The following is a 72089-nucleotide window of genomic DNA, read 5'->3' as shown; positions in this document are numbered from 1 at the left end:
CAGATGGAAAAAATGCGACATCAACAGTTTAATTAAAGCTTAATCAAAGCTGGTTTTGCTACAAAGCAAGATAAATACCACAGATCCACGTCTCTTCCCTTATTTATTTCCTTTTCTTCATCTTACCTCAGTTTTCCTACACTTCCCCTGTGTGGACAGCAGTTACCTGGGGATGTCACCACGGTGGGGATGTCACCACGGTGGCAGAGCCCCAGCACCACAGTCCTGGCTGTCTGCAGGTCACAGGAAACAATTCATTCCACCCTTAATGATTTATGTAATTTCTTTGGACTCACTCCTGGCTTAGGGGGCTTTCTGCTTTTTCTATTACAGCTTAGAGAAGCAAACCAAATTCTTTCAGGGGCAGCTCCTCAGCCAAGGTAGCTCTTTGTGACAGAATTAGTCTGTGTTAATGCCAACCCAGAATCAGCCCCAGATTTTTATTATTATTGCCTTTAAAGGAGGGTCTCCTCCTCCTCCTCCTGGACTAATTTAGAGCAATGAAAATTAAACTGCATCTCATCTAACAGTCAAAAAGATCTGCAGAAATTGTCCTCGTTTAAATACTAATTCAACACTTTTCTGTCACAGCAGGGTAGTGCATCTATGTTTTTTTGTTCTAAAAGGCAAATACTATTCAAACAAAAGAGTCACTTCCACATTAATTACATAAAAGAAAAAAAAAAGGAAAAAAAAAAAGAAAAAAGCCACACAAGAAAAACCTAAAAAGAAAATTAAAGCATCTTTTGAGAATGTATATTGTGCAACTAAAGCACGATGTGGTCTTAGACCTTTACTTTGTGTACAGAGTCAGACTTTATTCTTTGATTTGGTGCATAGGATCACAGCTTATTATGACTATAATAGTTATAATTTTGTTGACATTTGAACAAAATAAGGAAGGAGTGAGGAATAGAGGTAAATGAGGGTGCTGCAGAAAAAGCTTTTGTGATTCAGCTGATGGGAAGAGAATGTCAGCATGAGAAAGTTCTTAAAAAAAACCTAAATGGCTTATCCCATCCCAAAATCTCTCTGTGTTGGCATTGGACTGTTTGTATGAGCTAAATTCATAGTAAATTAAGAAGAAAGAATTTTGGGCTCTTGGGGTCTTGAGGACAATCAATCATCATTGCAGCAGTTTAAGACTGATGGGGTCAGGTTCTGTTCTGGTTTAACCCTTGGATGCAGCAGATCCCATTCCTCGCCTCTGCCTGGTCCTGAATCCCTGTGCAAGGTGGGACATCCCAAAATAGTCACCCATTTAGGTGCCCCTTCCAATCTGGGCTGAGACCATTTATCATCAAAAACCAACCCAGTGAATTAAGAAAGGCTTTGGAAAGCTGATTCAGTTCCATCTTCTTAAACCTTTTGCACAGTGTGACCTATATTTAAATCTCTCTCTTTTTTTCCCATCACCAGACCACCACCTCATGCACAAAATCCCACATAGGATCTGTCACTGGCACCTCAGAGGAGTAAAATATTTGCAGGGAGTTCAGTATTTTCCTATTAATAACTCCTTCCCCCTCCTGCTGGAAGATACCAGGGGCTCGGGTCAAGGCAGATTTCTGATTCCCATCTTGGAAATTCAGGAACATCCCATATGTGCTGTGAGCAGCCACTTCTCAGCATGGAAAATCCTTTTTCCCTGGTGAGAGGCAGCAACACTCCCAGCTTTTCCCCTTGGAAGCCCTTTTCCCTTCTCCTTCCCACCCATCACTTGTTATCCTGGATCTCCAAGGTGGCAGGGGATGAAGGGAACCTTGGCAAGGCTCCACGTCTGACAGCCTCTGTGAAGCCATCCCTCCACAATATGGAAAACTAATAATAATGAAAAAAATATATAAAAAAAGAAGGAAATAAAAAGGTGGAAATTCCTGGTTAAAGCCTCTGCCTGTACAAAAAGCATAACAGCTTGTATGAACTGCAGCACGATGAGTGCTGCTGTTAATGCTTCCAATGACATCAGTGTTTCCCAAATTACAGAGTGCAAGGGGCTGCCTAGGGAAGCTGAAGAAGCTGAAGGTAGCGAGGGTTTTAAAGGATGTCAGAAGCAAAAGTAGTTTCTTTAGATAGTCTCCTTTATTTCACCAATTCTTTTCTCAGTTTTGGGTTTTTTTGGAAACATCAGTGCAGCAATACCCAGATAATTAAAACCTCAGACCCACCTGAGATCCCTGAGTAGCTTTGCTGTCACCATTCCTGGTCACACACCCCTGTACTGCTACTTTTGTGTGTCCATTCAATCTCCCAACTTTCAACCAAAGTGATTTTTGAAGTGAATATCGAGCGATGGGGGCTTTTCTAAAATACAGATGCATTACAGTTATTGCATTTTCATTCTGCCCCTCACAGAAACACAAGAAGCTTTTGTCAAGATTTCTGTTTCACAAATCCAGGCTGTTCACTGCCCGGGCACTCAAAGGGTTTTTTCTTTCCTTCAGGCTGGAGGAAGACTCTCAAGCTGCTTTTCCAGGTGTTGGAATAGTGCAGAGCACTTGAACCATGCTCATGGATGGTGGCCATCCAACTCACATGGCCAAGAGTGTGCTTTCCTTTCTGGCAGAGCTTTTGTTCCAGGTGGAATAGTCTTTCATCCACATGAAGGAAATTCTTGCTTGTCTCACTCTCAGGTAATGGTCTATAACCATCCAGCTGGAGTGAAATATAGAACCTATGTGGATATATATACACACACACACAAATATATATTTATATATACAAATATATATTTGTATGTACAATCTTTTTCATGCATTGCTCACACTGATGCTACATTCTAAGCTAATTTGATTAAAAATAACATATAAGGGCATTTTTTTTCCCTGTCCTGTCATTGCCAGAAAGCCCTGGAGTAGCTGCACTTTTACAACGCAGACGCTCCAGACCAGGTTCCAGCTGTCGGAATTTTATGTCCTTGAGATACTTCTGGAATAACAAAGTGTCATACATGTCCCTGCCAGTACACGAGATCAGCACATGAGATCAGACCTGCAGATGTTGCCTCCACATCCACCCACTGGCATCTCATTATCAGTTTAGTTGGGATCCTCCACCCATTCCCAGCCAAGCAGGAAGTCAGGAGCTGTAATTTGTGAGAATGAGCTGTATAGCAACCATTTATCTGCAAAAACAAACCTCTGCTGGCAAAAGCTTTGGAGGCAAATGAGAATCTTATGAAGGTTTTGTGTCCTGGCACAAACAGGTAATGAGTGGGGAATGCTGTGATTAATCAGTTCCGTGAGCAGTGGGACTTGGAGGTGGAGGAAGGGACAAGGATTAGCACTGGACACACAAAAAAATGCTTCAATTGGCTGGAAAAGACATTGGTCAAGGATTGGATTTGATGATCTTGGAGATCTGTCCTCACCTTAATGATTCCATGGTCCTGTTCTATGATTGCTGTGGGGGTGGAACATCACAGACCAATGCACCTGACTTCCTTCTCCCCATTTCTTGTTAAGAATGGAATATTTTCCTCCCAGGAAAAAGAGCTATGCCACGGTGGGAGGGAGGCAGAGGATGGTCCACCTCTTCCTCCATCCTCAGGGACAGCGATGCCAGACATCCAGGGCCTTCACCTAGGAACTGATGAGCCCTGATCACCAGGAAGGAGATCCCTTGATATCCCAGGTCACCAAAGGATTCCCAGCAGCAATTTAATCTCTACCCATTTAGAGTGGCAACTCTTATCAGCACCATGCACAGCACATGAAGTTACACAGAAGGAAACAAGCCTGGGGGGAAGGAGTGAGTCAGGATCTGTGCTGCATGGTTAATTACTCAGATAATAAATCCAGGAAGAAGGTGTGCTTGGACTCCTTGTCATGCAGGCTGCTGCTCTGGCAACTGGGGAGAGACATCTGCTCAGCCCAGCCCCGCGCTGTCGGGGTGGATGATCACACCTTTCTAATGAGCATCTGAAAGCTCTTTCTGAGCAGGAAAATCAGCCTGGATTTGGTACCAAGAGGTGGAACAGCTGAGGTGGGGCCAGTGAGGCTGTGAGGTGCTGGAGCAGAAGGTGAATCCAGCTCCATCATCCCCTCAGCCCTGACCTCCCCAAAGCAGGAAGGACAGGAATTTGCCTGTCATGTTTTTCCTCCTTCCCTGTAATTATGATTCCTCGCTTAAGTTTCCAGTCTTTAATTGGATTGGAAACTTACGGTCACAGTACAGGGGAGAGAAAATAAAAAAAAAAAAATCCCATCTCTTCTGCCTGACTCAAGCGTCTGTTTTCATTTACTACTCCAGGCTTCTGAGTTACTTTGTTAACTCAACAAAAATAAGGATTTCTTGAATTAAAGAGATGTTCTGCCCTTGCTGGCTGCTCTGCCTCTCCGTGAGCATAGCGAGGTGCCCAGGGCTGCCTCTGCAGGGGAGTTTGGCCCGGGTAGCTCCATGTAGGAGGTGATATAAATAGATAAAAAACCTCACTCGCAGAACACAAACTTATTGCTACACATACCTTCCTCACTGGCACTCGATGTAATGCAAGCTTTGTGGCTCTTTCTTGCCAGAGAGGCCCACTCACAAGTTTTCTGTTGAGCACAGCTATTAATGTCACACTTTTGTTCCCAGGGAAAAAAAAAAAAAATGTGCCACTACAGAGAAAACTGCTCAAGTTTCTACTGCACAACACTCCAATTCCAGTGAATGCTGTGCTTGTTTAATCAAGGTCTGCAGTGCATTTAAGCAAACCACGGAGGGTTAAACGTGGGTTTTCTCACACCTGCCTCCGCCCTGGCAGGGGCAGAGTTAGAACATTCCTAATAATGGAGCCCACTCTTGCCTGAAGTTCAAAATCCATTCACCTGATGGTAATTAAGGAGGCCAATTTAGCTTAAATCCCCATCTAAAAGGTGGAGAAGGGGTCAGGAATCAGTTTGCACAGAGGAGCACAGAGCGACCCTGGGCAGTTCTACTTCAAAAGGTTTTGAAGTGCATCAGTGATGCAAAGCTGAATTCAGAAAAACGCAGCCTGGGACTGCTGTGCTGTGTGCAGCTCTTTGCAGAATTCCAGGTCAGATGTAGACAATTGAAGTTTAAATTAATAATAATAGCAGGCTTCCATTTTAACCACAGAATCTCTCTCGCTCTCTCTCTTTTTTTAAATTTTTTTCTCAGTAAGCCCTGAGAATGGAACACCTTGGAGGGTAAATCCTGGAGCATGTGAAGTGCAAAGGTTCTGGGTGTTCACAGCCCAGCAGGAGCAGCCAGGTTGTAGCTCCTAAGCTGCTGCTCAGGTTTTTCAAGGCAGTGACAGTGCTCAAACCCAGAGCTATTGTCTGACCAAGCCAAAGTGCTCACAGTGCCAAACCAGCCTCTCACTCCTGGCTGTGGACTCTTTCTGACTTCAGATGGCAGCATCTGATCCGTAAATACTGATGGCTTCCTATAGCTAAATTTAACCTATGGAACTATAGATTGTTAATATTCATGGGCTGTGTCATGCCAGCTGAAGCCAGAAGGATTCCATGGTTATAACCTAAGTCATTGCTTCATAAATTTCCCTTAAAATACACAGGCCACATATAAACTGGCTTTCTGTTAAAAAAGGCATCATTTACCACCCCTTTTCTCATTTTAGAAAATCACTAGACACGTTTGGGGACTGATAGACTTGGCTCAGCTACACACATCTCTCATGGAGCATCAAGGCTCAAGTGTGACTTTTAATGCAGAAAAAAAAATAAAAAATAAGCCACATGCCTAAAGAAATTAAACTTAATTACTGTCTTATGGTGAAGTCTACAGTGGCAGAGAAGGATGCCACCTTTCATTCAATGCACTTCAGCCTCACAGTTACAGCTCTGAGGCATCAGAGTTTTTTTGAACACCTTTCTAATGGGCAAATTGTGCCAAAGCCAGAACCAGAATCTCTCTTACCTTGGTCCCTTGGCAGACCAGGATCAACTCCCCCATGCACATACAGCTTTCACCTCAAAAATCAAGCCAATGTTATTCTTCTTCCCTTTTATCATCATTAAATTCATCCCCAGTTAGGAGAAAATGCAGTTCAATCCTCTGACTTCCCATGAAATTATGAAGCTCTGCCTCTGAGCTCAAAAAAAAAAAAAAAGGGGAGGCACTGATTTGCTTTCAAACTGAGGCCATTGATAATCACCTGTGTGTTAGGATTTGCATAGTGCACTGAAAATAGACAAAGTTCATCCTAAAGTGCCAGCACAGTCTTCCATTAATCTCCAGCTCAGTCCCTTAAAGGAGGAAGTAACAACTCTGTAATGATAAGGCTCGTGGCAGCAGCCAGAGTGCTTGAAGGTCTGTTCTTGTAAAGAAAATTTTTCAATTAGTTAAAGAAGCCAGGAGCATCGGCTTTCAAAAAAAAGAGCTTCCTTATGAATCTTTGATCTCTCTCACTGTGCCATGTTTCCCATGAAAGACAGTCGTAGTGGCACTGTTTAAATAACATCTACAAAACAGTTCAATTTGCAAATCAGTAGGATTACAGTTTCCTTTATAATCTTTATTTAAATGAACTAGGGAGAATGAGCTGTTAAATTAAGGGCTTGACTATGAGAGTTGGGTCCAACTAGAAGTGGCCAACACTTGAGAATAACAGGAGGAAAAAGAAAACATGACTCGTGCAAACTAGAAGCAGGAAAAAAAGGCCAATTTAAAAAGCTTGATCTTAGTTCTGGTCCTCAAAACCAAGGAGGGTTGTTCAAGCAGGCTACCCACCCTCTTAACTCCCTGTTCGTGCTTTTATCTTGTTTTAGTGCTGCTCATTAAATTTTAACAAAAACAAGAAATTTCTGAGCACACCAGAAGCTGGGCATGGCCAGCTGTCCCTGCTGGGGAAGGGACAAGGCTGGAGAAGTCCTGCACATCCCCTGACAGTGAATTACCAACACCTTCTTGGGTGGATGTGGTGCTGCAGGTCTCCAGCTCGGGCTGGGGGCTCCACCTTCCCCACCCCAAACCCCATCCCAACAGGGAGCTGTGTGTGGGATGTCTCTTTGAGGTTTGGGTTGGAAGGGACCTTAAAGTCCCACCCCATGGGCAGGGACAACTTCCACCATCCCAGCTTGCTCCAAGCTCTGTCCAGCCTGGCCTTGGGCACTCCCATGGATTGGGGAACCCAAAATTCACCTGCCGTGCCCCCTTGATGTCCCCAAAATCCCTGATGCTTCTTCACCACTGCTCATAAGGAGAAATTCTGCTTGCTATCTTGTAGTCCAGCCAAAACCTGCCTCCAGCTCTTAAAATCCCAGACAACCACGGATCCACCCTCTCTCCCACTGCAACCCATCCCAGCACGGATTTATTGCTGCTACTGCAAAGTGTGATGGCAGAGGTTATGTTCCAAAAATGTAAATGTCACCAAATTACGTAATCACCACTTCAGCTTTATAATCTATATAGATGGGATTCAAATTCCCAACACGCTCCCTCGGATTATCCGTGTTTTCCAGTGCTCCTGTGCTTGGTAAAGTGAGCACAAAGAGGTCCTGAGCACCCTGCAAGAGGCAGAAATGCCTGGTGGTGTTACAGGAGCACAAAACCCTCATTTAACATCTAAGAAATCTGGATTATTTTCTTTATGGCAAATGCCAACTAAGAGAAGAAGCAGGATTTTTCAATGTTAATGACAAAAATATACCAGAGCACAACCACATATATTTCATAATAAAATAACAAAAAAATTATTGCATCTTGAAAGCATTTTTGACAGGCTTCCACTTTACAAGTTAATGGCAACATCAGAGGTAGAAGAATCCTGGAATAAATGGAAAATTGGCTCCAAATATTAAAGACAGAGAGCAAGAAACCAAGAAAAGCATAGTCATAGATGGATGATACTGCCTTGGCAGGCAAGGTAAACAGTGAGGAAACTCACTGCCAGATGCAAAAAGGCTCAGATCATTAAAAGGGAAAAGAGATGAAAAAACCATTCAGCACAAATAAATTAGAACAGTATCACCAATATTGTCTGTCAGCATTTCTGCTATAAATCCTGGTTTGCAGGAGTGTATTCCACATCTGAAAAAAATATCCCCCGGGTGGAACTTGGCCTGCCAGATTTCTGGCCCGTGTTAACGTGGCTTTTGTCTTCACTAGGTTTTGAGAGGCATAAATGGAAATTTAATATGGATTCACTACGAGCAGCTCACACACTCCAGGCACCCACACGAGTCTGGGCTACCTGAAGTTTGAAGAAGCCTCCAAGAATTATTTTTCCCCTCTAGAAACAGCAATGAAGTATTAGGTTTTAATCTGGGTACTGGAGATTTTATAACAACATTCCTTTCATAACTAGTTTTACCTTCAGTAAAAAAATGTTAAGAGGGGGCAAGAGAGATCTGATGCCTGTTTTGCAATTATTTTGCAAATAATTGAACTTTGACTATAAAGCCTGACTATGTAATACTGAAACTATCAATAATACATCTCAATCAAACTTGACAAATATAGACTGATCTAAAGTCCAGCCTACAACAGATGAGTCTAAGAAGTTGCAATTTTTCAACATTTGGTAAGAAAAACTAGTACCTAAAAAAACCCCAAAAACCCCAAAAATGCTTTAAAAAAAAGTTCTGATAATCCATACCATTTTGGTTTTTAATCTGACCATCAATGAACTAGCAGTAATTTTTTACTGCAAGAATTCTGGAGGACAAAACATTATCTTCTACTAGAAGCTATATAATTTTTTTGGCTGATTTTTTTTCTTTTTGGAAGCTTGTTTTGATATATGGATACAAAGGATTTCAAGAGATTTCTCAGTGTAAAACTGAATTAAGTTTAAATTGTTTAAATTATATGTGTACCATCAAGTGCCTTTGAGAAACAAGGCTGCAGCTCTGGATGTGCTGGTAAAAATGAGAAATTCCAGGCTAGGAGCAGGTTGTGCTCTACAGCAATGAGTCTAAGAAGTTTAAAAAAACCCAAAAATCCCAAAAATTATTAAAAAAAGTTATAAATAATTAATACCATTTTATTTTTTAATCTGACCATCAATAAACTAGCATCTGAATTTTTTTACTGCAAGAATTCTGGAGGACAAAGTATTATCTTCTACTAGAAGCTATAAAATTTTTTTCGGTTGATTTTTTTTTTTTTTTTGGCAGCTTGTTTTCATATATGGATACAAAGGATTTGTCAATGTAAAACTGAATTAAGTTTAAATTGTTTAAATTATCATGTGTGCACCATAAAGTGCTTTTGAAAAATAAGGCTGCAGCTCTGGATGTGCTGGTAAAAATGAGAAATTCCAGGCTGGGAGCAGGTCGTGCCCTGTGATCCGTGGTGCGCATCACTGCTGCCTTTGGCAGTGCAGCTCCTTCACCTGTGCCCCTGCTGGGATGAAGACAGAGGGAGGAAGATAAATTGCTCTTCATAACACAGATTAGGCCAGAGCAGCAGAAGGAAAAGCAGAAAGGAACAAACTCTCCATGAAGTGAGAGATGTGTTCACTGCTGACCATGGCTGAGCTTTGCCTCCTCCCTCCGTTTGTTTTGTCTTCTGGGGGGTTTTTGTGCCTCTAAACTCTCACCTCTTGTACAAATAAGTCTTCTAGAAAGGGCTTGTGCTCCTGTGCCTGTGAGCCAGCCTGGTTTGGATCTGGGGTTTTCCTCATCCTCTCTTTGTAACTCACATTTCTCAGCGAGGCTTTGTCAGGGGTTTGACTCCTGGGCTAAAACTGGGCACATCTCAGTTCAATATATTATTTATTTCTATAATTCACTGATTACCTGGGAGAAAACATTATCAGATTACCTGCTAATTTACTGATTTACCTGGGAGAAAACACACATCAGGCTTTCACACACTGAAAGAATTAAAAAAATAAAAGCAGCCTGCACCCTGGATGTTCCAAATGAACTGTGAGTGACACGAAACATGAGGAACCCCCATGGCATTGGGCACCAGGCAGGCTGTCCCTATGCCTGGCACATGGAATGTGACAGCAGGTCCCACTGGGACACACCACGAACAAGTGGAAGCACTGAACACATTTTGTGGTTTTTTCCAAAGGATATATATTTTTTTTCTTCCCCTGCCCGTGTTGTGTCCTGAAGAATGAGTTAGAGCAGAGCTGCAGCTCCCAGGGAAGTTTCACTCCCTCCCAGTGTGCTTGTAGCACACCTTGGAAAAATATCAGCACTGGGAGATGCCATAGAAAACACATGGAAAAATAAAAATAAGCACTGAAAGTATGAGATAAAACATTATTTTCAGAGTGGAGACAGAATGCATTGGAGGAGAGAGGAAAGACAAAAGCAACAGCTTACAACCCTGAAAACAAACAAACAAAAAAACAGAAATGAGGTGGTTTTGTTTTTTTTTTTTTTTTTTGCTTTTCAGCTCTTCATTTTTGCATAGCCCTCGTTTTCCAGCTCCCATTGTCTTGTTCAAATGTTTTAGCCCTCCAGATCTTTTAATAAGCTCCACACACATCCATGCAGTTCTATATAAATCTGAAAATCTGCTGCACGTTCAGATCCTCACTTTTTGCTGGGAAATGCAACATCCAGCTGGGAGCAAACCTGAGGGTGGAACATTTCCCTACAAGGTAAGCAAACTCCCCTAAACCAGCTGACTTCATCAGGCCAGAAATTCCCACCAGGATCCAGCTGCTCTGGGATCTGTCATAGCCCAGTGGGTTTGCGGAATGGATTTGAGCTATGTGAGATGGCCCAAAAATCACAAAATAAAGTTTTCCAATGCATCGAGGCCTTGGCACCTTGTTTGTTCCTTCCCTCAGTGCTTTCTACTTTCAGTATTTTCTTTCTGTGTTTTTTTTTTAAATACCTGTGATATCTTATGGCATCTTCTTAATTCAGCTTTAATGGGCACAGTAAAAGAATTAGATTTGTACCTTGGGAGAAATATTGGGAGAATTCACATTTGATGAAGGTACTGACAGCAATACCTTAAAATTACACTGTGATTCACAGAATCATAGAATCCTTGGATTCACAGAATAATTGGAATCACAGATTTGTGCTGAACTAGCAGGGCAATGCTCACTGCTGGACACTATGCTTACTACTCATATATCTCAGAGGCTTAAATAAGTTTTCTATCTACTTTTTATTCTTTATTGGTAGCCATTTATCCAATTTACCCGTCCTCCCCTTTTAAAACCTCTCACCCACAAACTGTTTTCTCTTTCTGTTCCATTACTTCATGTCCCTGTAACATAAATTACAATTTTAAAAAAACCCCTCTTTGAAATTCTCTTTAACTCATATTTGCTATATCTCCAAAATGAGTAATTTTTTTTTAATAAATATTTTCCTTTAATCCATGATAACTGAACAGACGTTTGCTAAATGAAGCCAACAGACATGAGAAGATTCGTTAAGTATCTGAATTTTCTGACACTGCAGATTGGAAGGGAGCAGCAAGGGACTTTGCCAAAGACAGGACTTTGAATTTTTATTTCTCCTCATACCAGAAAGTGATGGAATTGAGGAGTTGGAGCAACTTTACATCTCATACCAGGCTATCAGAGAATTAAACTGCCCTTTCCCACCACACACAGAACCCGCTGAGGTAGATAATACAGGTCACGCTTAAAACTCCAAGTAGCATCTTTAAATATTAAAAATCATACACAGCACTAACATTGAATTGATAATCTTTCTTTCAACAATTCCCCAGCAATAACAACTGGAAAACAATGGCACAGATTCATCCCAGATTCATCTGAAGCTTCTGAAATCAGAGTCTCCACATTAGCATTAAATGCAGCAACATTCTGATTTCAATTATTGACAGCCTGAACTAAATTAGTTAGTGTCTCATCCAGTTTCAACAGTCTGCTATTCATTGAGTCGTTCAGATGTTGGATGGGTTCCATCAACATCTCCTGAACGCACTTTTTTTTGTTGGATTTTTTTTTTTAAGCCAATCTGCTGCTCTCTGGCTCCTTTCTGCCACTTCCATCCCTTTCTGCTATGATGTTCCCTGAGCTACCACCCCTCATTTCCACAGTTCTCCATCATCTCCAGTTCCTGCTCCAACTTTGCCTTTTCCTCTCCTCTCAAATATTATTTATTTGTGTTTTTAATCAGCCCCTGTGCCACCCAGCTCACCAAAATATTTCTTTTGCTTTGGCAGTTTTTAATTTTTCCCTTGGGATCATGAATGGAAAGGATGCACTGTCACTGTCCCCAGAGTTGTGTTTCAACATGGCAGTGGCTTTACACTGAATATATGAGAAGGAAAAGAATAAAAAGGCACCAGACTTAGTGAAAATCAAAGCCACACTGCTTTTCAGGTAAGTACAGGAATTTACCCTCATTCCATACAGAAATCAGGAACGTCCTCCATGGTTACTGCTGTCCTCCCCGTGTTTGGTGTCTCCTGATGCACCCTCAGAGCCTCACCCACGTGAGGTTCCCCACCAGGTCACTGCTGCCCTGCCAGGATGTCACAGGGGGAAAAAGAGGGACTGAGTGGGGATGACAGGAAATGTGGAAGTTGGGAGAGTGGGAAACACAGGAGGAACACAGCTCTGAATATTGAGGAGTGTGGGAAACCTTCTGAGCACCAGGAAAGATCTCCCCCTTAGGAAAAAAGCCTTTCCAAAAGGATGTGTTTGTGTTTGGGTTGATGTGCAAGAATAGCAGAACATCATGTTTTTCACATTTTTATCTTTGTGAATCAGTGTTAAAAATTATAGCCCTCTCCTGCCCTTATTTCAGAATTACTGGACTCCAGCTCTGCATGCATCCTGCTAAGTGCAATTATTGCAGCTCCCACTTGCACCAGAACGTTCAAGCAGCCCCAGCTGCTGCCCTCAGTGGAGCTGCAGAGGCTCAGGTAACAAACTCCAAGCCATGGCAGCCCCAAGTGCATCACTGAGGGCCCTGGATCTGCTTTTCATTCCCAAATCACTACTCTTTATTCTGATTGCACCTATAAATCAAGCGCTGGATTTGGGCTAGCACAAAAGCTGGGAAGGTCAGTCTGAAAACCAGACTGCAGATGAGGAAGGAAGAGAAGGAACCACTAAGATTGGTAAATTCTTATATTCCATTTATCAAAAAGGTGAAAAAAAAGAATTCTGATCTTCACGTGGTGTGTCTGGCCAGATATTACAGAATGTCAGGTTTTATTGACTTGCTCTTCTATCCCAGTCCTGTCCACTTTTTAGTTTCTCTGATGTAAAAACACACAGTTGGCTGGTGAGGGTCTGAAAAGGAGGTGATTCTGCCCCTCTTCTCTTCTCTGCTGACACCCCACCCTGAGCACTGCATCCAGCTCTGGGATCCCAGCACAGGAAGGAAAACAACCTGCTGGGAAGAGTCCAGAGGCACCAGGATGATCAGAGGGGTGGAGCAGCTCTGGTGGGAAAATTGGGATTGTTCAGCCTGGAGAAGAGAAGGCTTTGAACTGCAGCCTTCCAGGACCTGAAGGGAGCCAGCAGGAAAGGTGGGGAGAGACAATTTACAAGGAGCTCGAGTGGCAGGACAAGGAAAATGGCTCCAAAGTGAGACAAGACAGGTCTGGATTGGATATTAGGAAGAATTTCTTGGCTGTGAGGGTGGAGAGGCCCAGGTTGTCAAGAGAAGTTGTGGCTGCCCCTGGATCCCTGGACGTGTCCAAGGCCAGGCTGGAGCACCCTGGGACAATGGAAGGTGTCCCTGCACACTGCAGGAGATTGGGACAAGATGAACTTTCAATCCAAGCCATTCTGTGACTATGAAAACTTGACCTGTGGACTTTACATTGTGCCTTCCTTGGCTCTAGACTGGAGAGCTAAACCATTTGAACAAGACACAGTGGAAATTGTCTTCCTTATTTAGGGGCCCTCAGCAAATCTTGCTCCTAAATCTTGATTTTTAAAGCAAATCTTGCTCCAAAGCTGCCTATGGTTTAGAGCTTGACCCATATCAAGGCCTTCCAAAACAGATAACGTTCATACTTTCAGTGCATTTGTGGATGGCTGTGTGAAGGTGTTAATCCCCTACGTAGAGCCATTAGCAAGGAATTCATTATTCTGCCCAGTGAGTTATCCCTCTATTAAACGTTAGGAAGAATTAGCCTAATATTTACTGTCAGCTATTTGTTATGTTAAAGAGGTCTTTACCAAATCTCCAGCACCTCCACCACATGCACAAAATCATACTTTAAATGAAGTAATTCTGAATTAAGCAAGTGTGCTAGTACTACTAGTGGGATTTATAGTAACCAATAACAGTCTAAGAATGTATTTCACAGATTGCTTCTTTATATTGCAAAATTAATAGAGTTTTATATCTGAAGAAACAAATCTGCGCATTAAAAATCAATGTTGCTCATGATACACACTTGGTATTATTTCTGGGAATGCTACAGCTGGCATGCACAGCCTAGTTAAAATATTATAATTTACTTGACTGCATGCATAGTCGATTTGCAGTCAAAACTGCCACTTACTACATGGGAGGAAAAACAATGACTTCCATGCTACTGCAAACATCAAAGGTAGTTTTTGCACAACTCCCCCTCAAAACCTCCTGGGAAAAGCCCTGACTCATAAGCTTTCCACTGGTTACTAGAGTGCTTCTTAGGTTTGAAGGGGGAAAAAAAAAAGTCATATTTTGCTACAGTACCTCCACTGAAAAATCCTCAACAAGCAGAATGGATTGAAAAATTCAAGCATGACTAAAAAGTACATTCCCCACTAGTCAGTGAATTTTGCTCCCTATTTGTCACTGCCACCTTGGAGAGCGGTGAGCATTAATAATGCATGGGTGCTAGGAATGTATTAGCAACTAACCTTGCGAAGAAAATCAACTGGGGACCCAGAAGAGCTGTTAAAAAAAAAGGAAAAAAAAGAAAAAGGAAAAAAAAAAAAAAAAGGAAAGAAACCAAGTCAGAGCTCTCTGGTATCCTCTTATTTATTGAAGAGATTTTGGGAGCAGTGTCAGGGATGGCGGGCACTATGCATCACTGCAAACTCAGGCTGGAAGTCTCTGCAATGGGGTCGTAATTGAGTTCATTGATCACATTCAGGGGCAGACCCACCCCCACCCACCAAGCTCTGGCCACTCTCCAGCACAAGAAATCCCCCAGAGGACCAAGGATATTTATGCAAAGTGGTGGTTGGAGCAGAAATATCTTTATTAAATGTGTTTTTAAGGAAAGCCTTCATTCTGCTGTTATTGGCTTTGCAGCTACTTTGCATTTGTTAATTGTGATCAAGTTTTCCTGGGAAGTGATCAGCACACAGCCAACAAATATTTTCTAGGATAGGGACAGCCAGGGAAAACTTTTACCTTCTGCTTCTACAGCTGCACCATGCTGATCATAGGTTACCACCACAGCCATTCAAGCGTGGCTATTTCCATCCTTTATTTTATGGTGACATGATAACATAGGTATTTTATTCTCATTTTGAAACCCTTCAGTCCTCCCAAATCCAAGTTATCCAGTATCCAATAAAAATATTCTGCTTTCTAGAACAAAACAGCCTTACCACTTCTCTAGTTTGAAACAATTTGTGCAGGAAGCTGTTCTATCCTGCTGTTACACTTGGCAGTAATGCTTTCGGTTATATATTTATGTCCTGCCATCTCCTTTTAATATATATTGTTTATATTCCCTGGCCTTTTTTCTGTTATAACAATCATTACAAGTTTTACATGGAATATAGTTGCTTTTTGTACTATTAGCCAAAACAAATATTGTGCTTAAATCCACCTCATTGATTCACGTTCTCAATGAATGTATCCAGCTTGCCACGGAATGGGGAGATAGAGTGAAACAGTCCTAAGTTCTGCAAAAAAAGGGAAAATAACACAGTTTACCTTTCCCTTTCTGCTGGAAAAATGGACAAAAAAATTCTCCCCTACTTTACTCATCAAGGAAAAAATGCCCTAGAATTTTCTGTGCAGATCCAACCTCCTCCCCCTGAAATAATCACTGGCCTGATGCTACAAGCTAAATTATTTGTTTTGTAACTCATCAGTTATATTTTTAGTTGCTCATTGCAGACCATCATGCAATTAATTCATTAAGATCATTATGACTTAATGTCGCATCCCAAATTCAAAGTTCCCTATACACAATTTAATCTTTGGTCATTTTATATTAAGATGTGCTTTGAATGAGCAGTTTCCCCCATCAAGGGTTGGGCCAGCTCCCTAATTAAATGCTGCAGCCTGTGGATAAGCTGGAAGCCTCACTGTGACACAATCCTCCTGCCTTTCACCTGCTTTCCTAACACTCATCAACTAATTCATGCCATTCTTCTCATCTTTATTTGATGTTGACGACAAAATAAAGTTAAAAGACACCTGCTGGTAGATAGATTTCCCACTGAACATGCTTATACAGGCCTTTAGGAAAACTAGATTCTGGCATCCTAAGAGGATCACATGATTAAGATCTGAAGATTGAGAAGAGAATTGGTTCAGTACCAGTTTCTCATTCTCATTACAATTGTTCTCCAGAGAAATGAGCAATTTTTCACCATTGTTTTCTTGACACAACGATCTTTGTTGAATTTTAGTGTATTTTTTTTTGTCATCTTTCTTTCTTTATCCCCTTTTCCTTTTCTTCTTCTTTCCAAACCTCCCTACGTATGCCACAGTTGTTTAATTTTTGTTATGGAAATGATTAAAGTTTTATTTTGTTTTGGTTTGTTTCATTTATCTCCCAGGAGTTTTTTAGGGTGATAGTCACTCTGTAAATGAATGTAAAAATGCTTTTGTCAGATTATCTTGCATATTAACTGGTAAAATGCTTGTTATTTTACTCTGATGTTACATTCACAACAGGATAACAGTTTTGATCCTGTTATGCAAAAATCTGCATTATAAATTAGAAAGCATATTTCACACTTTTTTATCTTGGGCAGATTCCTAATGCAGTCATTTGGTGTTAGGATAAAAAAATGGAGATAAGGCAACTTCCATTAGCTCAGCTCATGTTAGATTCAGCAGGCACAAGCTCAGGCCATACGTGGTGACACCTTACTCACATGATCTGAATTTGGGTGATGTCTAACAACTCAAGAAATGTTGAGCTTCACAAACCCCATGCATAAAAACCTGCACGTGGAATGCCAAATATCTTGGGCTGAAAGCATATTTATATGGGTTTTTTTAATAAGAAAAAAAGAATGTATTTAGCTAAACAAATTTACAATTATTAGTTATGGTAAGATCATATTTGTTAGGTCCTGAAAATCTCAGAAACATCTTTCAACTGCAGCCTAATGTTTCATAGTTAAAGGCAGTTTTTCAAGAAGTTACTGTCTTTTTCTCCTTTCAGTTATTTGTAAAGTTTCTAAGCAAACATGAAATTAGACTGTTTATAGAATTCCATTTTCATTATTTCTAACAATATTAACATAGCAAAGCTTCTCTAATTTTCTCTAATTTTACATGTTTGTAGACTATTATTATAAATGGTGCTAAGTTCATAAATTAGGCCCTGCTAAAGATATTTAAGATCATTAAATATCACAGCTGACTTAATCATTCAAGTTTTAGAAAATCTCTGAGGTGAGTACCACCTTAAGAAGATATCCAATTTGCTTTCAGAAGAATATTTTATATCAACATACACAGAACAATCTGATGGGACACAACAGGAATCATCCATCAACATGACAAGTTCAAAAGGATGCTCCTGTAAACTACACACACAGAGGAAGGGAGGTGTCTCAAGTGAGACAACAGCAAGTTTTGGGAGGCTGTGTTCAAAATGTTCACCCTTCCATGCTACTTTTCCAACAAAGAAAAAAAAATAAAGACAGAAAAAGGCTTTGCAACTCTTGAATTATTTTTGTTCTGTGTTTTATCACAATGAGCAGTAGATTTCCATATTCACTCTCCATCTTTTTACCTCTCTGTCTCTGCCAAACTTCAGTCTCTTGCTCTATAGAGACCATTTCCAGCTCTTTATTTGCACAGTGCCTCAAAGGCTCAGGTCCTGCTGTGGAACTCAAACTTTTGGCCTCTGTGTTGATTCACATATATATTAAAAAATCTGTGTTTTGAATTCCTGTGGTCTTAAGCAATGCAGAGAGAACTCTCCTCCGTGTCCATGGGGATGGCTGTAAGAGCCATGGCAGTCTGTTTGTCATAGAAACTGGAATGGGTTGGGTTGGAAGGAACCTTGAGGTTCATCCCACCCCACCCCTGCCATGGGCAGGGGCACCTTCCACCATCCCAGGCTGCTCCAAACCCCATCCAGCCTGGCCTTGGGCACTGCCAGGGGTCCAGGGGCAGCCCCAGCTGCTCTGGGCACCTGTGCCAGAATTCCTTCCATATATCCAACCCAAACCCACTCTCTGTCTGCTCAAGTCCATATCACATCACCCTATCACTCCATGCCCACATTTTCTAGAAAAGAAATGTGTGAGTGAATGGAATTGTCTGGGAAGGGGGGACTTGGAGAAAGGAACAGGCAATCTGCAAGACTGTGGGGCAGGGGTGTGAATAAGGATTGGTTAAAAAAAGCCATAAAAACAAATTTTAGTCACTTATACCAATGAATTTGCATGCCCACACCAATACAGACCAAGTTGTTCCTACAGGAAAATGCCCAGAAATCCTCAATCCTGGTTCCTGGTGCTGGAGGAGCTGCTGCCCTGCCCAGGCCCAGCTCCTCAACAAGGACATGCTCACCTAAGAGCCCAACAAGAAAAAGCCTTGGTACAGCTCCTTCTGCACCCTACCTTCATCCGGGTTGGAAATAATCTATAAAAATCCCAAATTACTGTGCTGGAATTTAAATCAGGGCTTTTACACCCTCAGTGTCCCAGCTACACACACACAAAAATGAGACAACAATAAAAAAGGGAAAATTAAACAATAACAAGGAGGAAAAATCCCCAAATTCTAAACATTCTAAACAGCATAGCATGAACCCATTCACAAATATGCAGTGTCTGTCCTGAGACAGAGTCAAAACACACAACACTCTTTTCTCTTGACCTTGCAAAATCTTGCCATAGCCATTACAAGCTCCAGCCAATTTTTCTTTTTTTTTCTTTTTTTTTTTTTTTTGCAGAAATGGAATTTACAGATTACAAAAATGGCTTGCTCGAGTATCACCATCCCTTTGAACTCTGAGGCCATTTGAATTTGATCCTGACCAGGCTGACCATAAACCATTCTGTTTGGATAATAGAGGAAATGGAGCAGTTTGTCTTGAGTAACCTTATAATAAACTGGAGCTCAGTTGTTATGAATTAAAACTAAAATAGCTAAAAAAAAATTATTATATGCATCCATGTATGTGTGCTTTACATATATGTATACACACTTGCATAAATACACACTCAATTTGATGCCACCAGAAGTAAATGAAAGAAGAATACTGGCAATGTTAAGATTATTTTTTTAACTTAATAAACTTCACCTACTTTTTCATTATATTTTTATTGTATTAATAAAATATTGCTCATTTAGATGAGCTTGATAAATAAAGCCCTCTAAATTTTCTATTCATAATTCACTATAATCTATGTACAAAGCTCAGTGCAGTAGTCACAACTAATAAAGCCCCAAAATATAATTTATTTGGCTTAAAATCTTGCAGTGTATTTTTCCTAAAATCATTGAAAATTGCATCTTTCATCCCAAACAAGACACATGGATCAGGTCCATTAAAGCACCCAAAAATCCGAGTTTTGGGATGATTTATGTGCCGAAGCCTAAACTTTGGTCCTCAGATGCAGAGGTGGTTTCTCAACAGAGCTTTAGCAACGTGAATTCAGAGGCAGAGAATTTGAAAAATTAGGCTCAGGACTGTGCCTGAACAATGTACAGAACTGGGGTAGGACTCTTTCAGTCAGTATTTCTCCTCTTTTCTACCTGCAGACAGGTCATTTTTCAGCAGAATGATGATTTCAGCCTTTTGGAGGCTGGGATTTTTTAATGTGTACATACTGCACCAGGAGCTGGGCAGAGATTGCGGCCCCTTGGTGGCCACATCCCTAAATTTAGTGACATTTCAGGCAGCCAGAGGTGACAGGGAAAATTTCAACCTTTCAGCCCAGTTAGAGTTGTCCCACCCTGGTTAAAGGAGTCCTGAGGAGAGGAGCTGGGAGAGACCAGGTGGAGCCAAGCAAACAAAATCAAACCCTTCTACTCCTGCAAGGCTAATTATGAAAAATGTCCTGTGGCATCACTTGCCACAGAGAGATTTTTAAGCCTTTCCAGTTCTCCAACTTGCTTCACATCAGAGGAAATGAAAAGCAAATAAAAAACAACCACCAAAACTGTGTGTGTCCCAAAGCAGAGACCCAGAGTCCACCAAAAACAGCAATCCATCAAAGGAGGTGACTGCTGGCCACGGGCACAGCCAGAGGCTCCCAGGGAGCTCTCAGCCCACTGCTGTTTCCCAGATTTTCCCAGTGACCACAGAATTCCTGGAGCCTGGGGAGAGCCCACAGAAATACCCACAACACGTTGTAAAACATCTTGTTTTAGTCCCTGGTTGTAGGTGATGATGAGAGTAGAAGAACTGAGTCGCCAAAGCCTAGAGAGAAGAGCTGGAACAACTGAAAGCTTGTGTGATTTGGGGCTGGTTTTCTTTTCCTCTGTAAGAAATAACCTGGTTTTTCTTTGCTGTCATTCATGCCCTGCATACACGTGACCACGGGTTTTGTGAATGAAAAAAATATCTGAATTCAAAAGATTGCACAAAATTAACTGATGATCAATGTCTGAAAATTTGTGCAGGGTGTGCATTATTCATTAATTGCCTTTTCATTTGATTATTCACCAAGAACTATTAATTATTTCCCTCTTTAAAAAAGCTTCAATGATCTAATCAAGATGAGAGGGAGTAAATATCATATCTCTTAGGAAAGCAATAGTGTACACTGTGAACCAAGGATGTATTGGAAATAGCCAAAATGGAAAACAATTGAACACCTACAGCTACTGTTTGTGAGGTATCTAAAAATATCTGAGCAGTTACAGAAATCAAGAATGCTTCCCAAATATAAAAAGTGTTTACCAGAGAATGGTGCATAATGAGCAATTTAACCAGCTATTCAGCAGTGATCCAAGGAATTCTCTGATTCAGAAAATGGAAATTTGAGCAAAGAGGTATTTGAAAACTGAGCAAGACTATTTTGACAAGGAACATCAGGAAAGGAACAGAATTTAGTATAAACTTTTTTAAGAGTTTTAGAAATCTCAGCTGTCCTGAGTGTCTGAGAATAAGAGGAGAGATTTTTTTCTCATAGAGGGAAAAGGTGGTTTTGGAGGCATCCAGAAGATGATTCTAATCCCTATTTAAATTAAAGAGGAGCAAGTTCTTGACACTGAATCTGCTTGGCTTCCTTGGCACCACCATCCTCCTTCCCATCAGGGCAAGGATTCCCCCAGGGCCACGAGGAGACCAAGGGGGAGGGCAGGAGCAGGGAGAGGACTGTTTTCATTCCAGACTGAAGCCTTTTATAAACTTCATATATTGCAACTTTTCCTTCAGCTCCTCAGAAACAATCTTATTCCAAACGTCTGCACATAACCACAATTCACATCATTCCATAAAACCTCATTTCCAGAACTATAAACAGGGTTGGCTTTTTTTTATTTTTTTAAGTTAACAGAACTAATCCTTAAGTGTCTAATGACACAAGATCTAATGAGAAACCATTATTGTTGCAACACAGCATTTGGATTTTCTTGCAGACCATACTTATCAGGTAGATAATAGCATTTTATGCTGAGAAATAAAAACAAGCCTTTCCTAAAGTAAAAAAAAAACCCAACTATAATCTTCTATAATTCTGTATAGAAGATTGTACCAAGGAAATTCTCCTTGGCAAACTAAGCTATGATTAAAGGTAGTCACTGGTACTTGTGATCATTCTAACTTTCAGATTGAACTGTCCTCCCAGCTGAGATTTTTGGTAACCTAGTAGTTTATGGTTAGGACAAATCTTGATAGCAATCCAAAGTCTTCCTGAAACACACACGTGGCTCACTTTGCCCAGCAGATAATTGAATTCAGATACAAGTTTTCTGTCAGGTCTCTACAAAAAATGAAATGCACTATGAAAATGTGCACCAAGGAATAAGATGATCATAATGCACACACAAAATAGCAAAGATAAAAAATATAAAATAAATAAAAAATATTTTCTCTCCAAACTGCAGTGCATTTAATATCAAAAGATTGGCAAAGAACCATAATATTCTAGCATTTCCAGAATCAAGTTCCTATACTCTTCCAACATTTATAACTTCTTTTAAATTGGCCAGCAATGCTTTTCATTTAATTGACAAACACTGCAACTCTTCCCTGCAAAATTATCTTGACAAGATACCAGCACAGACACAGAAATCCTCTCTGTTCCTAACCACAGAATCCTCTCTGTTCTTAACCACAGTGACAAAGTTTCTTTGAAAAATGAAATTATTTTACTTGCCTGTCCATTCCCCTGCCTAAACCATCCCAAACCAGCACTTCCTTATGGCAGGCAGGTCAATAGGATTTTTTATCACTGATAAAATCCATCCTTTTACAGGACATGGCTGATGTTAAGATATGAGAGCTCCTCAACAGATTTCCCATGGAATTCTGATGCCTCCTTAGTGAACAGCCAGGGGTTGCACATGTTCAGTGTCTCCCTGTGCCAGGGTCGAGGGTGCTGGAGGCTGTGTCTCTGCTCAGCTCTGCTCTCAGATGGATTTCCACAGGAAAAAGGGAAAAATCTCCCATCTGAGAAGCTGCTGGAGGACATAAAGCAGCTGAACTGACGAGGTAAAACACCCCAACAACAATGCTTACAGAAAAATATACTTTAAGATTACTTTAAATTTTCTATTTAATGTCACTTTATATCGAGCTATTTTAACACAGATTTTGTCAGCATTTCCTATTTGCACTCAAATTCCTCTCTTCCCTCCCTTATTTTCTCTTTATTTAAGCCACGTCTCCCAGGCAGGGGTAGGAGCATCATGTGGAGCTGCAGGAGTCAGGCCAGGTGAAATGAGGAGACTGCACGTTGCATCCCCCTAATTCACATTCAATTTCCCAGAGCACATTAAAGAAGAGTAGAGTCAGAGCAGAGCTCTTGGTGCCCTCCCAGCAGAGGCTCTTCCCTGCAGAGGGGTAATTGCCATCATTCTCTCTCTGCTTACTCTCATATTAAAAGAAATAAATGTGTCAGAGCTACTTCTCTCAATGTGCCAAGGACAAGAGAAAAATCTAAGAGGATATAAAAGTCTTATTAAACATCATGGTCATCTTTGTGTTCTCCTGCCCAGATGATAGAGCAAAACACCTTTTTTTTTTTTTTTTTCTGCAGGGTAGGAGATGTGATAAGTTTTCTGTAGGAGTGAATTGAGTTTGAGTTTGCAGAAGTAGCCTACAAGCAAAAATATAGCATCTTAATGCTCAGCCAAAAAAACCCAAAAAACCCCCACTGAAAAATACACCCCAAATTAGCCAAACAGCCACTCCCCAAGTGAAAAAAAAAGACAAAAAAACCCACAAAAACAAAAACAAAAACACACAAAAAAAACCCCAAACCAAACCAAACAAACAAACAAACAAAAAACTAAAAAAAAAAAAAAAGAAAAAAAAACACCAAGAACAAAAAATCCCCAGGAAAAAAAATCTATCACATAGAAAGGAACTTTCTTGAAAAGCAGCTTTGCTCAGGAATGATGTCCAGCCTCAGAGGAAAGAGGGAAACTTCCTCTTTGGAAGGAAGAAATCCTTTGGGAAACCTCTGGGAGAGTGGGAATCTGCTGTTTTCCCCCAGCTGCCTTTCTCCACGTGGTCCCTGTGGCTCAGGGAGGGGAGGCTGGTGAATAAATCCCTGTGTGGTTCAAGATCCAAGCAGAGACATCAGAAGAGGCACTGAGCTCACACCTCAGTGATGTGAATGGAACAAAAAACAGGGGGAGTGGCTTTTTCTTAAGGCAGACAATGATAGCTCAAGGTTGAGGATGATTTTAAACTAAAAGAGGAGAGATTTGGATTTGATGTTAGGGAGAAGTTCTTCACTCTGAAGGTTCCAAAGCCCAGAGAAGCTGCTGCTTGGAAGTGTTCAAGACAGGCTGGATGGATCTTGTAGGGGGTAGTGGAAGGTGTCCCTGCCCATGGCAGGTACACAAACAAGATGGGCTTTATGGTCCCTTCCAACCCAAACTGGGATCCATGATTTCAGGAGACGCATTTTTTGGAGAACGCCTCACTTGACCATAACCTGGTGCTCTTGGTCTTTTCATTGCCAACTCACAGGAGCTGAAGTCTTAAAAATGCTACATTTTCTGCCTAGAAAAATTTATGTACAGTTACAGCATGAGCTGAAAATGAAGGACGACACGAGCAGGGCAGAGCAAACCAAAGCAGCTGGTGGCTCTGAGGTGGCACCCAAGGTCTCAGGCTGGAATGTGCTGGCAGCCTGGCTGCTGTTGAACCTCCCAGTCTCATTCTGCTTGGTCTGAATCCTGGGATGTTGGAGTTTTGCCTTTGCCAGTTGAGGAGCACCTCAGCCTTGTCTGCATCACAGCTTTTGGCTCATTCCCAGCTGGTGGCTGCTGTGAATATTCCACACTCCACGGCTGGCAAGTGCAAAATGTTTTACATCCACTCTGCTTCCACTGCCTTAGTGGTGAATGCAGTTTCTGGTCCCTATGGAAGCAGAAGCAACTGTCTACAGAGTGAAAACTGTCATGAATCAAGACTTTGGTAACAAAAAATCTCCTCACTTCACCTCTCCTAGAGCACATCCAGACCAGATATAAGGTACCAATATAAAGCACCAACACAAAAATCTCTGTGCCAAAAGAAACTCCCCACACAGCACCTCTTTTTGTGGGGCAAAATCCTCACTGACCCCCCTGCCCGAGAGAGCAGCAGGAATTCTGTGCAGCCCCTGATCTCTGGCTGCACAGAATTCCCTCTCGGAAGCACGAACCAAACCTCTCCAGAATCAGTGCACGGCTCTGTATCCACTGCCTCTCCAGCCCTTTTATTTCTGCAGAATAATGAACCTACAGAAGATTCTGAGTTTTCCCTCTGGTTTAACAACCCTGCCTGTTGCTGATGTGCTCCATCCCTGCAGTTAGCCAGAGAAATAATGATAATTTACACCCAGCTCGCACACTTTTTCGGCATTTCTGCGAGCAATCCAGAGGCGACAGGAACAAATTGATGGAGACAGGAATGGGAGAATCCCACCCTGTCAGAAGATGAATGAGCTGAGCTTGCATGATGTGAACCATGGCTGACAGAAGCGAGGGGGAATCAAAGAGTGAGCAACTTTTGACAACACACGCTTCACAGCTCTGACCACTGAGGATCTACATGATTATCTCCAGACAAAATAACTGTGAGTAAAAGGCTTACATACACTTAAATTAAACACAGCAGGGTTTTAGTAATCTCTGTTTGCATTTTACTTTCTGTTAAGAAGGAAATTGCTTGGACTGGGAACATTTCATTTAATGGCATTTTTAGTTACCTTTTGTACTTCTAATGCCATAGTCTAAATTCACCCCAAATTACCCAGGAAGGCAGAAGAAACTTTTGTCCTTTATTTTTAATTGCTGTAGCTTCCTTACCAATTTTACTAAATTAAATGTGTTTTAAAACATCACCGTATTTGAAACCTAATTATCCCAATCTCTGAATGAAGAATAGCTAACAATACAAACCCCATTTATGTAATTTATTTTGCAAAAGGAAAATAAATGGAATGCAGTTGCAGTAATGATATACATGTTTGCAATTCCACCCTGCTTTTTTCTCTTCCCCACAACAACTTAGGGAAGCTGCATTTTTAAATTTTTTTCTTTTTTTAAACAGATGCTTTAAAAGCATCTCTGCTGTGGCATTTGTTGTATCTGTACTGCTCTCAGAATGAGGGAAACTCTGCATAATGTCATGTTCTCTCTAAGTACCGTGAAGGGCTTTTGTTTTGTGTGGTGGGTTGGCTTTTTGTTGGTTTTTTGGGTTTTTTTTCTGTTCTAGCTGGTCATGAATGAGGATTATGGCCTGTCGCCCACAATAAGTCATGAATGAAGATCATGGCTGGTAATTGTGATGTGTAAAATAAAAAGAGTGGGAGATGCAGGGCTGAGATGCTCTGGGTGTTCAATCATTATTCAACACATCCCAGCCAAGTGGAGTTTAATCTTCTCAGACCACCTCGTCCTGAGATCTTAAATTCGGGTTGTGTTGGATAAGCCACCATTTACTCACTGAATTTATTAATTACTTGCTGACTTCCCAGTACTTCCAGCAGCACTAAACTCTGTCCCAGGGAAGAAAATTGCTCCCAACTGATGATCCCACTGCTTAAAAGCAGGAACACAACCAATCCTCACCCAAACAAACAAATAAAACACGGAGAAAATCATTATTAGAAGAGTTTTCACTACTAGAGCAAACAAATAAAACTACTGGCATTTTACACAGCAAAGTTCTTCATCAGTCAACAGAATTTTCCTTAAACTTTCTATTACAAAAAGAATCTCAGTGTTTAATATATAAAAAAAGGGCTATTTATTTTTCAAAAATAATTTAAAAATAGCATAATACCATATGAATTCAGTTCATATTTCACCTGTTTTGCCTAGGAAGATGCCTTCAAGCTCAGCAGCCTCTGTGAGTAAACACCAGGGTGTATGTGGTCAAACAATCCAAAATACTTGCTGAAGATTACTTTTACAAACAAGGCTGGGAAATTTGCTTTGCTGTTTGCTGTTGGGTCGTGTTATTTGCTCTCAGCGAGTGTTCAGATGGGCCCTGGCTGGTTTATTCAGACAAATATTTGCAAGACCTTTTAAGTTTGGCCTAAATGTTTATTTGTTGAAAAAATTCATATGAGGAAAGACTTCGTTTTTCTTCATTCACTTGCCAGCATTGTTATTCCTCATTTTTTAAGCAGTCATATGTCCAGTAAGAGAATGGAGACAATGCCCATGTGATTTTGATGACAAATTGTGTGTTATAAACAACGACTGGTAAAAATGATCAGTGCTTGAATGAGGCCAACACTTGTTTGCATAAACCATCCAGTAAATATTTAGAAATAACAAATACTTTCCTAGAAATCAGAATTGCTGTGTGAGCAGATCGCCAGCAAGAAGGAACACAAAACTTGGGTAATAATTTGTTTGCCATGAAAAAAAAAATAATTGTACCACTTGTGTCTGAATATTTCAAGCAGAAAAATTAAGCTCAAGCATTTCTTTACATCCCTTCCAACACAACTGCTTATTAGCAACTCTTCCAGCTAAGGATACTCCTTGGGATTCTTTAAAAGATATGTCTTAAATTAGATAAATCACACAACTAATGAGACTTGCTCTTGGAAAGCTCAAAATTCAATTTTTGTTGTGTTTCTGGTTTTTTTTCCTTATCTTTTCCAAATGTGTTTCCTTCCTCGTGCACATGTGGTACTCTGTTAACCTTGGTCCCTGCTACTTGCTCACATTCCTACAACAATTTTATCCTAGAAAACCTTTAAACATCAATTTTTAAACCTAATTTTATCATTTCTAGGGGAAAGAAACAGCATTAAAATATTTAACACATGTGGCCAGTGGATAGGAGGAAAATAAACACAACATTTGAGGTCTTCCACCTTTCTTGGTGCCCCTTTATAGTCTCAAAAAGGGCAGAAATATCAACATCTACTTCAAGGAGCATAATAATGGTGACCAAAGTGCAACTTTAAAATGAGTTTGCCTGTTAGCTGGGAAGCATTTATTTATGCAGTGCTGAGAAGAGCTGGAGCTGAAAATATCCTTTCAGAGACATTAAAGCACATTATTAGGAGCTGTGGCTCACCAACACACAGGTATCACCCAATTTCATTACTACTTGGTTAATTAACCTGCTTAAAGTGTGAAAGTTGGCACCTTGTCATCAGAAGCCATGGGAATAACTAATGAGAAGACATGAAATAATTTATTTCTCAATTAAAAAGCCCAAAAGAAGAGGTTTTGTCTCATTATTCCTTTTTCCTGTTATCACCTATGCAAAGCCAAGAAGATTTTGTAAAACTTAAATGTCTAAAAAATAATAAATAAAATACTCTGTGTAACATCTTAGGAAACACTTCACAGATCTTTAATAAAATGTGATGTTATCCAACACCAATAAGCAAGCCAAGGACTTTTCAGGGAAAATACATTCAGTAGACAGCAGGAATGTGAATATGAATCCTTTAATTTAATAGGATTTATTTGCTATTCTTTTTTAGCATATCTAGAGGTCAAAGAGACAAAAAAGACACACTTGAGTTATCAATCGAGAATAAATTCCAGGATAAATAGGGATCTTGTTTTCTATTAACAAACTGCCTGCAAATAAGTAATATTTTTTATCAGTGTAGTCATTTAGGATTAACAATTTGTGGAAAAATGAACCTCAGTTTCAGAAAAAGGTTGTTATGAGAATGAGTAATTAATTTTCATTAATATTTCCCATTTTGGGGAACTTTCTCCCTAATTTACAGAAAAAGGAGCAGGTTCAGGAAAGATTTAAACACCTAAATATCACTTGAGGGGTTCGAGTCTGAATTTTGGGTTCTCACAATGATTTCTCAAAAAAATCAAGTATTAAACAGCAAAAGAGTCACTGGGCTACTCTGCATAGAGTGTAGGAAAGTTGAAATTACATATATAGATATATATTTGTGGAAATAAATAGATATGTTTATTTATTTATGGAAAATGCAATGCTTGGGGCATTATGGATTCTAAGCATCAAGTCACACACCTGGGGAAATGGGATCTGAAATTTTCTGTAGATATCCAAGGCACTGAGAGCAGGATGGGTGAGGGTGCTCCCCTGAACAGCAGATGGGCATTAATGAGCTAAATTGGGAGAGCAGTTCTCAAGATTAAACTTGTGACATCAGGAGGAAATGAGAGAAAAAAGTACAAAATATGAGCTGTTTTTTTTTTTTTTTTTTTAATAAAAGATTAGGAAGCAGTGAGCCTCATGAAGAAGAGGAAAAGATGGTTATTATGGGCATCAGAGGTGAAAATTTAAAGCTGTAATTTGAAAGTATTTGATATAGGTTTAGGAAAAAAAAAAAAAGTTGGCCCAACTTGAGATAGATTGAGAAATAACAGAAAATGGTCTTGTCTGGTTTTGTGTGAAGGAAAAAAAATAAAGAAAATGTAATGCCTCCATAATGGATTTATATGTCTTGTGGGTATAAATAAGCTTAATTTTTTGAGAAGAAACTTGGGAAGGGCTAAGTGCAGCACATTGCTGAGACAGATCCTTTCTTTCTTGCTTTGCTGCCTCCATCCCTGGCGACTCAAATGCTGCATGAGGAACTCCCAGCCCTGGCACCTCACTGGAAACATCCCTGCCTGGCCCCAGCCCTGCCACCTCAGAATGAAAACTGAAACCAAACAGCAAAGGCAGAGCAGTTTCCTGATATTCGTTCCTAAGAATAAAAAGAAACAAAACAAAGGAAAAAAAAAAAACAAACCAAAACAAACAAAAAAAAAAGATAAAACAAAACAAAACAAAAAAAACCCCAAACAAACCAAAAACCCCCAAACTCTCTTGTGATTAAAAAGCAAGGAAAAAATACATTAAAAAAAAAAAGTAAAAGGAGAAGAGGAAATGAGGTAACTGAAAATTTGCTGACCTCTTCAGATTTTTGTTACTGCTTTGGTTGCAGTGTCACCAGTGGTGACAGGTGACACATGATTTCCTCAAAAAAATTTAAAAAATAATTCCTGTTTGGCTTTGTTTCGATTTTTCTCGTGATTTATGGAAGGGGTACCACAGATCCTCCCTGTCCCACAGGGTTTTGGTTTAAATTTAAAGTTCAGTTTGACACTGGGCTGCTCAAACATCTTCATGTATTCTGAGTTTAGGGAGGGAATGAAGGAGATGTTAATTAAAAACTACAGCAGAACTCGTTAAAAATGCTTTGTCTGGGTTTTTGGTTCCTCTTCATAACAGAACTACTCTATGGCAATAGGTTTGTTTTTCTTTGAAAGCCTCTTATTTCACTGAAAGTCAACGCATATCAAAAGCAAAATATTTCCCCTTTTCTTATGTTTCCTGATGGGGAGAAAACTTCTCCAAAGAGCAGAGACGTGCCCAAGGAGCACAGCAGCAACTTCCCTGACCTGCCTGCAGACAGAGACTCCCAGCCACCTAAAATGAAATATTAAAACTGCTTTTCTCAGTGAAAAGAGGATCTTTTTTCTTTCCAGAAAGCAGAAACCAACTGCAAGGCTTTGGCTTTGCAAGGCAAGAAAAGAAATACAGATATTGTGTTGGAAGGGAACTTAAAAATCATCCAACTCCACTTCCATGGTAAGAAGGGTTTCTTTACTCATTCCTGCTGGATTAATGATCCAAACAGAGAATGAGACAAAAAAAGGTAGAGAAAAAAACAATATATGCCACCATTTCACCTCTGCTTGTCCCCACTAATGCACACACACCCATCCAAAATGGATGCAGTTTGAAGTTTTTGCTCCTGAAAACCAGCTTGAGATGATCTTATTTATTTATTAGTGCCACTGTTCAATTTCTATTTTGGCTTGCTATTTATTATGCAAAATAACATGCTCATATTTTATTCAGCAGAGCATTTGATTAGTGTAAAGCTTTATTTGCTGGCCTCCATAACAGCATTTTGTCTCATCTGCAGGCAATGTAAGAGACCCCAGATCGTTCATAATTCTGACTGACTCCAAAAGAGAAAACTGTTAAAAGGCTGAAGATTTCTCAGCACGTAGATGGCAGCAGGGCCTTTGGTTGCACCAAGTTACAAGATAATTTTGTCTTTGATGGAATGACTTGCTACTTTTAACAGTAAATAAGCTTTTTTTTTCCACAGGAGATTGTCAATTGCTGAAGGTATATCAGGATCCTGTGAAAAAAATACTCTTTTCTTTAGTGTACAGTCTCTCTGAAGTCTCCTGGCCAGCAGCTACATATTCAGAGTCTGTTTCTGGTTTTTAGGGTTATCAGCAATCTTTTTATAAATTCTTTTTAATCTATATCTATTGCATTTCATTAGTTTTCAGGTATTTCATAGATTTTTTTTTATTAAGATGAATATAAAACATTTTAAGATTTGTCTACGTTAAAGGTAGACAAAAAATACATTAAATAAATATTTTTGGTGTGCTTGAACCCAAGTAACCAAGGAAGACAAGATGACTTCAAAAGCTGTCTTTAGTAATCTGTATAAAGATAATTCCCATAATTTTAATTTTAAATATATTAAAAAAAAATCTGCACTATGGGGTACAGAAGAGTTGATAACCAATAAAATGGAAAAACAACCTAGGAAGGCCAGTCCAGGAAGCCACAAGTGTATAAACTCTATGTATTTGCTTTAAATAACAAATTATGAGCCTGATTCACAAGGACATTCTTGACTCCAGCACATGTAGGGAAGAAAAATAGTTTGAATAGTTTAAGGGGGAAAGTCCAGGATGATTTCCCTTGATAAAGGACCCTGAAAGAGGAAAAGTCTTCCACACCACAACCGAGATCCTATTTAGGGCAATATTGTCTGTAGCCCCCAGTGGGGTGGGGACAGTTCCCAAAAAGAAGGGAAATTTGCTTTTTTCCCAAAAAAATTTTTTCTGAGAAGAAACACAGCATAGAACGAGACCCCACAGGCAACCTGAGAGAAATACACCTCTATGTAAAAATACTTTTTAAAGGAAAGGAAAAAAAAAGAGGAAAAAAAAAATAACCCACCAACCAACCACCAAATATGAATTAAAAAATCATCTTCTCAGGGCAAGGGAAAGCTGTCTCAGCAGCATCACTTTTAAAATGGATAAAAGCCCTTCTCAGAGCTGAAGATAAATCAGTGGCACCAGCTTTAACAAAGAGAGAAACCTTACTTAGGGCTAAGAGACAGCAGGAGTGGTAGGAGTACCAGCTGGAACAGAGATGCACATCAAAGAAATTAAAGCCCTTTGGCTGAAGAAATTACATGGATACTATAAACTAATAACTTTAAATATTAAAAAACCCTTTTCAGGCTACAGCAAAGACACACGTTCCAAGCAGCCAGCCCAAGGTTAGCAAGCACTGAGTGAGCACAGCCCCTCAGAACCAGAGACCTTCACCTTGATGCCTCCCAGGTAACAAAGTGAATTCTTTAATCCCTACTGGTTAAAGACACAGCTTGCTATGTCGGTTTATTTTTTTTTCCCCCCACTCTCCCCATGCTTTTTACTCTCTGTTAAAATACATTTGTTAATCATAGAGCAAAGTTGCACAAAATGTTCTGTCTCAGAACAAGGAGTTACACACAGCCTGTGCTGAAGCAACAGCTTGATTTTCAGCATGACTCTGCCTTTTCCCTTGCCCTAGATGCTAGGCTTTAGAGAGTTAAATTTAAGGTCTAATTTTCTTTACCAGCAGAACGTATCTCATTTGCTATCAGTGCATGCAGTAGACTTTTTTGTCAACATGGTAATTCAAGGAGGAAGTCAGGCTCTCTTTGTTACCAGATTTACAATGGTTTCTTGAAAAGACAGCTTGTGTATACCTCCTGCCTCACTAGAATACTTGCTTGCTTGGTTCCTAACAATGGCTCATTAAATTCAGTCAAACTAGTATGAAACTTACCTTCAAGCAGTTTCACTTGCTGAACCCCATTCTCAAAGGATTTTCTAATCTGCAATTTCTATTTTAGACTTTGAGCAGGAAATTGGAGAGAAAAGAGCACGGAGCACTTTCTGCAGAAACACCCAAACAAAACAATACTTGATGGTACCGTTTCAGAGGCAGAATAGATTTGTGTCACTCCTGTTCTGAAGGCAATCACCCTCACAACATTTATTCCTAAAGCAGGAGCATTCCCTGATCGCTTTGGCTGTAATTAATCTCATATTGGAAGAGAAAGTAAGGCTTTTAGCAAACTTTTTTTTTTTCTCCCCTGAAATCTGTTACTTTGCCAGTCTGCACAAGAAGGTCCAAACCATACAGAGCTCATTACTGGCTAAACTTTTCATTTACACTTCTCACCACAACTCTACAAAAAAGCTGAGATTTAGCTGGACAACCAGCAGCTCAAGGACAGAATTTTCCCCTTCCTGCTACAAGTGAGAATAATTCAGATTTGTAAAGCTTTATAGGAATCTTGTGATACACCATTTTCTCACTCCTTTTTTTACTGAGTGTCTTCTTCAGCATTGAGGTTGTGGCCAAACCTCATGTATTTCATAGGGACAGTCAAAGAAGGGAAAGGTTACAAATTAAATACCCAATAAAAGATAATCACAGAATCAGAGAATCATAGAATGTGCTGAGTTGGAAGGGTTCAACACAGATCATCAAGATCAACTCTTGGCCCTGCACAGGACTCCCCAAAAATTCCACCCTGTGCCTGATAGCATTGACGTAACACTTCTTGAATTCTGACAGATTTGGTGGAGATGTTGGGGTTTGGTGCCTTAAATAATTATACATAGGACATGACAAGAGTGTGAACATAATGTATTGGCTTTTGGGTGGGGATGTTCATGATTCCATAACCTTTTATTGCCTGGCACAGTGATGAAGAATCTGTAGGTGATCAGATATTCCAACTAAGGCACCAAGAACATTGTCTTTCCCATTCCCCTTGGGAATATTCCCGCCCTGGATTTCACATACAAAGCTGAGCATGGAAATGTCCCTGCACATGGAAATGTCCCTGCACAGCTAAACTCTTCCACACAGCCCCACTTTTTCTAAGCTCTTTTTAATCAAAATCTATTGCATTTTATTAGTTTTCAAGTATTTGATAGACCTTCTTTTTTATTATGATGAATATAAAATATTTTAAGATTTGTCTACATTAAAGGTAGACCAAAAAAATACATTAAATGAATGTTTTTGGTGTGCTCCAATGCAAATAAGCAAGGAAGACCAAGGAAATAGATGAGGTTTGGCCACAACCTCAATGCTGAAGAAGGTGCTCCATAACAAAAGGAGTGAAAAAACGCTGTATCAAGAAATTCCTGTAAAGCTTTACCAATACAATTTATTCTCCCTTGTAGCAGGAATGAGGAAAATTCTGTCCTTGGGCTGCTGGTTGCCCAGTTAAATCTCAGCTTGGTGGCCTGTCCTTGTCCTGCCACCAAGAAGGGTCTGCCTTGGATTCCCAGTGCTGGGAGCAGCACATGGCTGCTCGAACGTGGGGTTTCTATCCATGGGCAGCTCAGACCACACGTGCAGCACTGCAAAAGTGCCATCTGGAAGTAAGTCCCTGTTATTACCTCTTATCAGGACTGCTGAGGGGTTTTTATTTATCAAGTATAAATGAATCACAGGGCAAACTGATGTCTGCTCATTAAACTATGAAAACTTATTAGGCTATCCTTTTACTGCTCAAAATAGAAGTCTAATAGAGGTAGGCTCGATCATGCTAACCTACAGCATGAATGTGACATGCAAAGGAAGAAATGGAGTGAAATCTGTCTCAGTTATGCCAGGAAATTACATATTCTTTTTAAAGTAAAATAAACACTTGACAAAGCTGTTAATCATCCCTAGTGGAAAGGATTTACAGATTCAATATTAAGATGATGAGCTTCCCACTGGTCTTAGGAGCACTATAGTCAAATGAATCAATTTTCCTCTGAAATCATTTAGATAAAAATTACATTCACATTGAAGAATATGAATGGTTTGAATGCTAAGATGTCACTTTAAAAATGTGTCGTCCCTCCAGTGAGCTCCTATTAGTCCTCAGTTAATATTTAGTATATTCTGAATGACAAATTCAAAGCTGGCATCTTATACATAAATTGTATATTTGTAAAGTACCATATAAGCTCACACACTTTTTTCCCTTACAGAAACAGTGTTGCATAAACATACATAGTCTGCAGAGCCTGAATTAAAAAAATATACATTTAAGATTGATTTTTAAATATCACTCCTACCCAGACATTTCACATCAAACCACACTGAAGATCCGCTTCAGAAAAATAAATTTGCACATTAAATAGCAGAAGAATAAAGGATACATATTTATCTTGATTAAGATGATTTCATAAAAGCTCTCAACAATTAAGGGGTTTGGGATTTTTTTTCAGTAATGTGAAACAATGCTTTGTTGAGAACATATTTGAAAATTTACCTGCAGTTAAAGAGTATCTGGGGACTCCACTCAAAAAAAAGAAAAGCAAACAATTTTTAGAAGTTACCCATTCAAAGAGAGAGGGAGAGAGAGAGGAAAAGAAAGAACGAGGCAGGGAGATTATAGAATTTAATGATTAAGAATGTGTGCAGTGCAGTATAAGTACATTTGTTTCCTTGGAAACAAACTAGTACTGTTGCACTGAAGAAATTTGTAAGCATTAAAAAATTCTGTAATCAGGCCCCAGGAGAACATATTAAATTTTTTAAAAGGGATAAATATTTGACATTCCTGGCCGTTTCCTGACTGTACTTGTTGATGAGGCCTGCTGTCAATGGGTGGTGCTCCTGATGTTGGGGAAATGGATCTGTGAACCCACACAGCCAAAACCACTTTTTTCACTGGGTAATCCATCCAGCAGGATCAACAACTCTGGAATCCACAGGCAGATTTAGATCTTTTAAATAGTGGGTAGGTGGTAAATGCAGTTAAATGAAAATAAAGGTAGACTACCAAACCTGCAATAAATGTTCAAGGGGGGAATTATTAAGAAGAGGGTTTAAAACCTCTGCCAAAGTCACCCTTGCTTGCAGAAAGCAGCAGGATGGCTCCCTGGGAGAAGACAGGACAATAATGATCCCATTTATGCCATATAACAAATTGCGCCTATTGGAATTCTGGATTTTGATTGATTCAAATAAAACAACAGGCTCAAAACTCTTGAACCTTCCCCTGTTTGACAACCAAACTCAACACAGTTTTTTTCCAGTTGCATAGGAAGGCTGATTTTACTTCAGTTTTGCTAACAAGAAACAGAACCAGAGGAGCAAAGAAATCAGAAGAAATTCAATTTACAAGGTGGAGGAAAAAAAACCCAGAACACCACAAGAAATAGTACCTAAAGAGGTTCCAAAAGAGCTGGAGAAGGACTTTGGGCAATGGCATGGAGTGAAAGATTGAGGGGAAATTGCTTCACCCAATGGGATATTGGGAAGGAATTCCTCCCTGTGAGGGTGGGGAGCCCTGGCACAGGGTGCCCAGAGAAACTGTGGCTGCTTCTGAATCTCTGGAAGTGTCCAAGGCCAGGTTGGACAGGGCTTGGAGCACCCTGGAACAGTGGAAGATGTCCCTGCCCTTGGCAGGGGTTGGAATGGGATGAGCTTTAAGGTGCCTTCCAACCCAAACCATTCCATGATTCCATGATTTTATGAGCTTTTACTTTGATGCAACGTCCATTTGCAAACAGAAATTACATCAAGTCAGAAGAACAGATCTGTTCTGTTTGGATGACTTTAAATATCTATTTTTCTTCTCACTTGCTGTATGGTGACCTCACCCAGGCTGTAGCTCTGTGGCAGTAATGTCACTCACCCTTGAATTCCATAGAGATTTATCTGTCACAGGTTTCAAAGCAAATATTGTGTCTCACAATGTACACAGGGAAAGGTGAGACTGTTTGGTCATTGTAGAGCAAACTTGCTTCATATCAACAACAACAAAAAAAGGAGTACATGCAAATCAGAACAAAAATTATTATTGCAATGAGCTCATTTCAGTTTATCACTGTTACACATGAGATGTAAAGATGTTGTGGATGAGGTTTTATCATTACGAGAAAATAATAATTGCCAAAATGATCCCTCCGTTTTCCTGAATGAAAAATCAAGATGTGGGAAGTTACAGAGAAAAAAAAGAGGTAAAAATAATTCTAGGTACAGGTTTTCATGTAAGTATAACCCTTGAAATTAGTTTCCAGGAGCAATCTTAAATGTGGAAGTGGAAGCTCACACTTGTATAAAGAATTAGAGGAACATAAAAAGAAAGGTCCCTTTATCCTTCACTTCATAAAAAAAAAAAAAAAAACCCAAAAAAAAAAAACCAAAACAAAAAAAACCCCATGAGCTACTTCTTTAACCTCATCACTCAAAGTCAAGGGATTAAGACTCCATCTTTTACAAAATTAGAAAAGAGATTCTTTCTGCCTTCTTGGACAGTGAACCCAGGGCAGAAAATTTGGTGACGTTTGAAACTGGTCTGAAGAAAAAGATGTAGAGCCCCAAAGAAAGAAATGCCTTTCATTGAAGGAAATGCAGAATTCCAAATGGGAAGAGCTGGATGCTGTGGAAGGGAATTGCCAGTGCCAGAATTTGCAGACTTCCAGACTGCAGGCTATGGGAGATACTGGGATCCTCCTTGATTCTAGAGATATTCTCATTATTTCAATATATTGCATTGATTTCGTTTGACTCACTGGTTCTCTGTTGCTCTTCAATATTTCAGAGTGTTTCTAAAGAGCCCAAGCAGAAACCAAAGTGCTCTAATACTTTAATATTTTACTTTATAACTATATAATATTTAACACTAAAATACTTCTAACCAATACAATTTTAAATTGCTAAACCTGTCTCTTATCAAAATCAGATGAGGAATATTTGTGTCTCATATATCAAAAAATATCAAGTTGCAAGGGAAAATTAATTTGACGACTATTTTCCTTCCCAAATACATACTTTAAGTCAATAAATTCTATGGAAGACCAAGACAAACTTCACTTCCTTATGTCTGGTTTGGCCTGGTTCAGTTTTTCAGGGAATCACAGGGTAATTTATCTAATACATCTAGACCCAACACCCACTCACAAAAAGACCAATCTCAGAGCCCAGGGCCTCCTTGGAACACCTCCAAGGATAATCTTTCCTAAGATTCCCACTGGACTCCTCTTCCAGCACTTGACCAGCCTCAAAGAGAGAAATTTCAAGCTTGATAAAAAATAATGGCCTTTTTTTTATTATTTGTTTGTTTGCTTTTAGGTCCTCAGGCCGATACTTTGATGGGATACAGACTCAAGTTCAAATGGACATTCTGGCCTTTCCTGTAGCTAATAATGGAAAACAAAACCCCTTCCTCAGCTATCTCAGCTCTTAACTCGACCCTGCCCTCAGTGCAGACACAAATCAGCTCAGAGAACCTCTGTTCTTTTATTTATACAGAATTTGAGAGGGGAAAAATCTCATCCAGAAACAAATTGTGTTTCCCAAATCACACATTTGGCCTTCAACTCTAGGGATTAACTCTTACCACTCTTGGGGGATCTTAATCAGTTCTTCCTTTACTTCTGTCTGCTGGAACAAGACTTTTAGGAAAGGTAAATTCCCATTCCTCTTGAGAAGGGAGACTATAAACTCCTGCCATCTTCTCCAGGAGAGGTTCATAATTTCCCACCAGATAATCAAAATATCCCACAAAACACAGCATAGTGTGTTTCATGCAGAAATTAGGGACTTACATACCTTTCCCTTACCCAAAATTCCCCTTGATGTCATTATTTCTTGTTATAGATAAAGTCACATCACCAATTTTGACCTTTTGATGGTGTTTTTGTTTTACCAGCCTTATGCAGATTGGCACTTTTTCCTTTCAAACTTTCTTCCTACCCATCCTGCACACCACTTTTCTCAAAATTCCTTATTCTCAGGGTAAATTTGAGACTGGAACCTCTGACTCCTGTGCACTGTGATTATCTATGGGAAAAGTAAAACTGAGCCAGCTCTAGGGAGATCTTTTCCTTTGGATCTCTGCAGGGACCCAAGGGCATTGCTCCTTTGATACTATTTTTTTTAGGAATCCTCAAGCCTGTCTGTGTGCAGTGGAAAGTTTATTGTGATATGACCATGTGGTAATAATATATCAAAGTCCAGCATTAAAATATTTCTAAAACATGAAAAATGGGCTGTTCATAATGTTAAAGAAGGACAAGCAAATTTGCTGACAATGTGGGTAATTTCCTGAAATCAGAGTTCATCTTGTAGCAAGCCCATGTTCTGTGGACAACAGAAACAAGCGGCGCATAAATCACTCACTCACACACACAATCTCCTCTGTCCTGCTAATCACACGGGTTTGGGATCACAGCAGAGCACACTGTGCCTCTTTCAATACCCATGGAAAACAATGGAAAGGCTCCCGTTGACATGGACATCAAAGGATGACTATTTCATCTGGCTGTAACACCACCAAGGTCTTAAAACAAGACCTGCAGAGAGTTTTTTACCTAAAAAAAACCCCAAAAATGAAACTACTTTTAATCTTTACAATGAATACACACATATAAGAAAGTCACAAAGCATAAAAAATGGATTTATCAATTTTCCACACCTGGAAAATGGATTGTGGAAAGTTTCTCCTAATTTAATCAATAGTCTTAAATGAATGGTCAAATATTCTGATTTTTTTAGACATCTGTATATTAGTTTAACTGTTGGAGCATAAACACTCCCAATAACTTTGAGAACACACATGTTAAAACTACGACCACATCTGCATTCTAATGCAGTAATATTTTATAAATCATTGTGAGGGTATTATATTTTGAAGAGCATTAAAACTCATTGTACTCCTTGGGTTTTTACAATTTCACAGTTTCTAAAGTAGCAACCTTATCTTACTCTTTATAAGAAATTAAAACAGCATCATTTAAATGTAGTTCCATTTTCTAGTTTGGGACACATCCTGCTCTGAAATATTTTACTACTTACTTTACTACTTACTTTACTACTTTACTTGCTTATTTTCAGCAAGACAAGAAAATTTTGGGGGGCTAGGGGCATGTCCATGTCTCACAACCTGATACTGCATTACCAGAAGAGAAAAATCCCTTTAGCACTGGGAAAGTAAGGCTGGGTAGCAAATAAATTAGGTACAGACATGAGATAATGGAAAGCACAGTAATCAGAAGACATGTTTTATTATTACAGGTGGAGATAATGTCGGGAAAAAAAGTGTGGGAGAATGCCTTGGGCTTGTTTTAAGACCAACATAAAAATGCAATACCTATATGTTTGCTTTAGCATCTTTTTTTTTAAAGTAAGGTTTATTTTTGCCCCATATTTATTTACTCTTCAGATGTAAAAACATGCTCATTGAAATATTTAAACGTGCCAAATACTTGGGATTTAACATGACCGTGTCTGAATGCGAGGTCATTGTTTTGCTTACAGCAAAAATTTCCTACAGTCACAGAAAAACTTCCCCTTCCATAACTTTCAGTGGGGTCAATAAGAAATTCTTCTGCTGACCTACAGCAGGTTTCTAGATTTTTATTATATTTTACAAAATAGGTAAAAAGTTCACTAAGAACTTTGGTCCACTCTAAAGTCTTTCTTCACATGATCATGGTTATTGTCCTGAACCATCAAATAGCCTTGCGGGTATTTTTTTAGGTTCTACATCTCAAATTGCAAGAGAAAACTGTATTTATAATCCTCTACCATTACCCTTAATTTCAGAAAGAAGTAAGAATGGAAAGATATGCAAATGAACCATAAAATTTGTTTTGAGCATTTAATGATTGTTTACCTGCTGTTAACCAATATTAATAAGGATCTAAAGTACATACAACACAAATAAGAGTAATTATATAAATTAGGCAGCTTTTCTCTTGAATTTTTAAACTCAAACTTGGAATAAGAGTAATGCCCCATAAATACCACTATTTTAATCAACAAAGATCTTGCTAATGTCAATGTTAGGAACAAGAGGTTTAAATGTTGTCTAAATTTTCACCTGTATTCTGCAAGAAATTGTCCATTTTATGACAGCAAAGTTAGAAAGCCCATTATTGCCATGAGAAAAATGTTTTTAAAAAGTTGAGAGAGAAAGCAAAATGAAATGTGAATATTAACTACACGCCCCAATTTCTCCACCCACCATCCAGTCATTTATAGGCAGTTCATAGAAGGTCTACTGGATTTGCTATCACACAGTGACAGAACAAAATATTTCAGTACTTTGCAAACTTGAAATTTTGTAAGTGAAAACTGTAAGGTCTTTGAAATGTTGGTATCCAATACAACTTATACAAAATTATCCTTCTAATTAGCATATGCTCTTAAAATAGCTTCTGAGAACATCTTCCACCACATTTATATTTAAACAATATTATTTTTTTTAATAATCACAAAATCATATGATACTTCTTTTTTAATAACATTTTAAAAGTGAATGCAAGGAGTACAAATGTTGTTGGAACATTTTTTTATTTGATTGTTCAAATGAATACCTGTGTTGCCTTTTTTGTTTGTTTTGGCAAAGTTGCCTGAAAATACGGGAGCCAGATCTGGTTCAGGTAATTGCAAGTGCTTTTGTTCATTTCAAGTAAGAATTATACCATATGCCATGCTTGAAATTTGAAATTAATCATCACCCACCACGCAGACAGTTTGATAAAATTCCTTTTTCCAAATAAAACAGTCATACAGTACTTGCAGCTTCACTGAAACTCTGTGTTCCTTCAGTACAAGAAAGAAAAAAGAACAGAATAAAAGCTGATTCCATTCAAGAAGGATTGCAAGAAAACTTTTCCATACTTGTACCATCTACCAAGATAGCACTGGACAAATGTTGGGAAAAAATGGAGTTGCACCACAGTTTTACTCACAATTCTTTATCAACACTTAATTTTTAAAAGCATCTTTATGCACAAGATATGGGTTCAGATGTAATTAATTAATCACCCACTGGGATTTTTTTAATAGATAGGTTATTCTACACAAGCTTATCTAACCAGGCTAGAAACAAAAACTGTATTTGTGTGCTACAAATCATCACCTAACATTTGGGGACTAAAAAAAAAATCTTTTCGTGCAAGACCAAGTTCCTCCAGCCTCACTGATAGCACGACATCAAGGTAACAAAATAAATGCATCAGCCAAAAGAAAGGAACATTGGGAAGGAAGCTGGGTCACCAGTTATACCAAGACTTCAGAGGAAGTAAAACAACTAAGAAGGAGCTGAAAATAATGTCTGATCTCTTCAAAGGGAAAATTGAAATGAGATGGAGATAGCAATCAGTGCCGAGCCGTTTCTGTCAGCAAGGAAATGCAGACCCTCCTTTGTATCTGATTTCACAACCCCCACCAGCATCCCCTCTTTGGAAAACTTTTCCAATATTTACCTGTGTGGGAGCTCTACATCACTGTGAGAAAGAGAATTTTACCATGAGCATTATCAGGTCATTATTTTAGGCAGCAACAACACTCAGACATAAACTCCAATGCCGAACAAACGTTTTAATTGTAAAATGTATTCCTGAGTTTTGAAGGAAAACCCAACATATATAATTCAGGGGTAAACCTCCAAAATATATTTTGCTCAAGCAGAGTTTGCCTAAGATGTACAGAAGGAGGCAGGTAATGTGTATGTAAAAACAAATTTTCTGAAAATCAACATGCATGCCCACACATAAACATAAACAGGAGGAAAGACAGGCAGAAAGTAGCAGGGAGCAGAAAGTAGAAGGGTTTAAATAAGTAAGGAAATGCAGTGCATAAAGCTAAATTTGGAGGAATATATTTGTTTTAAACATTGGTTGAGTAGGGCAGAGACAGAGCCATTGATATGCTGATCACTGTAACAACACAGAGCAGAGACAATATAAAACTTTGCTCCTACATCTGATTCAGGGTATTGTTGAATAGCAGTTGTCGGAATTTATACAAATAACTATTCCTCTAGTCTACTTTTATGATATTTTATTAATCTTTCTACTATTACTATTATTATTAATAATACAGGAGTGCTGTTTTTGCAAAGCTGCATTGTGTTCTTGCAGAAATCCGTGCTTTGAAGAATTTCCTTTCAAAATTGTAAAATATTTATATGATAAATCATCAGATGATTTAAAATTAAATCATTCTGGTTGTATTTATGTTCATGAATCAAATGTGACTTTTCTCGCTTTACATAGGTCTGTGCTGTTTTCAACCTCAACCTTTGCAAGTGACATTTTCATTTAGAATCTTATCATTTCATAATTATTACCTTTCAGAACTCCTAGGGAGAGAACAAAAGCTTCCTCTTTGTACTTCTATTGTTATGTTCCTTTGAAGAACAAATTAAATTTCAATCCCAGCCAAAACAAACTTGTAAAGTACAAAATAAATTGGAAATTACGTGAAAAAAATAACAAGCTGTGCAAGCTTTAAGCAGTCTCTGGTGAGCACAGGTAAATTCTGGATAATTTATTATTGTGTTTTCTTTGTTTAACCAGTAGATCAAGCTCAGCCTAAGGAAATGTGGCAAACATCTCACTGAAGGTGATCTGAGCTGCTCTAAACTGACACCAGGACTCTTGTGATCCTAATAAATGAGAAGGGATTGTTTATACCCCCAGAGTAACTATTCACCATCTTTCAGATTATTGTTACCTTTTAATTGTCCTCTGAGCTGTCCACAGAGGAGAGATCTGAACATTTCTCAGCTCCCTTGCAAAATGTGGAGCTACACTCTATAAAATACCACATTTACACAGTTGTAACTAATAGTAATCCTTATTATCATCAGATTCTTTCAATTTCACTCCAGTGGGCAGATTATTCTCTATTTTTTAGGTAGATGTCATGGCTCAGATTCATAGAAAAGCCACAACAATAAAACGGAGCAAACGAAATACTTGCAAGCCTGGAAGGCGCTTCCGCTTTTTCAGGGAAATTTCAGTTTTACAGAAACAAACAAACTTTGTGTTATCCAAAAAAAAAAAAAAAAAAAAAAAAAAAAAAAAATCAGCCTGGGAGAAGGAGGAGGAGGAGGGGGGAGAAATCAAGGGACCTGGAGAGTGTTCAAGTCCCAGCAAGGGACAGGAGTGTAAGTGGCTCCTGGCAGCCCCGTCCGGATGAAGAGCCGGGGTGGCGGCACTCGAAGCCTGGCAGAGCGCGCGGCGCTGATGGCAAGGATGGGGAGAGAGAGGCACTCACCTCCTAAAACAGTGACACCTGGGTGATCCACCCTCCTTCCCCAGCCTGGCAATCCCAGCTTCTCCAGCTCACAGAGGGGTTTTATGGCATCCACCAACACCACAGGGCAGCGAGGAGGTTGGGACGGCACGGCCACACGCAGGGCTCTGTGCCCCAAACAGACCCGGCGCCTGCTTTGATTAAAAGTTGTGAGCCCACCGTGTTTTAATGTCCAAATCCACCAGAATTCGCCCTCTCCAAGCTAAAAGTAGCTGCCCAGTCCAAAATTATGAGCAAAACAGAATAAAATAATATTTTGTTTGGACTCAAAAAAGTAATTTATTGAAAACAAACGTTACAAATCTATTTTATCTCCCCCCAGAGCCTTGCAAAGAGAACCAATATTCAGCTGATGTAGTCTGTGTATGACCACAGTTATACATTAATCTTGGTGATTTAAGCTGCAGTTGTGGCTAAATACCCGTGGCCAGCATGGAGCCCCTCATGCGAGGCACAAAGTGCCACCATGGCAGAGAGGGGACACTGAGACACCAAACTCTCCTCAGTTTGGAAAGGTCTGGGGCTCAACTCCTTCATTATTGAGGTCTCCAACCAACCTTGAGCACCTCCAGCTGCCTGGTTTGAAGTACACCACTTTTTCCAATCCATGTCCTTCCCAAATCACCACTGCAGCATCCCCTAACTCTGCTACTGAACATATCTTGCAGTTTTCCAGGTTTTTTCAGTTCCCTAATGTAGCATCCCTAAATTTTTGCCTGACGTAGATATCAGCCACAAGGCCAATATTACTGTGTTATTAATGACATGGGAAAGAGTCCCAAATCATGTCAGCCAGGGACATAAACAACTTAATTTTTAATCCTTTCCAGTGATATCACTGTTTCAGGAGTGAAAAGAATAAGATATTATTTCAGTCATTTGATCTTCTTATTTTGGATATGCACTGGATTACTTAGGGGGTTTTAATCCAATTAGGATTGTCTCTCTCATCCAAGACAAAAACCAATGGGGAGATCCTTCTCAGTCAAGGACATAACTCACCCTAAATAAAGAAAGAAACTGGTTCATCTATACTTCTCACATACAGTTTCAAACCTGCTATTCTTCAATCCTGTTCTTCAGAGTAATTGGTTTGGGTTTTGCCTTTTTTTTTTTTTTTTTTTTTTCCCAAAGAAAAAAATGTAAATCTACTGCCATCAACTTTGTGTTATTCCAAAGCTCTGAGAAGAAAACCACCTGGTATTTTTCTTCAGCCCCTCTATATGCATATGCAAATCCAACAGTTTCAGGATCTGCCAAACTATTTACCAAGTTTGTCAGGGAAACAGCCTCCGAAACAATCTTCTTTCAAAATAATTTTCTGTGATTCTAAATTCTTCCTCTGAACGCTATTTTTGTCTCTGAAAGCACATTCACCCTTGCAGTCTGACTGCTTGTTAAGGAAAAACAACGAGAAAAACACTGAAATCTCACTGTTGGTCTATGTTCTACTGCCAGTGTTCAAACATCAGGATCCCAACAGTATCCCAGCGCCTGAAAAACATCTCCTTTTCTTTGAAATCTGCCTGGGTTGTGAGTGAGAAATTGCCAGTAGAAATTACAACATTTGCCATGACTGAGATGGGGTGGGTTTTTGCATTTGGATTGAATGAAACCATGGAAAATGTTGTTAGTAACAACTCCAGTGTTATAAAGAATCACCAAGTGACAGATTTCGAGATTAAAAGGAAATATTAAAAATCCCCTTCAATATTTAAAGCTTACTTAACTAGTAGCACTTCACTTGACACTGACTCATGTCATTTTCTTTCATTCCTCTTTTGATCCATGCAAAGCAGTTACACGATTGCAAATATCTTATCATGTCACCTTCTCATATGGATATGAGATGAAAGAATATTATCTCAAGCTGAGTGATAAGTCCTGTACCAAAACTACGGGTGGAATCTGCACAATCTGATGCTAAATGGGAGCAGGGGGGTGGCAGCACTGGGCATTTTTTTTTCCCCTGATATTCTCTGTTGAGGATAGTTGAGAAAAAGAGTCTTATTTTAATAGGTTATTCAAGGCTCCTAATTAGCCAGTGAGATTTTACACCAGGTTAGCTGAGCTTCTTGTCAAGGCACAGGGATCACTCCAATTGCTTTTATTTGCATGATTACGAAGTGGCAAACCATCAATACTCCTTCACCTCTGATTTTAAACATGCAAAGGGCATCAAAAGGCCTATTAACATGAAATAAAATTAGCCCTCATCTGTTTTATTTTAAAGGGACTCTTCCCTCCCCCTGTTCTCCCCCCATCCTCCTCCTCCCTTTCTTATTTAGGGAACTGGGTTCCTTTCCCATACTTGGTATGTAGTACATCTTTTTTTCTCGGAGTTAATTCTCCAAGTCTGGTCTGTCAGCCAGTATAAACAACACTTGATGAATGAGACTCAAGGTGTTTAGTCACCTGAAGCAGCTGTTTGAAGTAACTCTACACACAGCCCGAGGCCCGTGTTTTCACAGCTGTGGGAACTCTTCAAAAGCTTTTCCTCTTGGCCTGCTCCTTTGCTGTGGCTTTAGACTCTTAGCGCAAAATCTGGACAATTTCAAAAGGGCACAATGAAACTAGAGACAGCAATTTTTGATTATTTTGGGCCAAAAAAAGGGCCTAGAATAAATAAATGAAGTACATTTGAAAGTGCTTTACCTAGGTGGGCTATATATCTAAGAACTGCTCGCTCTACATGTGCCCATGTGCTCACTTAAAAGGGGACATGGGGGGGTTCAAGCCCTGCTCTCTGTTTACAACTATTTTCACTTTCTCCTCTGATGCGGCAGATTAAAAACTAAATGTTTATGGGCCTGGAAAAGTGCATACCTGAAATAAACTCAGCAAGTTTCTCAGAGTTGGAAAGCTCTCCTAGCTCATAAACAGACCTGCAATGATTGGTGATCTGTGCTCCCCGCTGGGAAGCTTTGGAGAATTGGCCTCGTGAAGGTCGTGTGATTGCTTCTCCTGGCTCCAGGGCTGTGCCTTCATGATATGCCTCACTGTGTCCATGTAGGTAGCCAAAGAAGTGATGGGCCCAAATAAAAAATATAATAATAAACCAAAATTGAGCAAGAATTGGCGCTGAGCTGGCAGGGAAATCAGAGTTGTGCAAACGCGGGACCCAATCGCGCAGCTGGGCTGAAATATTATATACGGAATGAGGTCATGGATCAGAAAATGGATTTTATTTGGAGGTGGGAGTGGACTGCAAGCCTCAAAGAGTGGTGATGAATTCGCTGGAAAATCCTGAGCGCTAAATGGCCGGGTTGTACCTCCCCTGGATGAGCAGCACAAGGCTCCTCGTGGGCTCAGACACAAGGTATTGCTCAGCCCTGTGAGTAACAGCGGGGCCGCCACACCAGCACCACAAGGTGAGCATCCCACGGGAAAGGGACATGGAAAACAACTCCAGCAAAGCACTGACGTGAGCCCCAGAAACGGATGTGAGTCGACAGATTTCGTCGGGGAGGCTGTGTCAGGTGGATGCTTAACTCACTGAATAACGCTTTCCACTTCTGAGTTCACCCAAACAAGGAAACACGGATACATCCAACCTCAGCTTTCAAATGTGTCCAACAAAAGGCATCAGGAAGCTTGCCAGGAAGAGTGAGGATGGGACAAACTACTCCTGAGACAGTAGAACAAACATGCTCCAGCCGTAGCTGTTTTAGCACCACATGCCTCCCACACATTGCTCCATAAATCCTTCTTTTCTTGCCTCTCATTTTCTCCAGTTTACAAAAATTCTCATGTTAACAGAAAACGTTTAGTTTAAATTGATCCTCAGCCATCCTTGGCATGTATTACACACGCTCATTCTTTTATGTTTTATAGCTTATGTCATCCTGTATTTATCATTTAGTGAAGGCCTTATATTTTTGGCTTGCTGTTGCCCCTTATCAGATGATAAAATGTTCCCTCAGGAGGGAGAGAATTTTTATGAATTATGATGATAGTATAGAAAATAAATGACTTATTGGCACTACAGTCAGGCTATACATGGAAATGTGTTCTTCGAAAGTTTATAGAATCAGAGAATCTCAGAATCCTGGAATACCTTGGGTTGGAAAGGACCTTAAGGACCACCTGGTTCCAATCCCCTGCTGTGTTCTACATGAGAAAGGTGTGTGTGCAAACACTGTCACTCCCAGGGGAGGGACTTCCCTGAGGTGAGAGTGGCCACAGGGTGACAAGGATGGTGTTTCTGCCTGGTCAGTGGTTTAGGATGAGCCCTGGGGAGGAGCTGCCCAGAATAGCAAGGCATAACCATTTCCAGAGAAGATAATGAGGATTTGAACATAAATAAGAGTTTTAAAATATATTCTATGCCATTGCAAACACCTCGATGCCCACAGGTCCCTGGGTACCTGTGTTTTGTTATGATACTGAAGGTTAGATGGTCCAAACTACATCCTGGTCATTGAATTTACCCTTCTAATTTGCTCCCACCCCATCCTTACTCATGACCTACCCGAGAAGTTTCAAGCAGACAGCACCAAAGCACATCTTGTACTACCAGAGACACAGCTGGGCTGGTCCCTTCTCTGCAAAAACATGACATAAATACTGACACTGGTCACCATACATGCCAACAGGGTCAAACTTTGCTAATGAACCACTGCAAAATTCCAAATAAATAGACAAACCACAGCTGAACAGAGTATTTCAACCCTTCCCACCATGCACATATGACAATTATGCTTGCTGTTCTTCTCAGCAGAAAATTAAATAAGAAATGTTTTAGGTAATTGAAGATGTTTGCTTAATCTTAACTAGAAAAGAAGTTTATACTGCCAGGGCCTGGAGCTACAAAAAAACAGCCCACGAGCAGCCAGGGCAGTGTTCTCCTCAAGCAGGTACTCCAAGACAACAAATCGTTTAATTTTAACTTTTCAGGTAAATCCTGCTCAGGTGAGTGGAAGGCATCTGTGCAAGGCCACTTACTTGTACCCATCTCCCAGCTAGAGCCAGATCTGCCTTTTGGCTTTGCTCTTTGCAAAGCAGATTCTCAGCCCTGGCCTAATGAACCACCAATGACTCCTGGTGCAGATTCAGGGTTTTGTCAGTGCCGTGAGGCTCTCGAGGGGACATTCCTGGACAACACCACAGCCAAGGAGGATGCCACCTTCATGACATGGGCTTCTCTTGACCACGATCTCTGAGCCTCTTGGTCAGCCAGCCCAAGGGCTGAGCCACCTTTTGGGTTGCAATATGTTTAAAGTGATATAAGGCTTATTTTTAAGGGGAAGCTAAATATTTCATACAAGCTGAACATAAACCCCATATGAACAGTAAGGGAAACATTCCCTGGAGAATTTTATGAGCTCCTTCTCACCACAAATGGCAGCATTTTACAACACCATCTAAGTGAAACACATTCAACAGGTCACCTATGCAGTGTGATGACTCTGGGATCCATTTGCTGTGACAGAGCTGTGCCCTTCCAACCCCGTCAGCTGGATCATTTTTGAGGTGATTTTATAGAGTTTTTAGATGAAAAGAATGAAATCTGGGAGGACTGGCTTTAAAGCAATAATATACTTTTGTTATGCAATGTTATACCTCCATTAACCAATATTCAAAATAGTTGAATGCATAGGTAATGGCAACTATATATAGAAATGGCATTTTGTCTTTAAAGAAGTGAAATCCATTAAACTTTATGTGATGAGATGTTAAAGTAAGAATTGTTAAGAGAACCTTACTCCACATATGCATGTAAATGGCTTTATGGGGATATCCTGTTGGAGATGATGGGTTCCTTATGAGCAACAGCTCCTGAGCAAAAGGTTCCCTATCCTGTAAACACAAAAATGTGAAACACAGCTGGGAAGTTTGCCTACAGGCAAGGTTTCAGGTGAGTAAAAGGAGCAGCCAAAGTTTGAGGAAGAGAATTCAGGAATTCAGGAAGACCTATCAGTGCCTTTGTCCAGAAAGAGAAATGGAGAGGGGCGAAAAAAAAAAAAAAGAAAGAAAGACAGGGAAATAAAAAAAAAAAAAAAAAAAAGAAAGAAAGAAAAAAAGGGGGCAGGGGGAAGGAAAAAGAACATAATTTACTGCCTAACTTCTAAAAATGTGGTGTAATATTTCAGGCTGAACACGTATGTATACATATTATATATATAACATGGTGGTTATTAGAGACGCCAGAGACACCACAGTGCAAGGTTTTCCTTCTCTCTGTCTCTAAAACATTTTCCCAGGTTAAGTACAATTCCCATGGCCATCATAATGGCTCATCTGGCTCTCAGGCTGGATAGTGGTACTGTGCGTTGTGTTTGGCTGTGAATACCCGTGCACCCAATGATTTCCTTTTCCATGACATTTCTGAGAAACAAATACTGGACCTGATTCACGTCCAGCCACAAATATGAATCAAAACCCAATACAGAATTGGATACACGCTGGAAATTTGATAACTTGTGAATATGAATTTACTCCTGTAGTTGCTGAGCTGCTAGTGGAAATCTGGAGCATGCTTGGAATTACAATTTTTGCTGTCCAAAAACGTGCATAGCTTGTTCCCTGTAAGCGTGTTTCTGATGAAGTCAAAGACAGAAATCCCACTGAAAGAGCTGGGAAGGAAGGACTTTGTTTTAAAGACATACACTTTATGGAAGCTTTCCTACTTGCTGTCTTTTCAGTGTAAAATATGAGTCAGTCTAATCCCTTTCTTCTTCTGTGTATTAATAGAGACTTGAAAAACAGAAGTTATAATTTTTGTAAATTGGAATGTAGTGGCCTCTGTTTTCCAACACTTGCCAAAGCATATGGGGTCAAACCCAAACAGTCACCCACCCTGGCCAGTTACATGTCTTATTTAAACAATAAATTAGAGTCAAAGTTTCCAGTAATTAATTTCTCTACCAATTTACATATTTCATTCCTTTCTTTTTTTTTTTTTTCCTTTTGTGCTTTCATGTTTTGAAACTGTAATGCACTAACATCTATTTAAAGCAACCTCCCGTACCCGGTGATTGATGTTAGATACAACAATTACAATGCCAGTACCAGGGATAATTCTTTGCAGATGTTGTCAAATTACAGGTTAAATGAGGAAAAAAGTTCCTTTCTTCCGGCCACCCACTCTAGCTCCCTTGAAATAGGTGCACATACTGTATATCCTGTGCTGTAGGTGCAGTAATTCCCCGTCCATTCACTCATCTGGTTTAAATGACTTCCATTTGCCATTTCAAAGGATGACAGAACACTGTGTTCAGATTGTTTTGCAGGTACCAAAAACGCAGTAACTCTGCTTTGTGTTTTAGCTGGCAGAGAGAAGTGAGCTCGATCTGGCAAGGCTGTGCTGGTTTTCCCCTTAATATAAATAACATTTGCCATTGTGGAGAAAAAAAAAAAAAAGAGAGAGAATTGAGGGGGGGAGAACAAAAAGTGAGGTTAGATTATTTTAACCCTTCATAAACCTTTGCACTCTTTGAGATAAAACAGGATCCTTGTCTTCATGTTATAATCATAACAGTGTGTGTTTGGTGTTGACAGCAGAAAGATTGAGCATAGGTTCTGCAGTCTGGGGAGAGGTGATGAAACTTCTCCATTACCCATCCCTCGCAGCAGGAGCCAGGCACGGTGGCATTCCCTGAACACAGGAGAAGGAAGGGAATGAGCCGTGAACAGAATATGGAAAAAATCAAGAACAAGCTGAACAACTAGCTTTGTGTGAGGCTGGGATCGTGCTGTGCTCAGGAGGGAAGCAGAGTGTGCTGCTCCTGGGCTCAGCCAGGAAACCTGCAGCCCTGGCACAGCCCACAGCCACGCCCTGGGGTGGCACCTGGTGGGACAGCCATGGGCTGTGTGACACCAAGGTGAGCTTGGCCACCTGGCCCCAGTCCTAGGCACCTTCGTTCCCTGGTGTCTTGGGATGGCAGGGGCAGGTTTTGGTAGCAGGAGGGATACAGGGGTGGCTTCTGTGGGGAGTTCCTAGAAGTGGAAGCTGAAGCAGGTTTGCTGGAAAGACTTGGGACCCCACTTAGGGCCCATGGTGGGGCAGTTCCTGAAGAGCTGACCCCATGGAAGGGACACACATTGAGCAGTTCCTGAAGAGCTGACCCCATGGAAGGGACTCACACTGAGAAGTTCCTAAAGAACTGACCCTGTGGAAAGGACCAACACTGGAGCAACCTCTTCCTAAAGAGCTGACCCCATGGAAGGGACCCAGATTGGAGCAGTTCAGGCAGAACTCTAGCCCAAGGAAAGGACTTATTTTGGAGAAGTTCATGGAGGGCTGTCTCCTGTGGAGAGAACCCCAGGCTGGAGCAGTGGATGAGTGTGGAGATGAATCCCTGAGGAGGAAGGAGCAGCAGAAACATCTGAAGAACTGACCACAGCCCCCATTCCCTGTCCCCCTGTATCATTGGTGGAAAAGGGAGAGAAAACTGGGAGTGAAGTTAAGCCCAAGAAGTGGGAGGTGTGTGGGGGGAGGCATTTTTAGACTTAGTTTTTGTTTCTCATTATCCTACTCCAGTTTGGTTGGTGATAAATCGACTGATTTCCCCCAGATGAGCCTGATTTGCCCATGACAAAACAGGGAGAGATCTCTCCCTGTCCTTATCTTACCCCGTGAGCCTTCTGCTGTGTTTTCTCTACCCTGCCCAGCTGAGGAGGGCAGTGAGTGAGCAGGTTTGGTGGGCACTCAGCATCCCACCATGTCCAACCCACCACACCTAGGAAGTGCCTGAGTTCCCTGACTAATTGGATGAAAGGAGAGTCACTAAAAATCCCACAGAGCGCCAGTGCAGGATGGGCCAAAGCAGCTCCATGGCACAGCCCCACCCCTTTGTCTCCCAGCAGACTCTGGAGCTGTCTCTGCATTCCCAGTGCCAGGTTCTTGCAGGCGTGCCATGCCTGAGCCCTAAGGCTTTGAATGGGATTTCCATTTTAATTCTTTCCCCACATATGTTAGGCTACGATGGCTTGTGCACAGGAATGAATCCTGGCCCGCAGAAGGAAAACAAGAATAATTTACAAACAGAATCAGAGGACAGAAAAGCCAGGCTCTCACATTTCACACTTTTGGCCAGGGATGTAGCTTGTTGTGTGGCCTTTTCCTCACTCCATCTTCCTTCCACTGAGAACAACTGCCAGGTAGGACAGGCAGACAGACCCACAAGTACCTGTGGTATACAAATATTGCTGTGGCCAAAAAAGATCAGGGATGGATGGAAACACGCTGCCAGTTATTTGGGTGATGGTGAACCTCCCCACTGCCAATTTGTAATATCATCTGTTTCATAACCAAACCTCCTCAGAGGCCTCTGCACAACTGTGTGCGAGGTAACTGTTGCATGCTTTTCCCTAAATAATTATGTTCTCTAAATATTCACTAAATACTCCCTTTCTTTGCTTTAAATCACCACCCAGGATTCTTTCTCCTCCTGGCTATGCCAAAATGCATCCCGAGGTATCACCACCCCAGCCCACTTATTTTTAACCTTCTAAGTTTAATAATTTTCTGAAGTGAGCTGCCGGGTGGTTTGTGAGTTTTGAAGGCATGAGCATGTGATTTGTGTGCTGAGCCTCAGTGTCTTGGCTTTCCAGAGGAAAGCACAGCTTGCTGATGAAGTTTGTGGTTTTCCTGTTTGTTGTCTGAAAAAAGAAAAAAAAAAAATGCGTGTGGAGGTGGGGTGCCAATGGGCAGAGTGGTGTTAAAAAGGGAAAAAATTTAAAGACCTAAAGATTTCTTTCTAAAGAATTAAGATGCTCAAGCCCCATTTGCTTCAGGGGTTGAAGAGGTTGCAGTGTCCTAAATGGAGGAGAATCAGAGATGCTGCTCTTTGAAGCACAGTCTTATGGTTTAAACAGTATTTGACCCAAGTGCAATGGTCATGGATGCTGCAAATGTGGCTGCAGCTGCTAGAAACTGAAGGGTTTTGGTCTGCCCCAAAGTGAAGCCAAAGAGCCTTTGCATGTAAAAGAATGTTTAAAGCTCTCCAGCAGCTTCTGCCCAGCCAAACAGGCAGTTTCTGTAAAAGGATCAAGAGCTTCCTGCCAGCCTCCCTCCCTCTGTTTTCTTTTATTATACACTTTTGCCACATTAAGTGATTTTAAGACCAAAGGGCTTGCTTTCCTGGTAAAAGAGGGTGGACAGGATTGTGAAACAGGAGAGATCTCTAGTCTGTGACTTTCCGGGGTGTAGGATGTGCAAGGCTTGGTTAAGAATTTGGTAACGGGGTGGATATTCCCTCCTGTGAACAGACTCACCCAAACCGGTCATTTTTCACTGCACTCTTTAAAGAAAAAAGGTGATAATTAACATGTTTCTGATTTTATTCCTGATATAAATTAAACACAACAGATCAAAAACGCTACTGTGAGCACATTTAAAGAATCAGCAAACAGTAGTGGCATCAATATTTCATGGACAACTTGAAATTTTGCTCATACACTCTGACAACTTCCAAACCAGCTTCCTGCCACTGCTTTTGCCAGGGAGACTCACTAGCCCACAAAAAGAAAGAGTAAAATGGCCACAAGTCTATCAGCAAATAAAGACTCCTCAGCTGATAGAGGAAATAAATGCCTTTAATATTCATGTTGATGCTATATCCCAGCCTACAACCAGGTGGATTCCTGCACTCAGCTCTGTCTGTACATTCAGTTTTATATTTGCAGCTGTTTGTACAAAGGAGACAATTCCATAAAATTTTTGTTTGCTATTTCCTAGTGTTGAATTCCATTGCAATGATTTCAAAGACCTGACTGTATTAAACAAAAAAACTTCCTCCATGGGGTTACGACTGAGAAGCCAACACTGTCATATTACCACTATAACCATGCACCAAATCTTTGTTTGGATAAAGATATTTTTTTTTTTTTTAATTTCTGGCTGAATTTATGTTGCTATTAACTAATAGATATCAATAGTTAAAGAGATTTTATAGCGTTCTGACATTCAGTATATTATTCAGGTTTAAAAAGCTCTGGAAAATGGATGAACTATCTGAGCTGAACAACTTCCCAGTTGTAAAAATGCTTCTCGAGGTACGGAGGACTCAAATCTAATACTTAGTCTTGCTTGTTTAAGCACATGCTCAAATGTGGACAGGTTTTTCATCTTTTAATCCTGACAGAACAATGCAGCCTCCTCAGAGCCAAAGCTAAATGAAAAAAATGACAGACATATCTTATTAGGGATGATAATTTAGGTAATACTTATTTTTAATGCTTCACTTAAGCAATACTACTTTATGTCTTGAAATGCATACAGAACTCTTCCCTTCCCCTTGTTGATTTATCTCCCAGCTTGCAGAGCACAGATTCATATAAAAATAAGATTTTGAGATGATTTAAGTCCCTAACATGCTGTAAGAGCTCTATTCTATATCCCCCAAACACAGTGTGATGGATCCTATTTTCATGCTATGCTTCCTTCTTCACAAGCACAATTCCACTTGCCAGATAGCAACTCAGATAAAAGCTCTAAAACAAAACTAAACTTATACACAGAACTCTTTGAAAAGGATAATTAATCTTATTAAATACTCGGGAACCTAGAGAATAATCTGTGAGTGATACAAATAATAGAAAATTTCCTAAATAACTTTTTGCTCCTGGTAAGCTTCCAAGCAAGTAATTCACAAAACATGACTTTCTTCATTGGAGAGGTTATAAAAATTTGTTTGTTGGAGGTAGGGAAGGAAACGTAATTAAAGGCTAAATTCAGGCTCACATTTCATTTTAACTAAAAGAATATGTTTGATTTGGATATAAGTCACCTAGGCACTTCCTTTTTTTTTTTTTTTTATTTTAGATTTTTTTAAAGCAGTGCACATTGTCAGCAAATGAGATTATCCAATAGCAGAAGTACATCTGGCTGAGCTGACTGTGCCAGGTAACCTTAAATAGAAACTCTGCTGCACTTAACTCTGTTGCAACACTGGGCTTTGCTGGTAATACTTATCAAAAGTTCCCCTTTGTAGCATTTCTATAAAAAATAAAAAGGGAAGAGGTGAAATGAAAACATAAAACTTGTTGAGGTTTTCTGTATTTATAAAAAAAAAAAAAAAGAAAATCTCTCTGCAGTTGGAAATGCTTACAAAGGCATATATAAAATCCAGCAACTCCAGTTATTTTTAACTGCATATGGTCTGCATAAAATGAATCTATAGATCAGGGAAGCAATAATGAAGGCAAGTTAAAGGCTATAACAATTCAAGTATTTTTGCTGGGTCTTGAATTTACAATGTCTTCAGGTAATGCTTCAACATCCAAAGGACAAACAAAACAAATTTCCCCGTCATTGGTCTTAAAAGAAAATATTAATTTGTCCCTTTGGCAATTATTTTAATTATAAGAGTGAGATCCTCATCTCAGAACATTGCACACATGACCTTCCATCAGCTGTGACTTTTATTCTCACAGAAGTTGGTTTTCTGTGAGACATATTGTGGGGATTTGCACTGTCTGCTACATTTTAGATCAAAATCAAGTTCTGGATCCTCAGTTCCTCACAAGTCACTTTTAAACTGAGACAAAGCTTTCATTTCTGGGGCTGAGCACTCAACTTAAAAAACCCATCTCTCCCCAAAGGCAAATGCTATATGAAAATAAATTAAAACCCAAATGTTGCTGGTCAGCTACTCTGAATATATAAATAGGCAGTTTCATGCGGAGAGAAGTGACCTGAAACTTTGGGTTTAATCTTTGACAAGTCTTGGAAATGCCCTTCTTTTTGTCCTTTCTCAAGTAAATTTTAGCTTCATTCTGTCCTCATTATACCAGCAAAGTTATGCATAAAACAAGCTACTGTACAATATGAATAAAAATGGCAGAATCTCACCCAAAGTGAATTACCACAGGGGAAATAGGACTTGGAAAAGACTGCACCAAGAAAGCATGTTTGAACAGATGTGCCATTACATGCCCATAATTCATTTGCAAACTAAACCATTTCTCCACACTTTTAAAGTCAATTGTGCATTTTGAACTGTTACATCAACTGTACATTTGAAATTTCAACTTGAAACAAATGCACAAGTGTCAGAGAGAGCCACCTATGCAGGAATCTCCTTTAGAAGATTCCCTTTGGGATATAAAATTCATACTCTTTCAACACAGAATTCTTTTTTTGGATTTAATGTTGTGAGGTTAAATCCTGCAAACAGTTCCTTGTGTTGCTGCATCCTGGATTTTTTTTTTAACCTTAGATACTTTAACCTAAAGCTTGCTGGGAATTGTGTAAACTCAAACTATGGATCTTTACTAATTTTCCCAGTTATTTCCCCTCTGAATATACCCTTTTCTCTGATCCCTAAGTGAAAAACTAAAAATATGTTTGTACAGGAATATTAGTGATAATGACCTTGCCTTGTGCTTTGGCCTATCACATCCCATGGGTGTGGAAGAACTCCAGTGAAGGTGAGCTGAAGGGCAGATGTGCTTTCTGAAAAAAGCTCAGGAAGTTTTCCTAGAGCCATGCAGAAACAGCCAAGACAACCTCACAGTGCTGCAACCCACCCTCAAAGCACAGAAAACTGATGAGATCCTGGTCAGCTAAAAGCTTAAAATAAATGTGTGGTGCAGCTTCTTTTTGGTGCTAAAACAGATGCCTTTGTGGGATGTGGTGGTGGAAAGGTAAGTGCACAAATCCCTGAGGATACAGGTGTGACTGTATTCTGGGAATTGAGCTGTGCACAGAATGTTCCAGGTGTGGATGCTCAGAGAAATCATGGAATAACGTGTTTAGGTCAGAAAAACTCTAAAATCATCAATTCCAACCATTGCCCAGCACTGAAAATGCCACCAATGACCCATGTCCCCAAGTGCCACATCCACATGGCTTTTAAATCCCTCCAGGGATGGGGACTCCAGCACTGCCCTGGGCAGCTGTGATCCCACAGCCTGGAATTTGGTGTAGCATGGACTCAGCAGCTGAATTTGGTTTTCATCTGGAAATTGGTAACGTGGATAAACACCCATAAAATATTCCTGCCTTAACAGAGAGAGTTCAGACTTTTCCATGGGTGATGGTGACTGACAACAACACTGTAACACATGAGTCAGAGAAGGAAAAAAAAATTGACCACAAAAACTGGTATATAGCTATTTTTATATGAAAGAAAGGCACTGAACCCATACTGGCTGTGCAGAGGAGGAGTAGGAAGGATCTCAGCCCTCAAAGTCTGATCCAAAGGACTCCCACCCAGTTAACTGGAGGCGCTTCAGGTTTGTGTACCTTAGAGGGGGCTCTGGGCTGGTGCTGCAGCTGTGCCTGTTCCTCTCCTGCACACTGGGGATCATGAAATCGGAGCCATCAGGTGGGATAACGAGGGGGAGGAAGGAGCTGAGTCACAGCAGGACTGATAGAACCCACCAGCTGCTGGATCCAGGGGAAGCACAGCCGGATAAGGGGAAGAAATCTCAACTCGTTGCCTTCCCACCTCCTATAACCCCCCAGAGACCCTCCAGGCTAACACAGCAGCCAAAAAAAGGGACGAGAACTGAAACCTTGATGGGCCCTGGGCTCCCTGGAGGGTCTCCTGGGGTGACTTCAGCTCATCAACCTCTTTGCTACACAGGAGCTTCCAAGAGCAGCAACCTGCACAAGGACCTGTGGGACAGACAACCTCAGGGACGCAGGAAGCATTCCCAAATATTCCCCATATCCCAGATATACCCCAGGTATCCCTAACAACCCTTCATGCAATCCAGTCCCGTGGGCAAAGCTTCAGGCAATCAAACTCAGCTTCTGGGGGTTTTCTACTTCCAGAGGTGAGCAGGGTGACCAACCCGTGTGACCTCACCAATCAGTTTGGGAATTGTCACTCTCCAGGACAATTTATTATTGTTTATATTTTATTTAATATTCTTCCCCCCTGAATTATCTCCTAACCTTCCTTGCCCTATTCCCACTACCCTTTGCCTATGAAAAACCACAAAACACAGAAATTCCTGGGTTTTTCCACCTTATATATGTTCAAAGATTGATTTTTTTTTTTTTAAGTGAACAGGACTCATTATAATTAAAGATTATTTTAAAATAAATCTTATAAAAAACAAAAAATGACTCCCACAGAAATCCAGATGACTGCACAGATTTGTAACCCAGCTTTTTTAAACAACCAACTGACCAAAGATTTGAACCAGAATTGGAAAATATCTTTTTCCTGTCTGACAAAACCTGGTTTGGGTGTTTTGCCACGGGTTTTGACTTTCAGATGCTTCTGTGTCCACATGTGCAAGTGAAGTGCTGAGTCACAAGAAAGTTTTTCCAGTCGAGTTCTGTGCCTCTGTGAAGCTCAGAGCTCTAAAATCATCACGGAAAACATCTGCATATTTGGATGCTTCCCTGAGCTCAGCTTGGCATTCAGGATTTTGGAGGGGCTCCCAGGACAACAAAACTCAGCAGCATTTACATGATCTGACCCCACCTGCCCCAAGGTGCAGCTCCTGCCCCATTCCTGGTGCCAGGATCAGGACAGGGAGGCTCCTGAGTGCTGGATAATCCCATTTCACAGCCCTGGGCAAGGAGACAGCTGAGTGTAAGCAAACCAAATCCTCCAACTCCAAATACCTCTTGTTTCTTTTTTTCGCAAAATCTTATCATGTGAGTGCAGCGTAGTTTCTTGGTTCAACAAGAATAATAATGGCTCAGGATGCAGGAAAATGACTCACGTGGAGCCAGTCCAGCTCTCCTAGATGGTTCTAGTCAGGTCACGATGAATCAGATGACCCTTATCTTACTTTAAGACCGTGAATAAAAACCTCTCCCCTCTACACCTCGGCCAATTTCTCTTACATTATGCAGAGTATCTCACTCCCCTCTCACATTTCTGAGCTCTTCAAGTCTGCCTATCACCTTCCCTGAAAAATTCCCCATGCATGCATTCCTCCTGAGTTAACCTCTGGGTAAATCCTCTCCTATGCTCTGTAATTTCCCCTTTCTTATAGCTTTTCCTCCTCTCCTTGTCCTGTCTAACCTTGGTTTTATGGCTCTTCTAGCTCAGGGCTGCCATATGCTTTACCTTCTCATGTGTTGTTGCACATGACCTACCTCCCACCCAAGCCAAAATTGCTTTACTTGCTTTAAAACCCTCAATGGATTTGTACCTTGGACCCTTGAGAGATTTCATCTGTATCTGAAACCAAAGCAGAAAATGGATCCTTTCTTAACATTTTTATACCACATTTATAATGTAAACCACAGCAACACTTTCCAAACCAGGAATGCTAAACTGCTCTTGCTTCCCTGACTAGACAGTTCATAAAGGTTTGGGTTCAAAACTGCAGTTTTTCTTCACTTTTCCCTGTAATAAAAAGAACAGATCAAATAGTAAATCCCATGTTAGTGACCTTTCTATTCCCTTGGTAGTGCCTTTGTGGAGGCCCTGGCCTATATTATGATGAAAATAGTAACTGAGAAACAACAGATGAAAGGAAAAATAATATTTTGTATTGTTATGTGAAAGAGTAGCCATTACAGGTCTGGCTCCAGAGCAAGAGCCAACCCAGCTTAGCTTGAAAAAGATGTTCCCGTAACAGGGGAATAGTTTTTGTTTCACATTCCTTTTTTTTTTCCCTCAGAGACTGAGCAAAACAAGGAGCCTGCAGAAGAACAATTAACCTGCGTTCCACTTGAGCAAACTAAGATTAAGAAACAAAGTGGCAAAAAAGCAGTGGTGAACTCCAGAAAGGATTACAAAAGCTTAGGGATGATCAGCCTAAAAATTCAACCGTCCGCAAACTCAGAAAGTCCCTAAAACACAACTTAGCAAAAGCCAGGAAGGCATACCAAAGGCTTATTCTTACACAGCTTCCCGAATTGGCCACTGCTGGAGACAGGCTGCTGGGCTAGAGGGAATTTTGGTTTGGCCCAGAGCAGCCTTTCTTACATTAGCATTGAGGATCAGTGGCTAATCTTGAATAAAAGCAGCCTGGCAGTGCCAGGGTTAAGCCCACGCAGAGCCCCCGACTCTGGGGTTTAACCTCTGGCCTGCAGCCTCTGCCACAGTTCTGCAAATCTGCCTCAAAAAAGGGATTGCTGCAACACACCCCTGTGGAAAAGGAGGCAAAAGGAGGGTCACACCTCACAGTAATGAAGGCTGGGGAAAACCTCCAAGATTGTGTGTCCTGACTGCAGCCTCCCAGCACCTGAAGGCAGCCAGCAAGGAAGATGGAGAGGGACATTTTAGAAGGGCAAGAGGGAATGACTTCACGCTGCCAGAGAGCAGGGTTATGTTAAAGAAAGGGAAAAATTCTTCCCTGTGAGGGTGGACAGGCCCTGGCACAGGGTGCCCAGAGCAGCTCTGGCTGCCCCTGGATCTCTGAAAATGCCCAAGGCCAGGTTGGACAGGGCTAGGAGCAACTCAGGATACTCAAAGGTGTCCCTGCTCATGGCAGGGGATAGAATGAGATGGACTTTAAGCTTCTTTCCAACCCAAACTCTTCCATTGTTTTATGACCACCGAGTCAAACCCAGTCTCCCTTCCTTTGTAGCTTTTAGGGTTCAAATGGGGTCGAGCTTGGCAAAACTTGGTCAGTGCATGGTCAATCCCTATTAAATGGTTCCCAGCTCGCTGCTCTCACTGCCAAGGGTGTTTTCTGAATCCAACACCCTTCAATGCTCCCCTCTCTGCTCTGAAGGCATCTTTTTGGAGCCAGCCCGTGATGCTGGTGCACACAAAAGCACTCGAGCAAAGAGTGAGAGCACAGCTGCCTTCCTGTAATCACCATCCATCCCTCTACCTGTGGGTAGGGATGGGAATAAACCAGCTCCCCCCTCCTTTCTCTGCAGAGCCTCCAATTTTCTGCTGTTCCCAATTGCGGGTAGCAGACGATGGAGTTGCAACTACAGCAGTGTGAAACTGCGGTTGCATCACCAGCTTGCAGACACTGTTACAAAACTGAGGCAAGACGAGGCTCTGGGAGGTTCATAAATGTTTCAACATAACCTGAAGAGAGTTACGAGGAAGCTGGGTCTAAATCTGGAGATTTCTGGATTTGACTACGTACAGCTTGAAAGTCAGTCTTGTCAAGCCTGAGCGTAGAAAACCTTGTCAGCCTTTAGTTGATATGCACTGGAGGTTTTGTATTGAAGATCCTCGCTGTATTTTTAGGTTCATTCAGTTAGAATCAAAAGACAGCTTAGGGGAGACAAGACTGCATATACAGAGTACAAAAACAGTGAAAAAAAAAGAAAAAAAAAAAAGAAAAAGGAATAAAATACACTCGCACGAAGCCCCTGTGAGCACAAACTGCAAGCTATGGTTTGCTGAGTTTAAATCCAACTGTAGCTACTAGTTATCTGCTGTTCTGATAAATATTCATGTATCATATGTTCATATCTGACTGCAGGAAAAGAAAAAGGATTCAGAGAGCTTTGTCTGCCCTGTGAGCTTTTTATCTGTGCTTTAGTAACCTTCTTATACGTTAGTAAATAAGAACGTTTCTCTGCTCAGACTTTAACACTTTTATTATCCTTGCAGATTCAGCAAACCTTTGTTCTAAAATGCTTTGTGCCCATTAGGGCTTTTGATTATAGATTACACCACCATTTGATTTTTTTTTCCCCTCTCTCTCATGGGCAACATATTCTTCTTTCATTGAGCAATATTCAGAAACTTGGAAATCTAACCTGTGTTTTAGTCTCAGGACAGGCACATTCTTATGGTAAAAACCTCCCCAATTGAACTTGGGATGCATTCAACTCTTGTATGGTTGATACTTGGCCAGGTTAATTATGCAATCACCCCAAGTAGAAGGGGACAGCAGGATACACGAGCATTTTTCAAAGACTTGTTTTCAGCACACAGACAGTTTTCTGGAATCAAATAAAGAAAATGGAGACTGTCTGTGATTTACAGTGAACTGGCACGCTGGAAATGCAAGGATTTAAAAGATCAACAAGGCCAAATTTGCAGTCATTGAGGGAATGATTACAGCATGTGGCTACACATCCAAGTTTAATCAAGCTACCTTGGGTACCAACAGCAGAGTGGCAGCGGTGCCTTCAGCCTGCTGGGGACCCTGGGGGACTTCTCAGGCAGCTGGCCCAACCCCAAACCCGTGCTGATGTGGCTCCATGGACTTTGGCACACCTGGAAGATGAATTTGGTGGGGTTTGCACGTCCTGCAGCCGCCCTGTGGCTTGTGGAGAGGAGATCAGGCTTCCTGCAGCCTCCAGTCACACCATGGTGGGGACACGTGGGGACAACAGGGGTCCTGCCCTCGGCACCCCGTGTCACCCTGCCACAGCTCACTGCAAACAGGGCACCAGCCCTCAGCAGCTGAAAATCACAAACCAGGATCCAGGCTGGCTTTAAAAACCCAAGTGGTTCAAGAGGCAACAACTGTGTTGGGTTTCATTGCTCGGCTCTAACGGGGTTCGTCATTTTAAGCTTTTTCTTAGGAAACACATGGGCTGGAAAAATACTCTATAAAGGGCTACACGTTCAGATTAACAACCTTACTGCAGCCACTGGGGCTCTAGGGACAATAGCAAATATAACGAGATTCGTGCTAAAATTGTAGAGGTTGACAATGCTTTTTTAAAAAAAAGTACTAATTTGGCTTAAAATGTGAACTATTTATTAGCTAAATCCTATGCTGTCAGGCTTGCTGGTGATCCTGCATGCCTCTAAACAAACTAAAAACACCTCCAAAAGACCTGATTTCTCAGAGGGTGTGTTCTCAGTTATATCAATTTAGGCCAAAACAATTATGAAAAGAATGCAATGATCCTGACTTAACATTAGCCAAAAGTCTTGGAAATATTTTTTTTCTGAACTCCAAGATGTCTTCAGAGATCCTCACAAGAAAAAAAAAAAAATTTAAAAAAAGGACTGAAATAACCAAGAAACCCACAGTAGGAATGAGCAGTAAAATACAGAAAAAAACAATTTGTATTTTCACATTTCCCATGGCCCTTGTACATGCAAAGCTCCATTCCTCCACCGTCTCTGCTGGTCAGAAGATAAAGCCATCCTTGTCATCTTTTGCTAATACTAAGAAAGGCAGCAAGAAATGAAAAATCAAGTCCCTGTCATATTCCATCGAGCACGCTGGCTAGATACGGATGTCTCGCCCCCATTTACAATCTGAACCAAAAGATTTGAAGCCAAGAAAGCAGCTGGCACAATAAAAACAGTAAAAGCTCTAGCTGGCACCTCATGCTGACAATGACTAGCCAAATCTCCATGGGGAAAAATGCCAATATAGATTTCTGTGACAAAAACAACAAAATAGATTTTTGTCAATGTACATAGATTTGACAGGAAGTCAGACAAATCTATCAATAATGAGTGACATATATCTGCAATATTCCCAAACAAAATGGTACATTTGAAGACAAACTGAGAAAATAACTAATTGTGTTACGTGTGACACAGATTCATCTGGACTTTTTGATCACAACACTGTAATTCATTAATGCAGGTTAATTCCCAGTTTTCCTGGGAAGAACTGACCAGATACATAGACATATTTCTAAGTGCTTTCTCAAACATCCTTTAACACACTAATATTTCAGAGAGGGACAAATTAGTTCTGAGGATCTTTCAGCTCAAAATCAAGCCTGAATTTCCTACTCTGGAACAAACTTTTAAACCATTATCTTCAGCTCCATGCTTGGAAATAAGAGACAATATTAAAAAGTGCATGCTGGAGAGTTGTTATATAGGATTTTTCCTGAGAGATAGCACCTTGCACTATGCAAACAAATGTACTGCCACTGTCCTTCTGTCACCAAAAACACTTGCAAGGAATTACTATTTCACTGCCAGGTGCCTTCTATGCTGCATCCACAAGGAGACCATGAGAACCAAGTCTCCAAGCTCTTGGGAAGGCATTAGTCCTGTTAAAACTTAGCTAAGGAGAGGGGAAAATGACTATTTACGAAACCCCATAGTTGAAAAACTGAATTTAACAGCATTTGTGTATTCCAAGCCAAGGCTCTTATCACACATAACACCTTAGTGAATACATGAGGATGAAGTATTTATCCAAGATCTCCAGGTACACATAAGTTTTACACAACCTTTAGGACAGGTTCTGACTGAGTTGGGAAGATGCAATTGGGTTCAGAAGCTACAGGGAATTGCCTAAAGTGTGTGTCTAGCAAGACAGCTCTGCAAACAGATGGCAAGACCCAGATAGAAAATGCTTTTTAAGTGAAAAAGTCAGAAACTCATGAAAAAAAATGTCTTGCTCATAACAAATTCTCCAGAGACTTCAAAAACATCTGAAGTAGTTGTTATACATAAATGAAGGAGATGAGCCAAAGTCAGCTTGACTCAGGAGGAAGTGTCTCCAACACAGTGCTCTGATTCACCAGGAGGTGTGCACTGCCCGGAATTCCAGCAGAAATTGTAACAGTAGGAATGCTGTGAGAGCCACGCTGTCTCCATCCAAACTCTGAAGATGTGGGAAGTCCCTTTCCACGGACAGTTCGCTGGCTGATGGAGAGGAGCACAGCACGTGCCATCCTTGCATCCCAGAAACTCCCAGGTCAGCAACTCAACCATGGACAGAGAACCTCAGACAGCCTCTCTGACACCTACAGCTCTTCTGCAATTTTATTAATACAGAATATTCTTTTTATGCTCATGAGGAATTGTAGAAGAATTTTGAATAAGTTAGAGATGGGACCTCTGAGTTTTTTAGATGACGCAATTTATTTTTCTTATCTTCTACATAGGCAGGAAGGGTAAGTTGGGTTCACATCTTCACTGCATGGCTCAGAAGTTCTACAAGACCTCTAATTACAAGATCTTTTAAGGATTTAATGACCAATAAAACATTGCCAACAAGGATATTTATGTTTTAGACTCAATCCTTAAATATTTCATCTTATGGCCCCATGCTACAGTGTAAATTTTCTTAGCCAATCATGTCATGACACAGAAACCTACAGTGCTGCATTCTAAACTTCTGTTTACCTTTGTAATACTTTTATTTTTTTTCTATATTTCAAACTCTAAAACTCTAAACTTTCCACTTCTTAACTTAGCACGTCTCTGCTTTAAACTATAAATCCACATTCTCACTTCTAGCACCTAAATTTGGAAGACATTTCCAAGGTCTCAGATCAAATCCTTTGTTTAATTCTCAATTTTGTCTTACAGGCCCGAAGTTCTGAGAATTTTCTGCATTTCAGATTCCAACACTCATGATTTTTACAATCTGAGCCTATTTGGTAAATTTAAGGAGAGAACATAAGTAATACAACCAGGATATGACAGCACCACACAGCAAGTATTTTGGGGGAAATTAACACCCAATGGCTGAGCCATTTCCAGCCAATTCTGTGTTTTGATTTGAACAAAAAAAGAACTTTTTGAAGAGATTTTCCCAGACCCCAAGGGTCAGGCTGGTGGATAGAGGCAGTGGTGGATGCTGTGAGCAATGACTCCCAGACCAACCTTGGATGGAGACACAAATTTGCTTTGAGAGTGAACAGAGGCACAGCCAGACCCAGCCCATGATGCCATCTTCAAAATCTACACAGAATCTCTGCAAAATAAAAAAAAAATGTGGTCAAGACCATTCCTTTCTCTAGGTGTGTTACTCCCTTAATTTTTTACATTCTTAGTTTTAGTAGCCTTATCAAAAAAAAAAAAAAAAAGAACCTGTAGTTTTGAATCCATTCAGTTTTGTAAGGTAATTTCCTCTTTAAAATGAAAAACGGAAAAGAAGTAGGTAATGCTTTAATTTGTTATTAGGAGTAATTACTGTCTGGCCTCGAGGGGTTACTTGTACATTGGTTTTAACAAGAAACCCATTTAACATATATTTATCTTTGTAAATTGTCCTGAATGATCAGCAAATACCTAATCATCTGCAAAAAGCTGTTTAAAACATCCTTTCCCTGATAACAGGAAATTATAACCTGTGAGACCAAAGAAGCTGAAGTGGTGGTTTAAACCATGATAGACATTTGCAAGGAGGCAAGAAATGGGTGTTTTCAGATGTTTGCCTTGAATCTTTTCCTTTGCTCACGAACACACCAGGACAGACCCATTGTTTCCCTCCCATGCTTGGGAAAGGCAAGACCCAGCATGTCTGGAAGTCCTTGAGGAGAGCAAATTCCATGTGCTAAAGCAGCCAGGAAAAGCACAAACCACTGGTGTGGATGCTGAGAGAAATCCTTAGAGCTTATTTGAGGCTCAGGAATGTTCAGGATGAGCAAAAACATAAAGAAAATTTCAACGCCTGTAGAGTGAAGGCACCTACTCAAGATTTTTTTGTACTCCAAACAATTTCAAATTGTATTTCTTATTTATTGAAGGCCCTGTGACATGGTTAGAAATAAAAACAGACTAAAACTGGACCCCACAGCTTTGCTTTGACACATGAGAACAGACGTGGATGTCACATCATTCCTCTGCCCTGCTCTGTCTGCTCATGTGAGCAGACAAGGGATGGGAAAACACAATAATTTTCCTCTCTAGGGACTGCATAGCTCAAGGGATTGGTAACAGGACACAAGCCTTTCAGCCCTAAATCAATTACTCAGAATTGACTCAGGTTGTTAGTAACTGAGTTGGTTTGTTTGGCTGCACAAAACACATAAAAATTAAATACATAAAATATTTTCACTCTCACAGTGAACGTTGGGTTTGGCCCAGTGCAGAGCACAGAGGTGGATGGACACCTTCCCACCCTTTCCTATTCTCAGTGTGTGATGAAACCAAAATCAAGAACCAAATGTAGAAATGATCCTTAGAGGTTTCATACAGCTAAGAATTCTCTCACACGCTGGACAAAACACTCTCACAAGTTTCTTTACAACATCTCTAAAGTTAAACAAGCTCACTCATATTCTTGACTACAAAAACCCTCAGATGAGCAGATTTAGGGGGTAGTGTCAAGAAAATTTTAGCAAACCTGCTTCCAGGCTCTTTGTTAATTAGGAAACAGTGTTTTTTTCCTGTAACAAAAGTAAATATCATTTTACACAAGCATAACTTTCCCTCTCAAGAGGCTCAAGAGATTCCATAACTCCATAATAATTCATATAAGCTTTATAATGAGCCAATAATTACCCGAGTGCAGGTAGTATTCAAACTTAATCTAACAATAATCACCAACTCCAAGATGCTGAGCTGACTGTGGATACAGAACAAGAGGATAAAAGGGAAAATTTCCCATGAGAGTCACCAACAAATACCAGGCATTTCTCTTTTTTTCTCCTTACAGACCCAGAGAATGACCAGGAAGCATAAAGGCATGTGAAAATGTGTAAAACAAACACAGAAAGTTTTCAAAACTTTAAGAAATCTCAGAAAAGTTTATGTTTGGTTTGAGGAATGCAGAAAAAAAGAAAAGAAAGGAAAAAAAGAAAGAACACTTCTGGTTTTTGTGTTATCTAAAGTGGTTTAGCCACTCTGATTAATCCACAGGAGTTTGGTCTGTGTGGGCACTGGTAGACAAAAGTTTTCATCCCAAGGGTGGATGTTCACAAACAAAAAAAAAAAATCAAACAAAAACCAGCAAAAACCAAAACATCAAGAAATAATAAACAAGACCCACCTAATAACAACAACAATAAAAAAAACCTCCAAATGACAATATTTTATGCACATAAGTCACATAGAACTGAAAATTGAGACCCTGTGGATTTATTTCATGCTCAAGACCCCAAATTTTCCATAAGAACATGATTGTTTAGAGTTGGTATGCAGTGGAGCACTGTGAAGAGCAGCAGAGGTGTCTGGGCAAGGCTCAGGGGATGAGGGAGCAGAGCTGATGTTCTGCCTTGGCATGGGAGAGCAGACACCTGAAATCCAGAATTATTCAATTCTGCCCACCAGAATGCAGACAGGAACCTGTTAAATATCTGTATTGCTCACAAAACTGCATGAGGGACCATAAACAATATAGATATATTTTTAGCTGAATAGAAACAAAGGTCTTTTCTGTAGAAAGTCCAGACAGTTTCCAATTTTTTAAACAGAGCCATAGATTCACAGGCTCATGCAGACAACAACAGCAGACTTTTTAGATATAATAGATTTAATATTTGTAAAATCTGTGTCTTGCTTCCCTGTTTTCCAGGGCAGGTCTGCACAACCAGGGCAATGCCAGGTCTGAATTAGCTCAGCAGCAAAACAGAGAAAATTTAGGGGAAGGTTGGTTTTAGGGGAAAATTGATGTCTGGGACTCAAAATCAGGGGATGAAACCTGAGTATGGAGTGGCATTCCAGGTAAATGGATCCAGGTGAGACCTCCAGGCAGGGATGGAGATGAAAGATGGAGTGAAAGATGTTGGGCAGCAGGGACAGTAAGGGAATTTATTAACAGGAATTACAAGAACTGGCCCTAGTTTTAACAGCCTTTTCCACCCAACTCAAGCTTTTCCAGAGCCTTTCAAAGTGCTGCTTTAAAGGCTCAGCAGTGGTGCAGGGGCTCACAAAGCCCCTTTAGAGATGAACACAGCTGGTGAGTTTGCAGCACGCCCAGGTTAACTCTTGTATACCTCAAGAAACCAAAGAGGAGCTTGCAGAAATGTAGGGGGGACTAGAAACAGTAGGAATCCTAGTTTTGGAGAGCTGCTAAGATGGCCAGCATCTTGTAATTTCCAGAGTCAGGATTATCTTCAGCTCTGAGGTTGAGCAGGTGCTGAGAAGTCCAGAGCTCCAGGAGAGTTTGGACAATGCTCTCAGGCACAGGGTGGGGTGGTTGGGGTGTCTGTGCAGGGCCAGGAGCTGGGCTTGGAAGATCCCCATGGGTCCCTTCCTACTCAGGCCATTCCCTGACTCTGATTCCCTGCTGAGGACCAGCCTCACCATCTGACAGCCACATTTCCAGGTGCACCTCAGGGCTGCACCCTGTCCTGTGGCAGCACCACCCACCCCCTAAAGCAGCTCCTGCCCAGCTGCAGCCACGTGTGGCAGTGGTTTTGCAGTTCTGGTGAGGCTTGCTCTCACACCACAGGACTTGCCTGAGCTGCAGGAACGACATTTCAAGCTTTTATTTATTTCTTTATTTGCCAGACCCTTAACGTTCTCCCTCTGTAGCTTTTTTGGCACGCGGATTTATGGCACTGTCCAAAAGTCTAAGGCTTTTCTTTGAATATACTTGTGGACGTTTCTGATCTCACTTTAATTGGGCATGCTTTAGGCTCACATAAAATATTAACATCTCAGCCAATGAAAGTCAGTGCCCAAAGCTCAGATGGTTCTGAAATTAATATAACCTTGTTTCTTGCTCACAGAAGCCACAAAAGATCAATTCCAGAATACTTTTTTTCCCCAATATCTGATAGCTCATTTTGTCTGGGCAAAACATGCTTGCTTCATGACCTTCTGGACATGCTGTGATGCACATCTATTGTTTGTGGAGTTTAAATAAGGACAGAGTGAAGCTTTTGATGTAAAGATTATTTGGGGAAAGTTTGATTGCTCCTTCAGTTGACTTATTCTTAGGCACACACACCTAACGATTTTTCCATCTCAGAAATCAACAAGTCTATTATTATTTTAAAAGTTAAATAATGTTGATATAACTCTTTGTTTAGTAGCTTTGTTTCCCTCAGCAAGAGCATTTGAACTCCAGCACTGTCTCTGAGTGCAGGAGAGGAGGCTGAGGCTGTTTGGTCTGGAGAGGAGCCCCAGCTGAGAGGGGACCTCATCCCTATTGTAAATGCAGGTGAACCCAGTGGGAAGAAATGACAATGTCTGACTCAATTCAGAAGGCTGAATTATTTTTTTTATTATAACTATGCTAAAATACATTAATATACTATATAAAAAGGAAGATACTAAAACTACATACTACTTTCTCTGACTCTATCTCTCTCACAACTGGTGACCCTCTCTGAGAGCCCAGCCCCAGGTGGGTTGGATTGGGCATCAGGCTCGAACAATCCTCACCAGAATCCAACCAAGCACTCACCCCAGGGAAACAATTCTCCAAACACATTCCACATGAGAAAAACAAGGAGCAGAAATAGAAATTGTTTTCTCTTTCATTTCTCTCTGTGTACCTCCATGAAAAATCCTGAGTGGGATAGAAATGTGCTTGCCGCACATCCCTGTCTGTCCCTGTCTGCAGGGAGGGTCAGAGCAGATCCCAGGAAGTTCCTGAACCAGGAACTGACCTCAGGAAGTTCCACCTGGACAGGAGGAAGAACCTCCCTGTGCAGTGACTGAGCCCTGAACACATTGTTCAGAGAGGGTGTGGAGTCTTCCTCACTGGGGACATTCCAGAACCATCTGGAGACAATCCTGTGCCATCCCATTGCTCTGGGATGGCCCTGCTGGAGCAGGGAGGTGGCACTGGGCCCATGATTCACTGAGATCCCTTCCAGCCTAAGCCCTCCTGGGATTCCCACTGCCACAACAAACCCAGACAAGAGCAGGTGAAGGAAGTCCCTTTTAGGAACCTACAGAGCTTCCTAAACACTGACAAGGGTTAAAATTCAGCAGGATGCCCATGTGATGGCAGAGCTGCAGCAGGAGGTCAGCCAGTTCCCTGGGCAAAAAGGATGGGCTCCAGCTGGGATGGCTCCAACACAAGGACCAGGATGCCTGGAGTAGCCCATTGCAGCGAGGGATGTCACAGCTGCACAAAGTTGTGCAGTTAGTTTCTGCCTTAATTATACTAAATCTTGCCTTTACTGCTTTAACTCTTTTCCAAAAACAAAAACAAACAAACAAACAAACAAAAAAAAAAAACAAATCAGTGCATCATTTCTAAAGAAAAATACTGAGGTACAATAAACCAGGTTTGATTTTGTGGCCAGGTTGGATGGGGCTTGGAGCTACCTGGTCTCGTGGGAGGTGTTGGGATGACTCTTGAAGGTGCCTTTCAACCAAAACAATTCTAAGGTTCTGTGGTTGGTTTTCACTAAAAATCAGTCATGTTTTTCTTAATTTTCAGCAGTAGTGGGAGCAAGCACTTGTAGATAATGGTGTTTTGTCCCAAAACATGCTCTGATTCAGAGCAGAATCCAACTACTTCCAACACTCCAAGAATCAGAGTAGTTTTGCCACATTACAAACATCATCAATTCCTAGAGCAACCACAACTGAAGGCAGAGCTTGTAGAGGTTGGGAAATGTCATTCCCCAGATTTCAGGAGAGGTTGGGAATTGCACTTCCTTGGATTTCAAAATCTTCCTAAGCAAGGATGCACAATATATTTAAAACTATCTTCATTCCTAACAGTACCACCATGTGGGTTCTCTTTGCTAACTGAGTAACAGAAATTAATTAACCTTTATATTTGCTTGAAAAGCATTTCTTTACTTCCCCTCGGTTTTGATAGTTCTAGCTTTCAAAACAGAGACAGCCAAGTTCAGAAAACAAAGTATTCTAAGTAAA

The 72089-nt window shown here is 40.5% G+C and overlaps 1 long non-coding RNA gene across 1 annotated transcript; it reads left to right on the top strand.

Annotated features, from left to right (window-relative positions):
* Positions 1-24036: 24036 nt before the first annotated feature.
* Positions 24037-47797, top strand: LOC144246647 (uncharacterized). The gene is made up of 2 exons (XR_013340314.2): positions 24037-25270; positions 31931-47797. It is a non-coding gene; the product is annotated as an uncharacterized LOC144246647 (long non-coding RNA).
* Positions 47798-72089: the final 24292 nt, after the last annotated feature.

This window comes from Lonchura striata, chromosome 7 (assembly GCF_050655825.1).
Source record: "Lonchura striata isolate lonStrDom1 chromosome 7, ASM5065582v1, whole genome shotgun sequence".
In the NCBI taxonomy this organism is placed as follows: domain Eukaryota; kingdom Metazoa; phylum Chordata; class Aves; order Passeriformes; family Estrildidae; genus Lonchura; species Lonchura striata.
Note: the sequence above shows the minus strand (reverse complement) of the source record. Positions and strands in the feature narration are given on the sequence as shown.